General features: G+C 39.5%; 4 protein-coding genes and 1 long non-coding RNA gene across 5 annotated transcripts; 1 reads left to right on the top strand and 4 right to left on the bottom strand.

Annotated features, from left to right (window-relative positions):
• The first annotated feature begins 9 nt into the window (after positions 1-9).
• LOC108665175 (perlucin-like protein) lies at positions 10-5045 on the top strand. Its single transcript, XM_018151902.2, has 5 exons — positions 10-85; positions 1392-1539; positions 1743-1913; positions 2317-2426; positions 3779-5045. The coding sequence occupies exons 1-5, from the start codon at positions 62-64 to the stop codon at positions 3923-3925; spliced, it is 600 nt and encodes a 199-aa protein (XP_018007391.1). The 5' UTR covers positions 10-61; the 3' UTR covers positions 3926-5045.
• Positions 5046-33240: 28195 nt separating this feature from the next.
• LOC108665172 lies at positions 33241-36972 on the bottom strand. Its single transcript, XM_018151900.2, has 6 exons — positions 36867-36972; positions 36491-36638; positions 35656-35764; positions 35074-35258; positions 33838-33931; positions 33241-33357 (listed from the first exon to the last, which is right to left on the bottom strand). The coding sequence occupies exons 1-6, from the start codon at positions 36925-36927 to the stop codon at positions 33241-33243; spliced, it is 714 nt and encodes a 237-aa protein (XP_018007389.1). The 5' UTR covers positions 36928-36972.
• Positions 33328-35124, bottom strand: LOC125178349. The gene is made up of 3 exons (XR_007156869.1): positions 35074-35124; positions 33838-33931; positions 33328-33357 (listed from the first exon to the last, which is right to left on the bottom strand). It is a non-coding gene; the product is annotated as an uncharacterized LOC125178349 (long non-coding RNA).
• Positions 36973-51851: 14879 nt separating the features above from the next.
• Positions 51852-55681, bottom strand: LOC108665171. Its single transcript, XM_018151899.1, has 3 exons — positions 55322-55681; positions 52634-52852; positions 51852-52168 (listed from the first exon to the last, which is right to left on the bottom strand). Exons 1-3 carry the CDS (start codon positions 55653-55655, stop codon positions 51852-51854), a joined length of 870 nt encoding a protein of 289 aa, XP_018007388.1. The 5' UTR covers positions 55656-55681.
• A 5211-nt stretch (positions 55682-60892) lies between these two features.
• LOC108665173 lies at positions 60893-66666 on the bottom strand. Its single transcript, XM_018151901.2, has 6 exons — positions 66522-66666; positions 65791-65938; positions 64691-64796; positions 63615-63799; positions 63324-63417; positions 60893-62676 (listed from the first exon to the last, which is right to left on the bottom strand). The coding sequence occupies exons 1-6, from the start codon at positions 66583-66585 to the stop codon at positions 62560-62562; spliced, it is 714 nt and encodes a 237-aa protein (XP_018007390.1). The 5' UTR covers positions 66586-66666; the 3' UTR covers positions 60893-62559.
• Between the last annotated feature and the right edge of the window lie 4568 nt (positions 66667-71234).

Genomic DNA, 71234 nt, shown 5'->3' with positions numbered 1-71234 from the left:
GGGCGCGACTTACTCCACCAGAGACGGCGTCTGGCGCTGGAGCGACGGTGCGGCCGTTCCCATGGGCGCTCCATATTGGGCGTTTGTAAGCGATTCTACGATACAAAATAATCCACTATGAAGAGACTTATAACGTATAGAAGTTGATGATTTATTTTGCATGTAATGCAGATTAATGCGAAGACAATGCATCAGCTTATGTAGCTCGGACAAATGAAGTGAAAGAAAGTCAGATTAAAATGCAAATTGTAAAGCAGGTTTCGAAGACAAAAAATGACATGTATTGAAAACGTATGATAAAATCAGTTTAAGAAATTTATTCTAATTTAAATTAACTTGAAATAGAAACAATACAAAGTTAATTTACGTGAGGTAATTTATTTCCGATATGTTAATTGATGGAAATTTACATCATACGCGTAGAGAACCTTGATGGCACGAGTACTCAAGATGTTGCGATTGTCGCAGGCCACCTCATTTAGTCATTTGACTTAGTCAGTTGACTGCTCAACTTTTCTCGATTTCTCATTTCGTTGTTTGTGTTTATCTCACCTTGCGTGACTTGTTATTAGGCATGCGTACAACAATGGAGGGCTTATGGCACATTTGAGGTAACCCCGTAAAATCGTCGCCGGAGCCAAGGTGCACGAACAACTGGGATAAGGAGTTAGGGGTGACTGCCGGTATTTGGGCAATTTTGTGCCTGCTCTGTGCCTCAAAATTACCCACAAACCGGCGCCCATAACTCCTGACCTTACCCCAGTTGTTCGTGCACCTTGGCTCAGGGAACGATTTTACGGGGTTACCTCAAATGTGAAATTAGCCATCCAATTATATCGTCTATTGCGTATTGGTCTGCAAATTCAAGATGGATTACTTATCTTGTGGTTTTTCTTCTGACCATGAAGCTCGTGGACTGCATAGTTTCTATGCGCAAGATTTGGTTGCCGACTATCGTACTCTTACTGTAGTAACTATTCTTAAGGACAGACGCTGATACATTAGCAAAATACTAACATTTTGTTTATAAACCAACAAAGTGAACTGACGCTTCAGCATACTTGAATGACATAATCAAAATCACTTCCTGAGATGCATCCGAAGTTAAGACTGAATGAGCAAAATCATTGAAACTAGTTTGTGACTGTAAATAAACACACAAAGCGGGCCCAATTTAACAGCCGAACTACACTTGATTTATTTACATTTTAAAATATTGGTAGACGAATACAGTTTTCTTCTTGACGTGAGGTGATTAGCTACTTGGCGACTTTTACTCACGTTTGCATCTGTTGAAGTGAAACATCCCATAACCATTTTCGTGGAGTCTGACGTATTTAGTATTAAAATATTAACGATAAGCCGCATCATGAATAATAAATTATTTTTAGAATACTGCGGTAAATGCGGGGAGAGAACCTGAAGGCGGTACTCTGGAAAACTGCGCCGTCATCTACCCCGCTGGAAACTGGGCAGTCTTTGCTTATACCTGTGGGGCAATAAACGTTTATCCTATTTGCTCAAGAACACCGCTGCATGGTGAGAAAATGAGGAGCTCCGTATGCCAAACACATATCTGCCTTAATTTATACCGCAGTCCTGAAAACAATTTTTGATACAATGTTTTTCATATTTTAAGGAAATTAGTCCAAAATTCAACTGTAGTGTAAACACGTTCCTCACTTAGCCACGTTTAATTTTCATATTACCTTACACAGCATACATTTATATTTTCAATACAGGACATTGCGGGCAACCATTTGTGTTGGTGGGCACGCACTGTGTCCACGTTATCCAGGCTGGAAGTACTTGGGCTGCCGCACGCACCCAGTGTGGACTGCTTGGTGGAGACTTGATCATTCTTGAGGACTGTCATCAGTACCGCAAGGTTTACCTCTACCTAACCGAGAAAGGTGACACCCTAAATATTCAGAATAAATGTTAGACCAAAAATTAGGATTTCCCTTACACTTAACTGTTTCCTACCAATAAAGAAAAGTAATTTACCAAGCACGATAGTAAATAACTCAGAGAGTTGAACTCATCTGTAGAAGTCATTCAAACCAGAAACTGTGAGGCAGCAGACTAAAAAGTCAGGCACCCACCAGTATTGTTGGGTACCTTATAAAGCACGGAATCCTGAATTATATTCTAGTCTAGTATTTCTCGTTTACGTGCATCTGATGCATTTTTCTGTTATACCATATTTGCAAATGCTCGTTTTGAGCATTCATGAAATTGTGGTCGTGTATTTAACGTTTGAAATTGAAGAAGATTCTATTGTATGATCTTACTCATATTTCTTCCTTTTCTAAGGTTACAAACCTTTTGCATTTTGGATCGGTGGCTCAGATCTCGCCATCGAAGGGCAATGGCGCTGGATAGACGGTTCGCCGATTGCTATGGGTGTTCCATACTGGGGCAATGTAAGCTGGATCTTTAGTTACAATGTAATCATTCTACATGGAAGTACAAACAGCAAATATGAGATATTCGAATTTGTTTATATTTTCTACAAATTTGCTTCATTATAAAGTGCATTTAATTTAGAATTTAGTGCTGCGCTTCAGGCCTTACGCCATGTAATCGTAATTCAGGAAATTCAGAGCCGCGAAAAGTTTATTCATTTGTTACTTAAATCTGCGAGGTCTCTGCTCTATGCGTTCATTATTCAATCAAGTCATTGATTAAATATTATTTATTTGGGTCAATTCCCAGTAATAATTTTATACAACATGGTTCAAACGAAAATCAAATAAACAGGGTTCGTACCGGTATTTAGTAAAAAAAATTCCACGACTTTTCCATGACTCTCCATGACCATCAAAATAATTTTATAGGACTCACATACGACAGGTTCAGCATGATTGAACGACTAATCGTGCATATTCTATCATCTCCTACAGTTGATAAATAGCAAACGTGTAAATGCATAGCTCTTCATGGCTCTTCAACGTTGCTTCCCCCATATTTGACACGTCGAAGTCCTTCGAGCACAATGTACCTATCCCCATACCTTCATGCTTGGATGGCGAGCAAGCCTTGAATAATAAGCTTCTATTCTTAACCACAAGTCATGAAATTTACACTTTCCAGGCATGGTGATGTAGAAATTGCACGCTGAAGATGGAATGCAGCAACTGCAGATCAAAAAGTTGTCGAATGCAACTGAGCTTGGTGACGAAGCTCACGTGATTGGTTCTCCAATCAGAACGCAGGCAACAAGACACTGCACAAACAGTACAGTAAACACACGCAGCACAGAAAAACACTTCTTTTTTTTCTTTTATTTGCAAATTCCAAGACTTTCCATGACCTGAAATGAAATCCAATGACTTTCCAGGCCTGGAAATGAAAAATAAAATTCTATGACTTTCCATGTTTTCCATGACCGGTACGAACCCTGAATAACTAAAAAAACAGATTTAAAATAATCTTGTTCATGTGCATAAACACTAGTGGTCAACGAAAAAAATTCTAATGAAAAAGTTGTATTGGATAATATTACAGTTGCATTTGTATACTAATCCTAATATGTTGGTACATGCATTAATAATCTTCCTTGTAGATTTTATTTGAAATAATTTCGCTCTGTCCATTGATCGTTAATATCTACACTTAACTCGCCACGTTATGCCGATCGAGATTGTTCGAGTAGTTCTCGACATAAACATGCATCAGATAATTAATTGGATATCAATCATGATATATTTTTAACGTAGTGTAAGTCCTACAAAACAGTATATATAATAAATAAATTATGTATCTGAAACCACAGGTTCAAGTAGGAGGTCCTGGAGCTCCAGAACCCAACAACCCTGGAGTGGAGAACTGCATGGAGCTCAGTTCAGCGTGGATGTACCGCTTTTCCAACACGCTGTGCAACAACACGCGGCGGGTGGTGTGCGAGACCCATCCCCTCTAGGGGAAGTATTGAGAATAGGGTCCCTTCTAGAAGAACAATGTGATTTTATTTCAATAAAATTATAGGGATGATGGTCCTTTCTAGAAAAGTATCGTGGTTATATTCCCTGGAGGGATATTGGGACCTTCATTAAAGTAAATTCTAAGATGGAAAAATCAAGAGATATGCATTCAATTATGTAATTGAATCGAATTAGACTGGAATAATGAATATTCATAACCAAAAGGTATAGATTGGTAATCCCAGAATAGATAATACTTGTAACTTAAGAACCCGTTACCTCAAGCACCGTCATCTCCAACCACCTCGTTCCAAATCCAGTTAATAATTTTGAAACTAGCTATTTGATTAAACTTGTTCAAAACCACTTTTAGCTCGGAACTCCAACTAAAGTCGCAATTTGATGAGTATATAAGAAGCTGAACCTATATTTGTGAACGCAATATACACTTGTATGTTAATCGCATTGCGATTTTAAATTTATTTTTCGCATTCATTGTTCAATGTCTCATGATTACATGTTAAAATAAAATTGTATGCTCTAGCAATATCCTGGCAAGAATTATCCTTGATGTATAATGGATTAATTCTGTTATGATTACTTCATATCATAATAAATAGTTCGTGTCATCATTATAGCGTCTATTTAGTCACACATTCGCACTTACATCGTTAATACCGGTGTAGGGTTCCTGCATAAATTAATACATTTTATTTCATTCTTGTAACGTAATTAAGCCCAGTGATTATTGTAAATTCTTGGGATATTCTGTAGCCTTGCCATTTAATTTAAGTTGTGATGTTTGGCGAGCAACTTTCTCGAGATATTCCACAGTTTATACCAAATATAGTGTGATTATTGGATGTGATTACAGGATGTGATATGATTATGTGATTATAGGATGTGATATGATCATGTATGCTTATGTGATTATAGGCTGTGATTATAGGATGTGATTTTAGGAAGTGATATGATTATGTATGATTATGTGATTAAAGGCTGTGATTATAGGATGTGATTTTAGGAAGTGATATGATTATGTATGATTATGTGATTATAGGCTGTGATTATAGGCAGAGGTGGGCAGTAGCGCGCTACATTTTCGGTACGAGGTTTTGCCGCTACAGCGCTACCACTACATTTATAAATAAAGCCTTTAGATTTTACTTAATAGTATTAAATATTTTTTGAAAACTAGCATGATACATACATTATAAAACTGTACGAAAGATTTCGGTGTAATGTTGTCACCCTCAGCCTATTACTAGTGTCAACATGTTAGTTGTTACTTGTTAAGTTGTTACCAGTTACCACTTACAAGTATTTTTTCATGTTTCAGTTTGCTTGCAGTTATTTTTATGCTTCACTTTCCCTACAAGGATATCTACTTTAATCTACCAATCTCAAAAATAATCCACCTATATATACAAATAAAAGACTGATTTTTTATGTGTATATGCGGATAATTTTTTAGATTGGTAGATTAAAGTAGACATCCATGTAGGAAAGGTTAAACATAAAAATAACTGTAACTTTTATTTACTGTATCTAACCGTACTAGTTCGGTTAGGTTAATTGCAATAAAGTTGCATTGATATGTTTTGAAAATGTTTTATTATCATTAAATGTTTATGAGTAAACCCCAATAGCAGAACAATAAATATGTAGAGATTTCCAACAATTTTGGCCATTTGTAGCGGCTAATGTAGCGGCGCTACATTTTACTGTAGCGGTAGCGGTAGCGCTCGCTACAATCTATTGGGTGTAGCGGTAGCGGTAGCGCCCGCTAGATTTAGAGCATGTAGCGGTAGCGGTAGCGCCGCTACATTTGAAAGTAGCGCTGCCCAGCTCTAATTATAGGATGTGATTATAGGAGTTGATTATGCTATAATAGAAGGCAAGTACTGGGATAGGAGCTCACGAAAGTTTTACAAGGAGTCGGGGTATAGGGCAGAAACTGTAGGGCGTTTGGGGTAAGGTGGATGTTGCGGGTTGCGGCCTGCCAGTATTTAAGGGGGGTATGGAGACCCGTCCGAACTCCGAGGCGAGGGTGATCGCGGTCGCTGCCGTGACTTTTATCTTACGTCTGGCTGTGTGGTGTCAAAGGAATGTCATGCGAGCGCAGGCCTGCGTCGCGCTGCTCTACACTCTGTGTAGTGCCCTCTCACAACAGTGCACATGTAGTGCTACCCTCATAACAGTGCACATGTCATCAATGAACTTTGACTTCTGCCAGCACATTCTTTGCTATTTACAGCGCGATCTTAAAAAAAAACAAATAAACATAAAACATTTTGATGTGCCGTTAATTTCATTTTTTCCCATGTTATTTATTTCATTTTTCCGGTTCAAGGACGTGATAATTGCAAAATTCATCATTGAATTTTCAATTCATCAAAAGGTAATTTAGGCTTTGATACCCATTCTTTCAATTAAATATCATATTTTATTTACTTTATGATAAATAAAGGGAAAAAATTATAGTAATATAACACAACTTGGTTGTGCATAGACTTGGGCAGACGCGTCACGAAGCAAAGGGTGCTTGGGCCGCTGAGCTTACCCCTCACACCCCTCCCCTCACCCCCCCTCCGATGTGCGGGTACCCCATTTGGTAATGTGAGCCGCTGCTTCAGGCCAAATAGACTGTTTTTGAACTGTTATATTTCTGTCTCTTATACACATCTAGATGTGTATAAGAGACAGCTCTGGTGAAAAGTGCTCGTGCGGTCATACCGACGTAGCTAGATGCACATTGTGCACAACAGAAAGAATATACCAGAGAAGNCTGTCTCTTATACACATCTAGATGTGTATAAGAGACAGATCATAACTGGTGTTATACAAAGCTTACATATTTTTTGTTCCTTTACACGGATTGTAAATAAATACCTAGATAATTATGGAAAATTTCAGATCGTCATCTCATTTACGAGTGAAGTAAAGTTCCGCCTAATTAGTTAAGAACTCCTTAGGAACCTGTCCGGGACCTGGCGGTTGTCCATACTAGCCTTAAGCAGGGCGTCGGACGGCGGGCCGCGGGAGTCAGTTGACTGAGTTGAGTATGGAGGCGAGGCACGAGGAGTCGTCTCGTGCGAGCTAGAAGTTGGGTAAACGCACGGCGGTTTGTGGACATGGATTGTGTTGATCGGTGTGCAACTTCACTAGTCGCGGAACAGGTGCGAATTGAAGGTAACACTAGTCAGCTGAAAACGAAGCTAATCGAGGATCTGCACCAGCCAGCGCGTTAGGATACGCCGCGGAGGAGCCAACACCAGTTCCAACTACGGTTAGTTTTACGACGGAGCAAGTCGCGTAGAAGTCTTCCAAGGCACGCCTCCGTCACATAGCCGGTGAATTTGATAGCCGGTACTAGTTGGGAATTTGATAGGGCAGAGCCGTTTTTTTGGTTAGAATTCCATCTGCTATTACCGTGTTCATTTCTGTAGGTCGTGCCATTTACCTATATTCCAGTTTAGGTCGGGTCGTAGGTCGTGTCATTTGCCATGCCTTTGATTATGCCATGGCCGTGAAAAGTCGATTGATTAAAAACGGAACAGCCCTGTAAAAGAATAGCTTTGTTTTAGTTATGTCCTAGTCCCAAAATTGTGCTAGACAGTGCTCAGATAATTAGGCTGGATCATTATTATCATGTCACCGCTCTGTATTAGGATAGTTTATTTTTTAATATATAAGTGTTAAGAAATTCATGTGTTGTCATTTCTTTTCCTTTTTTGTTAGTTCGATAACTGCCAAGCTTAGGCGCGCCTAGCAAGCCACTTCGGCAACAAAAAACCTGACAGAATTGAAGCAATTGACGATCGAGCGATAAAATCTATAATGTACGGTCAACATTGATAAAGTAAATTTCCATAAAAACCATAAGAAAAACTTCCTTTTCTCTATTCAGGAAAAACCATAAGGAAAACACAAAATTATTTTCCTATTCAAATGCACCACAAATTTCATACGTGTGGATACTTGAGACATGGATGGAATAATTTTTTTCAAATGAACCAAGTCTTGATTCGCGGAGTCTCTCTTACTCTTTAGTGCTCTGTAATTGGTTAGTAGAGCGGTTGCTGCAGTCTTCAGTTGACGTACGTCGGTAGCACTGGTTGCTAAGCCACGCACTGAGTGTGGTTAGCTCGAGAGTCACAGCGCAGCGGCTCGTAGTTCCTGCCTTGACAGTCACGACGCTGCGGCTCGTAGTTCCTGCCTTGATAGTCACTACGCAGCGGCGCGTGGATCGTGGCTTGCAAGTAACTACGCAGCGGTGCGTAATATGTGTTCAGATATTGTTAACAAGCATAGTATTCATTATAACTGTTGAACGTTTCTTAGCATTCCTTACTCCTCACTGTTAGTTAACTCGTGACCGTCGCGATGTGAGGGGTTAGAGCTTATACGCCACGTGCTGTACCTGCCTTCTCGTTGTGTTGCGGTGTTCGATTCCTGATCTCACCCGGTGTAAAAATAGTCAAAGTTTATTTATTTCTGTAAATTATTCTAGTCATGAAATTTATCTTTAACCGCACATATGCAAATAAAACGGCTAAAATTGATAAAAAAGATGTTGGAACATTTTCTATCAATGAATTTCGGTTCCGTAAACGTGCCTCGTGTTTTTTCTCCAAACCAATAGGTCTATTAATCTCGCCCAATTGACGGAACAGGGACTTGAAATTTCAACTCTGCCACAAAACTTGGGAACTCGTAACACCAAAAATAGTAAACATCTACCGTTTACACAATTATATTGTAGTTACTTCACAGATTTTTACTAATTAACCTCTTCGAACGATACTTTTTAATATCAATGTTGTGTTCAAGTGATGTGACGGAGCCTTCACTCTGGATGGTTTATAATTAGATTAATGCATAAAAGTTTGTGAGACGCATGGAGTACTTTAAAATAACCAATAAAAAATCATTTAGCTATTGCTAAAAAACCTCGCCGCCTAGCATATAGAACTTCTGATGACATTTTTTCATTTATCATAGGTTAGTTTAATACAAAATTCTAAATAATCCAGTGAGATTCGGCGTTTGACTTGCTTTTTGTGTACGAAGTCGTGATAAATAATAATTAGTTGTCATGAAATAACAATATATGGTTCATATGAAACCAAATAAGAATATGCTGTTTATTCACAACAGTAAAGGGAAGTTAAATATGCTTGGCTTACATCACAATGAACTATTTTTGTCTTAATATTACTTTTAGTTATTATTGATGAGCCCAGAACAAATTGCGTTATGACTACTGTTAATGCGCGGTGCGTTATTGAAAATCTTGCGTAAAAAATCGTAAGTGAAATTTTAATAATCTTTTAAGAAATAAACCTCAGATCTTACAACGTTGTTAGTAGAAATTTCTGTTTTTGTGTCCACTGTAAGCCATGGGTATAGAAAATATATCCATAGTTCCTGAACCTCATAAGCAGGTGTACTTCCCGGGCCAGGAAGTCATGGGATATGTGCTGGGGTGTGTTCATCAGCACGGCTCGATACTTCTTATGCAACATTGGTGGCTTTCATCGAAACTTTCTTCACAATAAAATTCAAGATCGTTGGTATTAAATTCTCATCCGCGAGTTCAAAGCCATCTGAGATTCTTTCATATTTGAAAATGATTTTTTATTAAGTTATACACAAGTAGAAGTTAGTTAAGCTGCATGTTTTAGTTCAGTAGTCATTTTGCAGTTTTCCATTTATTTTTTGTACAGTATAACTGAATGCTTCCGTAAGCCCCAGCTGCTGAAATTAGGGTAACGTCTAAAACCAAGTGAAGAATAGACAAACACTGGGAGTGATCCTTCCTCCGAATGTAAATTTGCGCTGGACCAATCAAACGAATTTTAAACAAATTTTCAACAAACGGGTGAAGTTATTCATTATTTTTTTGCGTTAGATGTTGTACACTGTACAGTTAGATGTAATAGTAGCATTCTTAGATCGTGACACGTGAATTACATAGGTACTTTGCGAACTGCGAACATATGTCTTGCGTGTATGGTTTTTGTAGCCTTCAAAATGCTAGATTGTATATTGAGTGTGATTAACATGAATGAAATCAAATTTAATACGAGCCGGGCGTTCCTAAGAAGAGTCCAGCATGATAACGCATTGTGAAGCCTAAAATCAAACTTTTTTCTGGTATGCAGGTCAGTGGAAACTGAGAATACCGGTGAAACAATACAATCACAACAGCTGAATTTGCATACCTACACAGACGATGAGATTCGGAAGCATCTTCTACTGCACAAAGCTTTGTCAGAACACGAATGGCGAGCCCACGCACTTTTAAAACGCCTCTTGCCATTCACAACATACCAAACTGTGTTTCAGCCGGACAAAAGTGGCAGAACGATTCTTCAATTGGCCATGGAGAAAGAATATGATGAATGTGCTAAATTAATAATCGATAGGTCACTTGCATGGCTTACTCAAGGAGATGGGACCGTGGAAACTCCCTTACATGACATGATCAAATATGAACGAACAAAGCTGTTGAAGAAATGCCTCCTTGGTAAGTCATTTCCGACTTCGAAACTCATAAATCGGAAGAGCAAAGAGTCCTTAACTGCCGTACATTATGCAGCGAAGAATAGAAGCCATGATGTCTTGGAGATTTTATTGCAGAACGGAGGCAATCCACTAGCGTTAACAGACGATTCATTCTCTCCACTCCACTTTGCCTCTAAGCATGGGTCAGAAAAGTGCGTGGGACTTCTCCTGGACGCCGTGAGGCGCATGAACGATACCAAAACTAGCGAACAAAAGCGGAAAACGGTACGTTAACATGCCGACGATTTCTGGCCACACGGCGTTGATGTTCGCAGCTCGTGAAGGATTTCGCAATATTTGCAATCAACTGAAAGACACTGACGTGAACCTCCAATGTAATGACGGTAAAACTGCTCTGCACTACGTTACGTTAACACGCGTACGAGTTCTGGTCGCACGGCGTTAATGTTCGCAGCTCGTGAAGGATTCCGCGATATTTGCATCCAACTGAAAGACACTGACGTGAACCTCCAATGTAATGATGGCAAAACTGCTCTGCACTACGCAGCGAGCACAGGCTTCGAATGGGTGGCCGCCGTATTGGTTGAAACGCTGAAGGCAGATTGTTCAATCAAAGACAAAAGTGGATGGCTGCCTCTACATTACATTCGGAGCAGAAAAGAATGTTTCGCATACATGCTTGAGAAAACTCCTGACGAGGCATTGACTCCTGACGTGATTTTGAAAATAGTTGAGTTAGCAGCAACGAAGTCGTTGAAGAACGTCCAAATTATGGCAAATAATGGAAAATTTTACGAAAGTTTGATCTCATACTGCAACAAGAACGGAGACAACTTACTCCATCTCACTGTCGTCAATCAGAGTTATTCATCTGCTCTAGCTTTATTGGAGAAAACAAAAATTAACAAAACTTTGAAAAACAACAACGAGGATACACCTTTGCACCTCATGATAAAACAGTCAGGAAAAAACTGCACCGACCAAGAAGCTGACAGACTAGCTGTTTTGAAAAAGTTGTTGCGTAGTGCCCATGACCTCGTCCGCTCGGCCAACAAGCAGGGCGAAACTCCGTTGTATTTAGCGTCAAAGTTTGGACGTCAAGACGCTCTCCATTGTCTTCTGCAAACAAAACCCGTTATTTTGCAGTCCGATAAACCAGAAAGAAGCCCTATACACGCTGCAGCACTTAAAGGCCACGATAAATGTTTGAAAATGTTGTTACGTTCTCTCAAGACCGATGACTTCAAAAAAATTAATGAAATGAAAATCCATCCCCTGCATTTGGCCTCCAGGAACGGTCACGAGAGATGCGTAAATATCCTCTTGGTGGGTACTCGTACGATGATAAGATGAAAGACTCATAAATTTCTTCCCATATTACCAATGGATGACAATTATGACTTAAATTCCTTTACTGAGTAAAATTTCATCCGCTGTTTCACCAATCGAATTTTAATTATTGTATCAGTTCGTTCTGTAAAAGACTAGATGGTAATTGTAAAAACATTAATTCATAATTTTACTACTAAGTATTTCTTTGGTCGCAGGAGGAAGAGAACTTTCAAGAAATTCTGACTGGCAAGGATGATAGGGGCCACTATCTTATAGACAAAGCCTTCGACGGTGGACATGACAAGGTTTTCCGTATTCTGCTCAACCGGATGGAACTCAACGATAAAAACGAAGAGTTCTCCGTCAAATTACACGAATATTTTAAAATGTGCCTGGATGAAAAAAACTGGTAAGAATAAATTATATCTTGTTATATTAATTTGTGAACTTCGGTTCCGGAAAAAAATTACTTAATTGAGCACTCGAAAATCAACGATAATTTGAATATTTTTTCTCCTTAATTTTGTAAATTGAAATTATTGGCAACAAGAAATTATATGCCGAATTCAGCAATCAAAATTATTTTCTTTATTTGTGAAATTAAATAGAATCAATAGCCTTGTATGCAAGGGCCATGCTATCCTCAGGCTAGGCCTAGACTAATCCGATACACAATTAGGCTCGGAAAATAATGTCAGATATGAAGCGGAAGCGTTTTCTCTTAAATTAAGTTAAAAAAATATATCATATCATGTCTTCAGATTCTCTCGACTGTAGTGGAATAAATGTTTTCCGCGAATTCTTACAAATATTTCGTTAGATTTTTCAAATTTTAATATCTTCCTAAGGCAGGAAGCCAAGCAAAGGATAAAACAAGAGGCCAAGAAGATGACCGAACCGACAGATAAGCGAAAGGCCAAGCAAAAGCCCGAAAAGGAAGCCAAGCAAGAGACCGAAAAGAAGGACAAGCATAAGTCTGAAAAAAAGGACAAGCAAATTGCCGATGAGAAGAACAAGCAAGAGGCCGAAAAGGACAAGCACCAGGCCGAAAAGGTCAATCAAAAGCCCGAAAAGAAGGAAAAGCATAAGACCGAAAATAATGACAAGCAAAAGGCCGAAAAGAAGGGCAAGCAAAAGGCCGGAAAGGAGGCCAAGGAAAAGGGAACGCAAGAGACAAGGAAGATGGATAAGAAGAAGGCCAAGGAGATGGCCAAGAATAAGGAGATTGCCAAGAATTTGGCTTTCAGATACGAAGTTCTCAAGGCAGTGATCGAAAGTTCCTGGTGCAAAGTGGCATTCGACGCCCGAATCTGCAGCAAATATCAGCATGTCTCGACCGGAAGCGAAGTTTATTGCAATTCTTTTACATTGCTCGTCGAAAAATACCCTGAACTGGCCTGCCAAGCAATGGACAAACACATCTCCCTACACATCAGTCCTCTGGACAAACAACCACATGAACAAATGCATCAGTATTCTGTTGAGAGCAACTCGAGTCAGCTCAGAAAGGACAACAGCAACAACATCGCCCCTTTAACAGCAGGCAAACAAGAACTACACAACTACTCCCCCTTCGAGTTTATTCATTACAGGGCACAGGAAGGTCTATATTTACATGAAATTTTGAGTTTCGGAAGATTATCATGCAAGTTTGAGTTACAGTATCTATATAATATCTTCTTGTTGAGCAAAATGGTTTTTACTTACTCTAATTGTATATAAATAATTTGCCAGGTTGTTTGAAGTAAAAAATACCAAGTTCAACGTAAGAACTCCGTTACAACGGCCTCTGAATAAGTTCTGAATAAGTCCTAAGGTTAAGAGTAACCAAGTTAAAAAATAATATGGATATTTGTAGCAGTGTGAAATAACTTTCCAAATTTTATACTAAGATTTTACACCATACAGAAGCGATTAAACATCACATTTATTCTATGCTGATCCTTGTTTTGACAGGTGGTAAAAATTTCGTTTCCGTTCTGTAAGATTTGGTCCAAAAACAATTCCGTAATGGACTAACTCTATTTGCGGTCCTTCTCAGCCAATCATGGCCGGAAAACAAAATATAACTTATAAGTGTGAATGTATCCAGGATAGATTTCTCGATGAATTAGAAGGTCGGGTGTCTTCAAATTGAATCGTGAATATTGGTGAACAAAATTAGCTCAGTATAAGAGCGGAGGTTCAAAGTAGAAGAAAGATGAGCAAAGAGCAATATTGCACAGACGTCCTCAGTTACAGCACTACAATATCAATTACGTATTGGCAATTAAACACCTAGAACAGCCAGAAACTCTTCTGCATAATGTAATGAGTATTATGAGTATAAGAAGATGAGATGAGCCTTAATCATTAAGGAACCAATTGAGACACGTTCCGTCTGCTGTTCAAACGGTTTGGTCAACGTTTCCACAGTAACCGATGCTAAAAATGCTTAAAAATAATAAACCTTGCAGATACGAACGGAGAGGGAGTGGCTATTGCGGCTCCAAATAACAAAAATGCGAAAACCTGGTACTCAGATCATCCTCTTCAGAAAGCAGTCGGATCGCGCGACGAGGATCACAGCCGAGTTTTGCGTCACAAACTAACCCTGTGAGTTTTTTAACGGCCATGATACCATCTCAAACTTCAATAAAAAACAGTACAATCAAGAAGTACTAATTATGTCCCAAGTGATCATTCACTGATTGCTTCCTTGCTTGAAATTTGAAGTGTTTGTAGTCAATCTTGCCCTTCAAAGCAACCTTGTTTGATCTCCTTCAACAAATTAGGTGTTGAATCGTTCGACGTAAATTTTATTACGTTCGAGTAGCTAGACTGATACCACTTACAGATTTGCAAACCACAAAATCTTGTACGCAGGAGATTATGACAGTAACAGCTTTAACTGCACTGGAATAAATGCCGAAATATAACCATATGTGAGTTTGACCTTCCAGCGTATAATTTGGCAAGTTGAAACCTCATATCGGCGGGCATGTCGCTCACGTGGGTAACAACAGAGTTAGCTAGAGTACTCAGAACGTGGCTTATCCGTAAAGTTGTATGAGCAACAAGACTGCATTGAAGGGCGGTATAATTTCACTTTTTGATCTTGTGTGATGACTCAAATTCTGGAATTTTCAGAGGCTCTATATTGAGCAATCGGGGTTCTCTGAGCAATGTTTATGTTGCTTGATATAATATTTAAATATTAAGTTCTCAGTTCATGTTGTACATGGTTACATGGTAAATTATACTTCTCTGGCTGTATTGTTTTCCAGGTCATGGCTATTGAATAAATATCAATACAGTCGATGGTTCCTGTACGGCTACCTGTTTATCGACATCATAACTGCTGTCGTGGTGGCGCTCCTCCTATCCATGACCTGGTGAGTGAATTATTGGGCCAGCGCGGTGGCTAAACCACAGTTAGTTTCTTTGGTGGACTCACTTATCATCCCTCATGGCAGTGGAAGGAATGGAAGAAAGCATATATTGCGATTGCCAACTAAGAGAACGCATTTATTAGCTCTTTGGTTTTAGTAGCTTGAAATGAAATCTAATGTGTTTTCTTTATTGACTTCGATTATTGCTATATCGCTAATGCAGATGAACCTTCTTTCATTAAGGGTTCCTTCTGACAATTATTCATTCTTATTGTATATAATAGTTATTATAGCGATGCTAACTTGCCTGGACGTTGCAGGAATTCCCAGCGTCTGCAGGCAGCCTTCAGCGGAGCTACGCGCTCTCAGGTGTCACAAGCGTTCGCTGACACGCGTTCATCTGACAGAGACATGCGGGCCGCCGTCAGCGCCGTGATGCTCATTGCTGACACTGACGCCAGCTGCAGTTCCTGGGGGAATGGTGAGTCAGCAACAAGACTGGGGGGAAGCTTGAGTTCCAAATCAATTGTCGAGGAACTATGAAGTGTTTCTCAGTAAATTTTTGAGTTCTAAGGGCATTTTAGCGTGAGAGACAATTTGTTTGCAGCATTACACATAAGACGGTAATTTCAATGGATGAAAACATACCAGCAGTGATATTTCTGCGGTAGTAATTAGGTTGTTATAGGCAATAGCTATGACAGTAACAATGCCGGCAGCCATACCGGTAACAATACCACTGCAGGAGTAATGGCTATGCAATTAAGCACAGTTGTTGGATTACTGCTTTTAACCGTAAAAAATCTTAATGAATGGTGATAGCTTATCGTTAAGTGTCAGATCATTAACCGCTTATCCACTCATATTTCACAGTTTTATTTTGCCCGGTCCATTAAAAGTGAAAATACCGGCAGGCTGGAACGCCTCAGACGACATGGAGGTGTTGTCTGCTGCATGGAACCGCTCCGTGTGCGCCGTACATCAGCTGCAGCGACATTCACCGGGCGTCATCGTTCTTGAAAGCCTCACTCTGCTGCTGCTCATAGTCCACGCGTTCCTTGAGTGGAAATTTCTGATAAAAGTGAGCACTCTTCATTCGAATCTTCTCAAAAATCTTAATACGTTTTATTACAGTAATCTTGGATAATGATAATAGATGCTCCATCACACATAACATTTAAAAGCACTGGAGAGACTTAACAACAAAACTAACTCCTATATATGTTCAGAATAAAGGACAGAATACGTTGAAATAACTTGTTAGAAAATAATGAAAGCAAAGACAATATTTGTACGTGTGCAGGCATACCTTTCATTGTGGCCGCGTGGAGATAATAGTAGTTTACAATATGTCATCACCTGCAGTTAACAGCGTCTTCTAGGCGTTCAATAGATGACAATCGCCCAACCTGAGTACATAGTTTTCGAAAATTGAAATAATCTTAAAAGTTTAATTAATTTGTTTGAATAAATGATTATTTGCATCTTCTCTAAATTCGATTATGTAAAAACAATGTGGATTGATTCTTTAAACTAAGTCGGCTTGTCCCTACTCCTTAATATAATCGCTGAATATAAATTTTTAAGATGAATATTAAGGGGATCGTCTACCGTGAAAATTATCTCCTAAACTAAATGACCGATCGTTCTGAAACTTTGTGTATACAAATGAAACCACTAAAAAAACATTTTGCTCATTTGAATTTTTTGAGAAAATGTGAAAAAAAACGTGACATGAATAAAACGGCAAAAATTTGGGTCCTTTACAAATCTATTTCCTCGTTTAATTTACCTGCCACCCCATCGGGAAACATTTCATTCGATTTGAATACTGCATATGCATCGACTCTTGAAGCACGTTCTTCCATTTTTATTTTATTATTTTTTATAAGACTTTTTCCATTTTCTCCCCTCCCCCGCTCTTATTTTTTCAATATATAATCCAAACCATGCAAAAATCAGAAAAAGCTTCTAGGGTTGCTAGGTATGGTCTTTACGAATTGAATGATGTGTCCCTCAATGCTGTGGCTTGAGAATCATGGGAAAAGATAAGTTTTTAAGACGGCGTATTTTGGAAATTTTAATTGTTCAGGAGAGCCAAATGAGTAAAATTTATTATAAAAAGAAGATAATGCTAAAAAAATTACTTGATACTGTAGCTAATGCTTTCCAATTGCCTATTGCTCGTATTGAAGACACCAACACGAGTCTTTAGACTTATTCTTGTCCACTTTAACGCAAATAATAGGATATAAATGTGATTTTTCCGATATATTTATATACATATACAATTATCCTTTTATAAAAGTTCAAAACGGCCTTACGCAAAAAGTATTGCTTGTACGAGATTGCACGAGATCGTACATCCAAGAGATTTGTTGTTTGAAGGCGCATTGTTTGCAGCTCTAAAATGTGACCAAACAGTGATCATAATTAACACGAATAATAATCTACAAATTCCGTTTTAAATATAAAATTTTAAATATTGTCATAAAATGGTCATTTCACAAGAGTTCAAAATAGCTGCATGCAAAAACTAATGCCTGCACATTGAAAAAATTGGCTGCAATCGACGCGTCTTCTCTTGTAGCTAGAAAATAAGCTTTAAAATAGTTCAATTAATGAGAATAGTGATCTATAAATGCAGATGTAATTGAAGAAACTTATATGAACAATGTTTATAAAATGCGGATTTCCTAAAGTTCGGAATGGCATCACTAAAAAGTCTGACAGCTACTTTTTATGCGGTATTTAGCTCTCGATTTGTGAAAGTTCTCCCTACAAAATGAGATGAGAAACACAAGAAACGTAATTTCATATATTTTATGGGAAAACTGTCCCATTATAGTTTCTCCCATCTTCTGAGTATACTAATTACCGCAGATATCGCACTCGACGTGGGATCTTCATCGTTTAAGCCGAATGCTGCGTTTTGTGTCGCTGGGGCTCCTGCTGCTGGGGTTCAGTTTGTGCGACTTCATTCTTGGTTGCCGGCAGGTTCGAGAACATTTTCTTCTCTTAATTTTACCTACATTGCGCCTGTAAGATTTTGTAAACTCAATTCATATCAGTTATGAAGGTTTTGCATAACTTAAGTAATGTCTTTATGCAAGTTTTAACTTTCCAGGCCCTGGTTTGGCACCTAGAAGTGCTGGCTGTGTTGCTGACGTGTATTCATGTTGTGCTGACGCTGAGCAAGTTTCCTCGCTTCACCGGATTCCTCCCAGACGATCGAAAATTAATCCTCCACTTCATGGAAGGCCTCATTCCAATAATCCTGTTCTTAATTGCCTTCGCTTGGTCTTTCCATTGTCTGTTGATGGACAATGCGTCTTTCAGCTCCATGCCCTACTCTTTCGTCAATACCACCACGCTTATGCTCGGCGATTTTGCCTACGACGATACCTTCGCCAACGAGACGCACCCTGTCGTAAACCAAATCCTCGTGAACCTCCTGTTCCTGGTCTTCATTGTCTGCATTGGAGGCATTCTGCTAAATTATATTTTCAATAGTCCTATGGAGAAGCTAACAGAGCTCAGGAAAGAAGATCAATTAAAGAGAGCGATTGCCTATCTCCGCATTCACCTTCTCATTGATGAGTGCCGGCCATCTTTGCGTAAAAAATACAGGTGCGCGAGTAAAATTTACGAAGGAGAGGACCTTACACGGCTTAATGTCAGCTATGACATGTTCAAAGAGGGACATAAGAAAACTTCGGATGATGGCCCCCAGCTAAAGGAGCTGGCAGCAGAGATGGCTAAGCTAAGATAAGACGTGCAACGTCTTATAAATCAGCTCTGTAACTAAAACCTTGATCGAAAGCTTCTTCATTTGTGGTAAAAGCTATTTCATACAATTAAGTGATTCAATTCCTATATATGTGATTCAAATCTGGTAACACCATATTTAAAGCTTAATTGCCAAAATATTTAGACTTATTACTAAAACTGCGTGACACAGATACTAAAAGTTGTAATGTGGGGAGAACGTTTGGATTTTCATGTCCAAATGTTGTCTGTGCCACATGCCTGACATTGTCCTATGTTTTGGAACGCATAGAGGATGCTTTTGCACGTTAAGTGTCGTTATGTCCGCACTCAATGTGTTAAAACTTAAAGATGACTAGTTTAGTCCCTACGAAATCAATTATTGCTTGAAATTGTCAACATTGACATTATTTTTAATCAATCGATTGTAATTTGATGTACGAAACTGTTTTCAGGTTTACTCGGCCTACTCGAGACATAAAAGTTTCATAATCGTTGATGAAAATCGAGGCACGTGATATGCAACGTCTTCTAAATCAACGCTGTAACTAAAACCGTGATCGAAAGCTTCTTTATTTGTGGTGAAAGTTATTTCATACATTGATCTGATTCAATTCCTATATATGTGATTCAAATCCGGTAACACGCCCAGCGGTTACAGTTCAGCAGAGTACCTTGATTGGCGCAGAGATGCGCGGGTTCGCTCCTAGCTCTGTGCGCCAGTTTCTGGTCAGAATCGGCAAGGAGGCCGGGCGGTTAAGCACAGCAGACTTGTAGCAGTGACTTGCGAGTTCGAGACTGCAAAATGCTGTGAATGTTTTGCGATGTTGAGAATCGGCGACAGGCCTACAGCCTATTAAACGATAAAACCGCTATTATTATAACACCATATATAGAGCTTAATTGCCAAAATATTTAGACTCATTACTGAAATTGCGTGACAAAGATAATAAAAGTTATTATGTGGTGACCACTCATATAAACCTTTAGATCGTGAATGTAAAATGTTGCCTGTGACACATGCCTGACATTGTCCTAGGTTTTCGATTACTTCGTCCATACGAAACCTATTATTTAATTGAAATTGTCAACATTGACAGTAATTTCAATCAATCGATTTGAATTTAATGTACGAAACTTTGTTCAGCTTTACTCGACCTACTCGAGATTTAAAAGTTTCATAATCGTTTATATAAATCAATGAACGTGCAAAATTGATCTTAATTTTATTGTGAGAAACGGTTCTACGTATTTGCTCCTTATAGTTTTGCAGTTTTAATGCAAAATTCAATCTATATATCAATTTTTAATAGGTAAGAAACAACTCAACGCGTGAAGATAAAGCCTTTTAATTCTTGCAGGTACGTACTGGTTCATATTCGTCAAAATAAAATTAAACATTGGGCACGTGTATAGTTCTAGGCACGCGATTTGGCTATTGTTTTCAACTACTTATATTCCTGTATTGTGTAACCTGCGATTTCCATCCCTTGTTTCATTGATTGAAGCTGCGTAATTTTAATACTTGACTCTTTATGCCCTGAAATTTTCTTTCGTCAATTCGTTTTTAACTGATATTCCAAAAATTCATTGTTTTATATCCCTTACATTATTTGATGTCTGTAAAAAGATCGCAGCAGGATTTTCCGTGTAGACATCAATTTAATTTTCTCCCATTATTAAAATTCATCAAAATGTTGCAATTCCAGTTTATAAAAATGTTTATTCCGATTTAGAACAGACTTGTTACTTTCAGTTAGAATCGAATAACAGGCATAATGATGACCATAATTGATGAATACCACTTTTTGTTGGTATATACATTCTTGATAGGAAAAAATGTGAGATTACTCTGACCTGTATTCAAAATTTGTTAAATTTCGTGAAAAAATTTTCATCTCGAACGATGGAGTGAAATTCACGACAATGTTTGAGCACACAACGTGCTTAGCTAAGTACTTCATATAATAAAATATATTGGCATAATTGTTTAAATATTATTGTTTATATCGTTTATGTTGCGTAATCCAGCCCATTAGGGTAACATGGGGCATACGGACCACTGTGGGTCACGGGCCCATAGCGGGTTTCTCGCTAAGTGTGACAGATATTGGTCCGGTTCTCTACAGCTGGTCGACAGTTTCACTGGGCTGAAGTGTACGGATTTACGTTTTGCTAAGATTTTGCGTTGCTAAGTTATTGGTGAATAACTGTTTTAGCCCAGATAAAAGTTTTTTTGCTGCTAAATAAAACTGTTTTCGATTACTGTAGTTGAAGCTTTTGAAATTGCCGTGAATTATGTTTTGAAAGTAATATTTATAGGGATTTTTAAAAAAAGGCCTCCCACACTCACCATTCCAACAAAAAAAAAGGAATTGATTTTATTAATTAAAAACAGGGAATGGTTTCATGTCAATGATCAGGGCCCCGACCTTAACGCCTCTGATGGTGGCCTACACCGACTCCGAGGGTCACTGAGCTGTGACGCGAGCGAGGAGCGTGCAAACTGTCGTCCTCGGCCAGTCGTACATTATGTAAAACAGCATCAACTAGGCCACGGACGGAGTGGAGTGACGATATGAACGCAGGGAGCGCGATGTCGTTTGACATACGGATACCCAGGCCTTCCAGCCGGACCGGCAACACAGCTTGTTCAAGAGATTCGCGCTCGAAGCTGACATTGGTGATGGTCGAGAGGGCAGAAACCAACACATCGTCGAACCGCTCCAAATAACCTACCCGCGTATATGCAGGAGACGCACGTAGGACGTACTGGAGTTTAGGTAGAGCGAAACAATTCTTAAAAAGCGTAAATGCTTGATGACTATCAATTAATTTTAAACGCTCCACCATCCTCTCCAAGCCCTCTTGCTTCTCCCGGATAACGGCGGAGACGCCCTCCTCGTGGAGTGGGGCACCCAGTAAAAGTGACTAATGGGCGGGAACAACTTTTAGTGTTGGCAACACCCCCCGAAACATCTCCTCAGTCTCGAGCTCTTCCTCTCTCGAATGGTTCATGCGTTCGCCATGTCAACCTTGAAAAACACTCTCCGGCCCGAGGCACGCCCGAGGTACGCACGGGCTGCATGAGCAGCAGCCTCGCACCCACCCCTGGTGGAGAACCCCAATTGGACCGGCCGAAGTGCTTCCCCTATTAACGGAGACAATGGCCATGCTCCAACCTTGGTAGCCAAGCGACGCAAGGTGTTCCCAACCGCTACGGGGCGAATACCTCCGTCTTTTTTCCGTAGGGCGCACAGAGTGGCTCCATAGAACACCGGTCTTACAAACTCAGGAACCCGCCCTCCAATCACCAGGTTGACGAACCCGGTAAGGGAGGCCAGAAGCCTCGCGCCCGCCTCACCCGCCTTCCCCGAAATTAGGGCCACCAGATGACCCGGGTGGAGCCCGTCCGGGCCACCCGCCGAACCCGGCCTGAAGGAAGCGTTGGCTTTCCTCACATCCCCTTCCCCTACGATAGAAGGAGGTGGGTAGTCCTCTCCTGCAGGTTCAGGGAGAGATAGGTCCTCAGGTGCAGGAGGCTGCTTCTGCCGGAGCTTGAGTGGCAATAAGAAGCTGCAATAAATGAGTGGCTTGAGATGACCCACTTTGTTGTGGATGTGGATACAAACCTAAGGATTTGTATAAAATTGACGTTTTTAGCAAAATATACCAATTTATTGGTCATACGGTTTAGAAAAGCATTTAATCTTTCTCTCTCCAACCCACTTACTTCTCCGAGTGCTCATCATGGGCGGGTTGCTCTAGAATGTTGCTATTAATAGAAGATTTATAATTGTATATCAACTTAATTATGAATTTTTCAACATTGACCTATAGGAGCCACGTGGCAGCCATGCGCCACATTGGGCGCCTATATAGCCACTTCTGCGCCACTTGCGACATAACCCTAACAAAATTTAGAGCTTAGAACGGCTCTGAATTAGGGAACGCCTAGGACTCAGGGAGAATAGTAAATCAGCTTCTCTATGTATGTCCGCTTTTTGGTCTACATTCCAACCCTAAGTCAGACATCTACCAGAACCTGGTACTTACTCTGGCGGCCGTTGAGCGGTTCGTATTAGGGTCGTCCCCGTATCTGGGGCAGCTCTGGGCCTATACTTTCAAAATTAGCTAAGTGAACGTAAATACTTACGCTCTATTCTCTTGTCAATGATTGGTGGAATTTGCTAGAATGGCCGTCAATGATTGGCTGATGAACTTACGATCTCTTAACTTTTTTTGAAAGTATAGGCCCTGGCCGAGTCTGACAACGTGATTAAGAAAAATCGCCCCCCCCTTCCTCTGCAGTTAGAGGAATGGGGTGCCGATTGAGTTTATACGTGATTTACTATCAATGCCTGTTTCTGCAGCTCGCTGAATACAAAGAGTATAATAAGAAAATTCTGAATCGTGGGTAATAATGTTCGCGGAAAAAACATTTTTCCTTCACATCCGAAGAAATAGTGGAAAAAGTTGTCCATATTGTGAACTTGTGAACAAGGTTCACAAGTTAATATACAATTTAATATTCAAAACTTCAATGTTCGGACCATTAATTATTAAAATGGCTAAAGCAACAAATGTGGTGCTCACTACGTTTGAGATTCAGCTCTCACATAATTCAATTTATTAATTCAGTTCCTCTGAGAAATAGCATCACAAAATAGTTTCACTGAAGCTTAACCGAAAATTGAAAATAGAACTTCGAAACAGCGAGTAAAAAGTGGGTCAGAGCTCTTCAATGAAAGGAGTCCTGATAAAAGGAAAGTCCGGCGAAATATCGGGTGAGAATAATTAAAGCACAATGAACTAAGGTTCAGCTTCTCAGTGACATAAATTAAGACGTCAAGTCAGCAATAATAACTGTGTCTAGACGCAAAATTTTTCAATAAATACTCTGAAGTTCGACTTGAAAATCGAGTCATGAGTATAAGAAGGTGTAGTGGGAACGAAGGCACAAGACAAATCGTGTTGCAGAGAGAGTTGAAGTTTTTACATTAAGAAAAGCGCGTGTCTTAACGAGGTTACGTCAAAGGTGAATCAAAACCCTAAACGATAAATTACAGGACGAGCGCGTAATTAAAAGGTCGGGGGCGCAGTGCATGGTGCGCATCTGTTAAAAGTAAGATCGAGGGAAATAAAGCTCTCAAACTCCAAACTCATCTGCTTTGCGAGCGCTATATATAAGATTGAAATAAGCCTGGGAGGACAAAAGCTCATAGTCACTGATTTTGGTAAATAAAATGTCAATATAAACTGGGGAGAGAGTAACTGTATGTAGGTATGACAAAATGTATGTTAGCAAAGTCGCTTGGAAATAAACTTATTAGAAGTAAAGCAAACATGGGAGCATTGCAAGGTTATCTCGACACCGCGCATATATGCATGAGAGCTTTGAGACCTCGTTCATTGGATATTGCTGTGTCAGGGTAAGCTCAACGTTGTATATCCTATAATCATTTTTCTGGTCAACAGTTGTGCGTTTGATGACAGCGATCGTTGGAAAAATCCTCTGCCGTGTGAAATTATCGCTGTGTAATTACCCAGTTAAAATTTAGGGCAGGGAATAGAGCAGGCCGTCGCCGGCTGCAGAGCCGACGTAGGGACGCGACAGAGCCGCGATAGAGCAGAAATGTCCGCATTCATTAGAGACGATATCGCCAGCCGCGTAGCAGCGCTAATTCACCTCTGAGTACCTGCCTAGGTGTGCTCTGTCCTGCCGTCACGCAGCCCTTACTGAGCACCGCCTGCTCAAACCAGCCCAACACCTGCTCTGGGGCGGCTCTGGCAGTGTATGCGCAGTTACGCGTTACCGTTTGTCAACGATTTAAAAATTTTTTCCTTCTCTCTCTGAGATCACTGTATTGGCATTGGTTTTTGACATTCATATCGTATTGACATTAACAACGGTATTTAGAAACTAACACATTCAATTATCGAGGAAATATACACATCAAACTACTCACCGCTATGAACTATCTGAAAACGTCGACGGCAGCTCCGAGAATCGAACGCAGATCCTCCGCGTCGTGGCCCACGCCTGTACCACCTTGGCCACGCGAACACCTTACCAGCCTAGGCTCTATGAACTACTTAACTATAATACGGATGCCACATTACGTTTACGGCATTACGTTCAATTATCCTTCGTTGAACTTGATAGATATTATTCATAATGCACTAATTTCAAGAAATGAACAAAGTAGCCATTCGTATGATCCCGTCAGTTAGATAAAAGTGAATATTAGAGCTAAATTTGTTAAGTAAATTATCCTATTGCATTAGCTTCATGTCATTCGATAGTTTGATAGGAAAATTAACAACGCACTCAAATCATTAGTCTGCTGAAATAGCAAGTTCTCTAAGAGTTTTAATGCAAAGAAAGCGCCAAATAAATTCACCATATCTTCGATGAAAACGTTTCGGAGACCAGCACCGAAAAGCAGGGAAATTCGATCAATTTATAAACTGATGATGGTGCTGGCTTACACATTTTCATTGAAAAAATGGTGAATTTCCTTGGTATTTTCTTTGCTCTAACATTTACTGTTATTAACGCGTTTTCTGTAAATCCAAGTTAGAAAACTTTCTCATGATAAACTGATTGATATCTCGCTTTGGCAACGCGTGAATGACCGTAAATGTTTCTGTTTGCGTGTTAAAACTGGAAGAGCATATAAAATTCTTACGTAATTCAAAGTATTATAATACTGACGTGAAATAAATATCATAACTGGCACCAGAAATTGACCCAAAATAACGTACTATGCGAATGAACTAGATGAAGGATGAAGTTCATTCTCCCGCCACTAGCTGTTTCCAACCCCTACCCCTCCTCCCTCTCTCAATGCCCCCCCATGCACGGCCTTCTTAGCTGCTCTGTTCAGCTCCCTGCCGGGCAATCCAAGTACCAGCGCTGCAACGGCGCCGAGTTCCGGCCCTGCGGAGCTGCTAGAATTTTGTCTCTATATCAGCCATGGCGCAGCGCAGTTTTAGGGATAGATGGCCGGTTATAGTTTCACGGCTCCATCCTGCCAAAGCGCGACCAGCCCGGCTAAACCCGGCGCCGGTCTCGGCTCAAAATTTTAACTGGGTAAGATGGAATACGTTTTATTCATATTTTTATTCGTTTGCGGTGAAAAGATTCATGCGTCTCTAATGGAACGTTCAAATTAAATCTAATACAAAAAGATTCGTCCTTAGACCAGTATGAGCTCAACGAAATATGGCAAATCGTGAGAACTTTGTGCATTGATTCCCCGAAATTATATGTATGTTCTTTGTTTTACTTCTCCTACTCGTACAAAGTACTTAGAAATTAGTTTTAAACCAAATGTTGTTTTCTTTTTGGAGCGTAAAATTTTCAAAAAAGTACTTAATCGGCATCACCATTAAAAATGTTGATGGTAATAATATTAACAAATCTTCAAATTCACTTGACTTCTTTCTTATCAAATATGATTCAGAGAATAGTTTGATATGTTCGTTTATAATGTGTTTTCTACCTCCTACGACCAATAGTAGAAAAGATTGATATAAGAGCCTTTTTTCGGCCAACAAAATGTCCATAAGTATTAAGTTATCCATTATATCGAGTCATAATTATTGGAAGATTCAGGGAAATTCGTTACGTGATTAATTTCATGCGAATACAAACAGGCATCAACAATTTTGCAAAAAAGAAATAATCCAAGAATGTGCACCTCACGTGAAATCGTGTTAATTTCATCTCACCAGCTGTAAATTCGTTATTGTTCTCCTTGCTGCGCTGGAATCGAAACCTGTCATGTAAAAAGATAATTCTATTTGTGCTCGTGAACCACAAACTAATCACAGATTTATAAGCAAAGAAAATTTATGAATGCATCTGGGGACATGTAGCGATGAAAACAAGCTTAACTGAATTTCAGAGTCTCATCAAGATCTTATTCCAATAAAACAACATCTTTGCGGACAACATTCCAGTGACTAAGTATTACAACGAATAGGTATATATGTACTAAAATACAGAGTGGAGCAGAGGAACTTGCTTTTTTGAATTTTATTTAACCTTCCTGGAGTGTGATTTACTACGAGAACTTTAAGGAGGGGCTTAATAAGAAGCGCTTTCTGTGAAGAATTGTTTATATGATGAGCTGCATTAATTTTTAAATTTTATTTTTTGCAGTAGTCATGAAATGGACAAACGTGGAACTTGATTTAGCGCTTGATGCATATCGAGTTGCCTAATGACACGCTTGTGTTCTTCGGCGATGATGCCAACTTCCATCTTTCTAGGGCTGTAAACAAGCATAACCTGCGGTATTGCAGCGCTGAAAACCCACGAAAACGTCACCTACCTCTACACGCGCAACGTACGTGTGACTGTTTGGTGTGCAATATCCCGAGTTGGAATAATATCGGTCCCTTGTTCTTCGAAAAAAATGAGTGGACAGTTTAGATGACATCTGAGCGTTACTTGACGATGTGAAGTTATCTTTAAAACAGGCAAATTGTAAAATTTACTGTTTCTTAATTATTATGTTATTACAAATTCATTTGTATATATTCTATTCTTTTGTTATAATATATGGTTCAAATAAGCAAGTTCGATTGCTCCACCCTGTTTTTCGTCAAACTCAGCTGAGTCATGCGCGCAGAAGGCAGTAAGGCTAATTGTCGTAATTTACACAATGAGCGGTGTAATCAAGGAAGCCTGATAAGTCATTTAATTAGTGGTCTATAAGTTAACCCACTACGGTGTCGGAAATGGCTATACGACCACCCAGTTTTTTTCTAATTTTTTTTTCTTGCACATAAATATCGGCATCTAGTTATACAAGGCTAAAATACGTTTAAAAACGGTTCCAACGCTGTACGAAAAAATAATTTTCTCAAAGTATATGAGAAGAAATGACGAAATTCAGAAAAAAAACTAGGTGGAAATGGTTATAAGGCCAAGGCGGGCTTTACTTCATTCTAGTATATATTTTTTAATATTTCCCGGTTAAAAAGTACAACAACATACAGAATATCCTAATTTTCTCCATTTAGGGTACTTCTGGTGTACTTCTTTCGTAGTTCAGTGTCCTCATTTATATTTTTTCGAAGTAGAAAGATGCCAAAGGGAACAGAACTCACAGAGGCCGGGAAGGCGTAGATTTCGGCCTTTTCAAAATGCAGTAGAAGCAATCATTTTTGCTCCGTTGTGCTATCATTTAATTTTTGCTAATTCGGACGGCTGCGGATCATGAATGCACCCTAGTCCAACTCCAAAATTAACCAACTGGGATCTTAGGCGACTGTTGTCAGAGGCTTCTAAAGCTGGCGCTACATCTACTTCTATAAAATTGGCCACGAGAGTTGATGTGACAGCACGACGCATCCGTCTTATATTCAATGACTCGAAGAAATTCAAGTACATTAAGCGGAAAAATGCCCCTATGCTCACACAAAAGCATATTATCAACCTTCTAAAACTTGCTGAGAAAATATGCTTATCGGTGAGGGATTATCTTCAGTGATGGAAAAAAGTTCAATCTTGATGGTCCAGATGGATGGCAATGCAATTGGCACCGTCTGGACCGTGAGCCTGAATTCTTTTTCAAGCGGCAATCTGGTCTTGGTTCGGTCATGGTTTGGGCCTTGGGGGGCGTTCAACCGAAAGGTAAAATCATCTCCAGCTATTTTACAAGTGAGACTAGATTCCGAGGCATACAAACACACGCTATTTCACCATCTTCTCACTTTTGGCGATGAGAAACATGAGGGATCATATGTTTTCCAGCAAGACAATGCTGCAATTCACACTTCAAAGTCACCAAACAAGTGGTTCCAAGAGCAGAATATTACCCTGTTGCCGTGGCCAGCGCTTAGTCTTGAACTACACCCCACTGAAAACCTATGGAGCATCATGGCGAGGGATGTGTACCAAAATGAGCGCCAGTTCCAATCTGTGAGTGAGCCAAGCACGGCTATCGTTTGTTCCTGGGATAAAATTCCTCAAAAGACTATGAATGATTTGGTAAATATAGCATAGAAGATGATGCATTGAGCTAATTAAGGCGAAAGGAGGTAAGATTGCGTATTAAAACGAGTGTACGGGATCTGCAAACGGAAAAAAAACATATCATGGTCTTATAACCATTTCCAACTAGGTTCTTCGAAATTTCATCATTTCTTCTCATATATTTTACAAAAATTATTTTTTTGTAAAGCGCTGAAACCGTTTTCAAATGTAGTTTAGCCTTGCATAATTAGAATCCAGTATTTTTCTATGCAAGAAAAAATATTCAGAAAAAACTAGGTGTTCGTATAGCCATTTCAGCCACTGTAATGCCATTATACAAGCTTTCCAAAGTTCACCTCCCAGATGGTAATAGCCCATTGTTGAAACTGCCTGCGTGGTGAGGAATGGACAGTTTAGATGACATCTGAGCGTTTCCTGACGATGTGAAGTTATCTTTAAAATAGGCAAATTGTAAAATATGCTGTTTCTTAATTATTATGTTATTGCACACTCATTTGTATAGTCTGTACTTTTGTTATAATATATGTTTCAAATAAGCAAGTTTGATTGCTCCACCCTGTATATCGTCGAACTCAGCTGAGTCGTGCGTGCAGAAGGCAGTTAGGCTAATTGTCATAATTTACACAATTAGCGTTGTAATCAAGAAAGCCAGATAAGTCATTTACTGGTCTATAAGTTAATCCACTACAGTGGCGGAAATATTAATGGCTATACGACCACCCACTTTTTTCAAATATTTTTTCTTGCACAAAAAATACCGGATTCTAATAATACAAGGCTAAACTACGTTTAAAAACGGTTCCAACGCTGTACGGAAAAAATGTTTTCTCAAAATTTATAAGTAGAAATGATGAAATTCAGAAAAAATTGTGGAACTGGTTATAAGACCAAGGCGTCTTATAAGGCGTCTTTACTTCATTTTAGTATATATTTGTAATATTTTCACGTTAAAAAGTACAATAACATAAAGAATATCCTAATTTTCGCCGTTAATTAGGGTACTTCTGGTGTAGTATAGTGTCCTCATTTATATTTTTTCGAAGTAGAAAAGATGCCAAAGGGAACAGAACTCACAGAGGCCAAGAAGGCGCAGATTTTGGCCTTTGCAAAATGCAGGAGAAGCCAACTGGACATTGCAAACGAAAAAAACGCACAAAACCGTTGTGCAATCACTTAATTTTTGCTAATTCGGACGGCTACGGATCATAAATGCACCCACGTCCAACCCCAAAATTAACCGACGGGGATCTTAGGCGACTGTAGTCAGAGGCTTCTAAAGCTGGCGCTACATCTACTTCTATAAAATTGGCCACGAGAGTTGATGTGACAGCATGACGTATCCCTCAGATATTCCATGACTCGAAGAAATTCAAGTACATAAAGGGATAAATGTCCAATGCTCACACAAAAGCATATTATCAATCCAAAACTTGCTGAAAAAATATGCTTATCGGTGAGGGATTATCTTCAGTGATTTTCATCATTTCTTCTCATATATTTTGAAAAAATTATTTTTTTCGTTTAGCGTTGAAACCGTTTTCAAACGTATTTTAGCCTTGCATAATTCGAATCCAGTATTTTTCTATGCAAGAAAAAATATTCAGAAAAAACTAGGTGGTCGTATAGGCATTTCAGCCACTGTAATGCCATTATACAAGCTTTCCAAAGTTCACCTCCCAGATGGTAATAGTCCATTGTTGAAACTGCCTGCGTGGTGAGGAAATGAAGGCCGGAAATAACGCCCACTGCCTCAACCGTGCAGTTCTGAAGTCCAAGAAATAATTCATCAGCAAGGACAGCTCGACTTCGTGAGTTGCATCACTGCTTTTTCACTACAATCTTTAGACTTTGATTTTACTATTCCCTCAATTTCGTGATGACTATCGAGCATTAGACAAGTGAATTCATTGAAATTTTATACAATTTTCAATCATTCAAACTTTACAGACACCGTTAAGACATGTGAATCAAATTCTCATCCTCTGATGGAATAAGTCTACGTGTAAACTGTGTTCAAATGAGCTTTCATGATTCAAGCTGAGATCAAATGTTTATTTTTAAAGTTGCATCTTGAATTGCAGCCAGCTTATGATGCACCTGGTACAGAAAAAAATAGCTATCATGATCCTCCCGACAAACTGACTCTTTCTGATTGTCAACGTGGACGACGCTAGTTTATTCATTTGCTTGCGCTATACTGGTAAAGCGTACACCAGTCGCTAGTGCGCATTAGCCCTATATTTTGCAACTGAACATTCATGATGAGATGTGTGCCTATCACGGTGGACATTCTGGGTTTATTTAGTCAATTTAAATGAGTGAGCTTTGATGAATTGTAACGTATGTTTTATTTATATAACACTTCGCTCAAATTTGCATTATTACTGATTTTAGAGTCTCTCACAATAAATCGAGAAGTTTCTCTTCTGTCTAATTCATATGCGTCCATTAAGTTCTATTATTTAGGTTCTTTCCCCATGTAAAGTCATTTTGCTTCGAGACGAATCTGTTTATCTATAACGTGATACGTGGGTGATTACAGACGTATGTCTTTGAACCATTCAAATAATAAAAATATTCTACCTTGATATTATGAAATTAATCCGCAAAAAAACGCTCGACTGCCTGGTTACAAATTACACGTTGAGAAACTGAGCGGAATTGTAGGGCTATATAGACTAAATTTGTCTATACACTGAGAGAAAAAGGCCCCTGTTTTGAAACACTTGGGTGTTTCAAATCCTCTCTGAGAGATCGTGCCCAAACCATAACACCCAGGTGTTTCAATAAACGTTCAGGTGTTTCAGAATTTGCGAATTTGAAACACCTTGGTGTTTCAAAAATCTACGGAGAATGAAACCTTCTTTTCAGAATCTCTGCAATATCTTTGTCCAGTTTCCAGCGCCAGATGAAATTATTCTAACATATTCTACTCCTCCGGTCGATCCCAGTCTAATCCATGACCACTTCCCTACCAAAATTATGAAAACTATATTTCTCCGTCTCTATCTGATTTCAGTGCTTTTCTCCTTCACAGCGAAATTAGTCACATATTCATTCTTTTATACACATATTTATTACACAATTTGTATCGGTATGTACAATCATCATGAAACTACACTCTTTACTCTCACCTCTATCGAACTCTGGTTGAAGAAACCATGAGTCGACCGCCGAGATTCGAACCTCTGCCATGACTGCAACCAAAGCTCGCGAGCAGGCACTTTAGTCCACTCAGCTACGGAGACAGCAACTATACATAGAGTTGCAGTGTTTGTTTTGGCTTGCGCGCGGTACTACCAGAATGAATCTTTGATTTTATGATCAACTTCTTGTGTGATTGAATGGTATAGACGTCGCTCTTTAAATTACTATTGACAAAAGAACAGCAGTGAGTTGAAACAATTAACCGAATTGAGTTGGGCCAATCAACCGTAAGCAGTGTAGATTCATGGCATTCATGAGCGGCAGCTCCACACAGTCACCTCTAATATACAGCATTCGGCGCACTGACCACGCGACGCTAGCCGCACAAATATAAGAGCGTCAAGCTCGGGAGGTTTTGAAACACCCAAGTGTTTCAAAACGGGGGGCCTTTTTCTCTCAGTGTAGCCAGGTTTCTTCAGCTTGTTGTCAGGCTCAATCGCTAAAAACACTCGTGGGCAATAATAAAAGTAGAACAGAACAAACTAAGAACATTAGGCTGTAACAATCGCAATAATTTGTCCACGAAACATATAGGAAGAGATTATTAACAGAGCCTGTCGTCAAGGGCAAGGCGAATAAAAGCATAATCCAATTATTAGGTTTACCACAACAAAGCCGCTTCGTGCTAAATGTTGACAGTCGGAGGACTATGCCTGCTGCCCAACATATATCAAGTACGCTAGCAAAGTAATACGCAACTTCGTTGGTAAGAGAGTGCAAAATACACGAAGAATCATAACGTTCCTGATCATCATAATTTGCACATCGCGCTATTAGCATTGAAAACAGTGAAATGAAATGTTAACTAAAGAGTTATCAAAAAGAACTGTCAGAAATAATCGAGAGCGAACAAATGTAGGAGAACGCAATTCACCGAACTGGGAAAGATGGCTGGACTGAGCGCATATCACACCAGCCAGCATCTGCATTACTTGTGAGCCACAAAGTATAAACTCTCTGATTTACATTAGAGTGTGTGTGAAAACAAAAGAAAATTTATGTATAAAACACGTAGCTTATTATTTGTTTGTATTATTTTTTCATCATATAAATAAAACCTCTCAGCGCGCAATGGAACATCAGCCGCATCTGTTCAGTTAGTGGCGTCTTGACCGCGGCGTTCACCGTCGGAATGGCCCAGCACGCGGTCGCTGAGGCAGCCCCGCGCCACAGACCTGATGGAGTTGTCCGCCATACCGAGCTCGTCCATCTGCACGGTGTATTATATGATCGCTGTGTGCTAAGTTCAGTGAAATTCAAGCAAGTTCGTCATAAAACCATATCTGGCCAAATGAGTTTTCTGGAGATGGTCAATCGTTTGGAGATTTTGGGGACGGTAGGATATTTTACGGGCTGTGCCACTTTACTCTCCCTTAAACAATACAATTTGTGAGTAGACGCCTGCACAAGTTTATATCAACATAATTAAAACAAATGGGTATAGTGAACGTCATTGCTAAAGTTACGAATATATTACCATATGAATACAAGACGATGAATGCTAAGTTTTCAAAATAAGCGAACATGGAATTTCTTGGATAAAACAAAATGAAAATGGCAAGGTATTCACAATGAATCAAAAAACACTGCGCATGGCGCTTTGCTCCGCAAAACTTTAAGCATGGTATTTTACACCGGTATAGCTTGAACATGACATTTTGCACTGTAAACATTGATGACATTGTCTTACAGTATAGAAACGTGCGAAGTCAAGATGGATGCTCCCATTAGCGTAGTGCTCATCCGCGTACACGCACACATTGGATCCCGTGAAGTTGACGTCGCTGTTGGTTCATAATTTTGTTAGCGGGGAGGCCGGTAAAAAGGACCGGGCAGGAAGATAGAACGAAGTTTTCTACAGGCATCAATATTATGAGGTTTTATCAGGTTAAATATGATCCAACGGTATTGTACCATTATTTATATGCTTGCCTTTAGTACATATAGTTAAAAAAATAGCCGAACTTCATTGTGAATCTTCACGTCACAAGATTCATTCTTAATATCCGATCTGTTAAAATGTATTCACATTATTCGCACCCTTTGAATAGAATCGTCACTGGACAGTTTAATTTTATAACTTGGACACGAGAACATGACATGCAACAATACAGGGTCATCAATATTTAGCGTTACAACTTTGAGTGGTTAGAACTATGAAATGAAACACAATTGTGAATGTTTGAAATGTATTTATGTAGGCAGAGGTTCAGAGATACAATTCCCACAATTTCATTCAATATGTCCACCATCTGCATCAATAACGAGTTGTAGACGCTTAATTAGAGAAAGCCTTACAAGCCTTACACGAGTCACGAATGACACTCTGTGGAATTTTGGCCCACTCCTTCAGCAGTTTGACCTTTATATAGGGCGTCCAAACTGCTATGGTGAACGGTCGAGACTTTGCTCTCAAGGTATGACCAGATCCCAAAATCCAGAGGATTCAGATCGGATGACGATGGGGGCCATTCATCTTTGGTAATGAAGTGGGGAACATGGAGTTGAAGTGGTGTTCAACATTGAATATCTTCTCATCACTGAAAACGAGGTTGCCAGCGTGCCATCATGAATGCGGGAAAGAAGAATCTTGGATCTTTGGAGGCGTTTGTCAACAACTTGAGCAGACAGTTTGTGTTTTTTGATATGCTTGAATGGGGACAACTTTAGGTCCTTCCGGAGAACAGTTGACGTGGTTTCATACGACACATTTGACTGTTTTGCGAGTGTATTGATTTTGAAAAAAACAATGTAACGCTAAATATTGATGACCCTGTATGTTCATGCAGAACACAATGTTTGTAATATTTTTTATTATTCGACGGTATAAGTTTTCGAAAGGCAAAATTTTAACTGCTGGGAGTTTAGTAGTAAATTATTGACATTATCTCCGAAACAGTTCAACTTCGTACGGTTTTATGCTCACGTGTAGAACGTCCACGCCGACTGTCCAGTCACGACAAGCGATGAGACAGCCATGTCCAGGTCCCCCAGGTCAGCGGCGTTTGTGTTGCCTCTGAACTCCCTGCCCCGGAAGCTCGTCCCCTCGTACAGGTTGTAGTAGTCATCGTTGAGGCCGTACGGGCTTCCTGTGTATCTCAGCGACGATACCTGAGGGTAAAAGTTTGATGGAACGGACTTAGCCTCTATGCCTGAATTATTCAAAAAATTGCGACAAATATTTTCTGACTAGTTCAAATTCTATATAAAATATTTTATGACATATCCTGCTGCAACAGAATAAATCGTTAAACCTGTGTTAAGAAGGAAAATAGATTAATTATCAAAATATTATTTAGTTGCGTAGCTAACAATGTTGTTGTCGTAAGCCAAGCAGGTTCCAATTATAATTTCAATTCCGTTCCGTGTTAATTGAACGTAAACATTTTTCATTAAGCACTAAACTTCGTAGATCACTGAACCTTCTTACGTGATCAAAAACGGATCGGAATATGAACTAAGTTCGAAGTTGGCACTTTCTATCTAGTATCACGCACTTCATTCTCACCATGTTTTGGCATTGCGTGATCCAATTCCCACACCAGTTTATTCCAATGAATATGCATCGACTTTCATTGCTATTCAGGTCGTAGTTCACGGCGTTGTAGAGGTTCCAGCTGGGAATTAGTAGAAAAAAATTCAAAAAAATCGGACAAATTTATGCATCGCTTGACCAAATATGGACGCTTGAAGTTTGATGTATGCTCCAGAGAAGTTTTCCATTATATTTTTCCGGCTTCTTATCAGATTGTAAGCCCATTGTTAATTGAGAAACTTGTAAATATCCCTCGATTGTGTTATTGGGTTTAAGCTAGAAAACAAATTATTTTATTTTATATATATTTATTTTATTTTATATTTATTTTATTTTATATTTTATTGAACAAAGAAGCGCCAGGAAAATAATTATACTGCGATGATGATAAGGTCCATCCAGCATTGGACACTATCATCGGTTCAGCATTAATGAATGTGCAAACGCAAAATTTCATTCAACTTATTAGGCTTCAAGGCTTCATTAGGATATGAATCGAAAGATAAATGTTTGTTGGCAAACCAGAAATAAAATTTGATCCCACTTGGAAACTTGGAAATTGCCTGACCTGCACGTTCTGAGCGTCACTGCCGAAGTGCTAGTAAAAATAAATTATACCTCCTTTTCTCCCATTAATCACATTGTAATTTAGGGAATATCAAATGATAAACTTAGTGATATCTGTTTACGCTACCAAGTAATTTTACCAACGAGCTTTTACAGGTATAGGCAAGCAAACAATGTGTCACTCTTGTTTTTACAACAATCAGACAGAAGTCGATGTTGGAACCGAGTGCATTTTACTCACACTCCAGTAGCACAGCTGCTTTCGATGGTGTTGTCCATCTGTACTTCACTCAGGTCGGGCATGTAGTCGATGAACTGGTAGTGGGCGCCAGTATAGTTGAGGCCGGCGTAACCTATGAAGTAGCGGGAATCATCTGCTCCGGTGAATTCTGGAAAAAAGAAAAATGGAAATCGGCATCTCCAGAAGTCGATCCGTATTAAATCGATGGCTCAAAACTTGACCATCAATAGTTTGAAATTTTGAGATAGTATACGAGAGAAGACTAGCACTCTTGCATGTACATTTTTTAACGTCACTTATGAAAGATATAATAATATTATCGATGAGGCGATGAACATATACTGTATATTAGAAAGAAACAATCAGATGGTTTTACTTTCAATCGGAGTAGCCACGGTGAAAAAAACTAAGCAGCACCACAATAGCACAGCCCTCATTTCAAACAAGGCGAAAAAGAGACACGAGGAAAATTATTTTTTTGAGGCACTCGTACAACTGTTATGAGAAATTCACTCAACTTTAATATATAGACGACTTCTTATATCGCCTTCAGAGCAGGTGATAATGTGTACAGATGCCAGTATTCTCATTGAGTATCAGATAATGGGTCATAGCGCTTCAGTATGAAGAGATGTCATACAGATAACTGCACAATTGGGATATTCAAAAATTTATTTTATACTCTTAGAAAATCTATGAATAGATCATTTCCAGAACCGTTTAGTCATTTAGCGCACTGCTATTAGGCCTTATATCTAGTTAATCAACGTTGAAGCAACCTACGTTCAAAGAATTTGAATTCTGTTGAATGCTAGGCCTAGAGGGAAAGAGAAACAAGGTCATTTTTGCAACGCCGTATTGACGTTACTGTGTAGCATTCAAGCAATGCTACGACCTTGATTCACTATAGAAATCGTGGAGTCCAAAGCAAATTGGTAAAATGTAAGAGTTGAAAACTAAATAGATTTCCGACCTGCAACGATGTTTTCAGTGGGCATACGATTGGATTGTATTTTATTTTATTCATATTATCTTGTCTACTTTCGTATATGAGCATCATATTACAAGCAGCTACATTAGTAAAAAGAAGTCAATGCTCTGGCAATGCCATATATATATGGCCATACGTATTCACTGAGTTTTAATTTTTGACCAGAATTTTAATTCAGCCTTAACAGGGATCCAACCCTCGGCTTCCAGCTCTCGGTGCGGTACGGAAGGAACACGTACGGAAGTGATGAAATAATGAACATAATAATGTCAATACATAGAATTTAATTACCACATGGCACTTCTGCAGTTTGGAAGGTACAAAAAAAATTATTTTGGCTGCCTGTCTTTTGACGTGAATGAAATTTTTGAATAAATTTGAATATATATTATATTTCCCCTAGGAATAGCTTCTCAGAAATCTAGGATTACGTCAGGATTTTTTTCGGTGTATATTTCACGACAGGAGACAAGCAGCCGAAATAAATTATTTTTTCAGTACCTGTTAAACTGGAGAAGTGCCACGACTTCTTGGTCGTATGTACAACCAATTACCTGCAACGTACTATACCGACAAATACACCTAATATTGATCACTATTAAGTAGTTCTATGTGAAATTAATTTAGCCGACGCTTTTGTTCCGCCGGTCTTTAGTCTCACCTCTCCATTATAAACCCTTGTCTGGATTTTGCAATTGATACGTCTGCATATCTTCCTGGAATTATTTCCAGGAAGATATGCTTCATTTTTTTACATATGTAGGTACCACCAATATTCATTATACATTTCCTTGTTCATTTTTTCTCAAATAGTTATCAGTCAGCCAACCATCCAAACTTCTTGTAGATTGACTTTTTCTTCCTTCGTTAGTTCAGTTACCAGTCATTACATTTCAACCTTGCCCGCCAACGTTTGGTGAAGACCTTAAGTAGCTTAAAATAATAAAACGAACCGGATGAAGTACAAGATTTCATTACACTCAGCTATCGTCAGTCTCTATGGGTCAGGGCACCGCATAACTACCCAAATAAAAATTAAGAGTTGAGCACCTATGTTTTTAGGATGGCTATCAGCGGACGCCATAGGTGGAGCGACTATGGTTTATATAGTGAATTTAGAGTGGCGTGCACCACCTATCCCACACCTATAACCTGCCGATGGCCTTCCTACCCGTAAAACTCTTCTTCCACCAATAACTGCCCGTTGGCACCAGTGGCGCATCTATGAGACACCGATGGCCACCTTTAAAATTAGGTCGACAAAATTTTTTAATTGAGTTTCAAATCCGATGCTTTCGTATATACTGATATTGTTCATACAATCACCATTCTAAGGGCTACGTATGGAAATCCACCAAGGCATTACAGGTACCAATGTAGTAGGAACAAATAATCAGAGTACCATACACATACCTTGTGAGAAATCGACTTGAAGGGAGTCCTGCCTGCAGGATTCGAACTCCGGTCTCCCACACGCGAAGCTCTACCGTTGTGCCATCGGAGAGGACATGGAAGTCGAGTAATTTCAAAACATTTAACTGAAGCATTGCAAATATTAATTTCGTCAAATGAGAGCAGTTAATGCTGCCACCTTGATGATTAGATGGTTCCATCAACAATTTTATTTAAACATGCTGCTGCAATCGAGTAAACACCAGCTGAAAGAAACTTCATTTATCCATAAAGATCGAACGATGTTTCAGCTCGGAGTAAAGGCTACGGGAAAATGCTTAATAGGCATCAAGTTTTATAATATAAACATTACACCAATTCTGACAGCGGTTTGATTCGACATATTTTCATCAAGAATATTCTGACGTGAAATAAGGAATTGATATTACACGATTATTTTGAAATGTCAGGCGTGAAATACCTGCACCACTTCTAGTCACTATTTTTCTCTAGCCTAATCTTTAGTCTATTGCGTATGAAAGATACTGGGGCCACTTTCTTAGAAATTTAGGCTTAAAATCTAAATAATTATTTGACTGTATATATTAAATTTCACAATCGAAGTCCGGATGGATAACCGAATTTTTACTCGCATCCACTGCGTAAAAAGGATACTTGTATGACAAGTAAATTACCCGAAAAACATATATTTCAAGCAGGACATGGTAAAGATTAGTAGGAAGCTCAACTCCGACGCGCGTCAAGTCAAACCAACCGGTATGAACGTGTGCTTACTGGACTCGCTCGCTGCTTGATGTCTAGCCGCTATGCTTTACTATATAAGATATATGCTATGCCGAGCCGCTGTGCTTTACAAAGATGCCGAGCCGCTGTCGACTACGTCAACTAGCTTTTGAGTTTAGATAAATGGGGCAACTTGAGAATATTGTAAATATAATGGAAAACAATAAAAAAAATTCACAATAAAATTTACGCAATATTTCAGGTGAACATGAAGAATTGGATTCGCCGTCATCTATGGAAAAACTGTATATATTGCTACAAAATTTTTTCATTGTATATCGGACAATTTATATCAGGAACAGTCTGATACATGGCCAGTGGCTTAACTTTGGCGTGACAGGCAATTTTTTGAACACCTTGCTTCTCTCCGTCAGTTTTATTGGAACCTACTTAATTCACGCTAAATTTTCTTACCAGAACTCAATCTTAAAAGCCAAGAACACAAAACGAGGTCATGGTTTCGTCTTGATCTCGAATGAGCCACAACCCAATAACCCCTTTCTACGTTGGATAAATTACAGTGGCAATTATACCTTCGTGCACTGTGCAGTTAGGGCAAACGGTTATCGGTGGCTCACAAGAGATTTGTCTGCAATGTGCCATAGATGTTTCAGACCCTATAACTCATCGATGATTCATCGATGACTCCCACCTATACTCGCCACCCTTTCGATTTATTGGTGTTTTATTGTCGATTTTCGGCTGATTAGGCCACCCACCGTTGCGCCACCTATAATCGACTATCGCCACCAATAATCATCGGTGCGCCACCCTTAATTTTTATTTGAGTATGCTGGTGCAGGCCTCCATTGACGCTCGGGTGATAGTCTCATTGTGAGTCTCCCGCATCTGGTTCTTAGGTCCTCCAGGTTGTAGGTCGCATATGAGTCGTCGGCTTAAGGGCGTGCGACCAATGTAGTTTATGTTTTGAAGAAGTCTACAACCTTCTTGATTACATGAGAATTAATAAACAACATTAGGTTTTTGAAGCAGACCAGATTTTTTACTGGAATTATTATTCACTACAAGGTTTTTCATTCTCTTATTTTTGTAGTAGATCAGAAGTTTTATATTTTCGTTATCCGTTGTGCTCTTGATATTGTTATGGATGATTGACTGTAGGACTCGTTCATCCAGGCCTCTGTTCATCTGCTTTTGGTAGAAGACCGTTGTGTGGGTTCCAATAGATATTGCTGCATTGTTGGTTCAGTTTTCTCTCGATCGGTAATTTGATATTTCAGTGTCAACTGTTCTATTTGAAAACCCATTATTTACTAGAATTTGTTTACACGATCTGAGTTTAGTTTTCAAATCATGTGCAGGTCGTGAATGCTCTTGGTATAAGGGCGCGCACTGTGCTGGTTTTATAGCGCTGAGGGCATTCACTTTTTTCGTTGAGCACTTTCCCGACATCGGTAGGTTTTCGGTAAACATTAGTGACAAAGGAATTATCTTCAATTCGCACCAATATATCTGGGAACGGCAATGTGATTTTGTCCAATTTCATGGCTATATTTCGAGACTTATTCATGTTCCAAAGCTCTTCGCAGTTCGATAACGCATATAGAATATATAAAGCAGCTCACGCAAATAGGATTCTGCAAAAGTTGGTCCCATAGGGCATCCCATGGCAACGCCGTTAATTTGTCGGTAAATTTTGTTATCAGGAGTCCGAAAGGGAGATTCTGATGTACAGAGGCGAAGAAGGCCAATTAAGATTTTTTTTGTATAGATGGGGCTGGCAGGATTTCGTGCGAATACACATGCTTCATGCAAATTTCTAATGTTTCTTCGGTTGGTACATTAGTGAACAAACTAGTAACATCCAGCGAAGCAAACAGGCCAGAAGAGTGTGAGGCATGAATAATTTCCAATAATTCATTTCTAGATCTCAGAGGGTATTTCTTAGGGATACATAGTTTAATTATAGCATCGAGTTCCTTGGAGGTCTTGTATACAGGAGAAGTAACTTGCGAAATAATAGACCTTAGTGGGTTGTCTTCTTTGTGGGTTTTGACGTTTCCATAGAGGTAGCCCGGAGAATAGCTCCCAACAATCGGGGTAAGTTTTCTAGATCCAATTGCAGAGTTCGCTGTGTTGATTAATTTATTTGCTCTCCTCTGAATCTGTTCTGTTGGATCTCATGCGACACGACAGAATTTGGACTCGTCCGATATAATTGCATTGATTTTTTTTATATAATCCGTTTTATCCATAATTACGAAAATGTCACTTTTATCTGCTTCCTGCATAACAATTTGGTCGTTGTCTCTGAGTTGTTTAGCTGCTTGCCGTAGAGCCGGAGTTAAGACAGCTGATGTCGATGAGCCACGTTGTTTGGGAGCTTCCGCACGCAATAGATCTTTCAAGTTTGGGCTGATATAAATTTTTTTATCTTCCTTAAGTTTCAGTAAGAATTCGTACAATAGCTCGAGTTCAATTTGAGTTTTCGTCATACTGAATTTGGATGTCACATGAAAATTCAGTCCAAGGTTTAGGAGTTATACTTGCTCCTTACTCAAAGTTTGAGAGGATAGGTTGATGAAGCCATTGGTAGAGTGCGATAGGCAGATTCCTCCTCTATACAGGGTGTTCAAAAAAAAAACGATACTCAACTTTGAATGGCTGTAACTCAAAAAGTAATAGAGTTAAAAAAATTGGGAAGGTCAGGATTTGTTCCCTATGTTTTTCTGCATCTCTTGATCAAAAGTGGACGCATTGTGTTACCTCGGTCACTTAGGTTGATTGCAGCGACAAAAACCAAGCAACACCAGAGCATCTGAGCCGTCATTTTGAACTTGTTCCAACACTGACAAGATACAGCTAGGAATTTGAAAGCGTTGCCACAAAGAGCCTGTCACGATGCATCAGTGGAGAACGGCGGATTGAACTGACAGTCAATAGAGCAGTTGTAAATCTATGCAAATGTCACAATTCCCACGATAAGCGAGGTAATCAGGCAGGCATCGAACGAGTGGAAAATAAAACGAAAGAATCATAAGATGATTACTGATGTATCTGCTGCCAAATATATGAGCTGAATATATGCGTAATTTTTAAAGTTATTTCTTGATTTACCGCCATGCTGGTCTATAGTTCCTACAACCGAGTTCTTTACATAAAGCGGCTAATGATATCGGAGGCTTGAGGAAATAAAGGCTTGAAATTCGGTCCCCGACACATAGGACAGGAACCACAAAAACAGGCATAGCTAACAGGGGAGGAAATACATAATGGCTTCCAACTATAACGTCGAGACTCGGGTCGCCCTATTGCCAATCTTCCTGGTGAATATCAAGTTGTAGGTTTCTTAATGAATTGTATTATTTTTAATATACACGGCAGGATAGCAACGGGCTTAGTTCAGAGTTGTGAGAACAGACGGCAATATCTGCAAATGTCACAATTCTCACGGTTCGCGTGGTGATCAAACGGACCGCAGGGAATTGGGAAATGTCTCTGGGAAATTGTTTTTGCTTTATGCGTCATCTTCTGAAGCTTATAGCAGAATGATATGTGAACTGTTCCCTTTAAATACTTCCCCCATGATTATTCCTCATTTACGCTAGCAATACCTACTATTCGGTTCCTTAGTTGGCTAAAAATCTAAAAAAATCGGTTTTAAATCTGAACGGTTGAAACATAACCTTCTGCAATAAAGGGATTTTATGAGATTTAACCGAGAACATTTTCCACTGCGTTTACATCAATCTCATGCATAAAAGGAAGGGAAACGTTTACGCAAGAAAAGTTTTTTTGCTTGATTTTTCTATAGTTCAATGGAATTTTGATGCTCAGTAAAAAGTAACCATAAATTTTCCGTAAGTTTAAACCCTATGCTGGAAGTTTGCTACGAAAAATAATAGTAATTTGAATTTTTGCTTGTTTCAACTTGACAGCATGTTAAAATGTACATATAGACAATTAACGTTCATCTCTTCCAGTTTATTTTAAGGTTGGTTATTATAAACTAGCTTGAGTTAGGTTCAAGTCGGAAGTCTTCAGTTTGGATATAAGGTTCGCCTCATACAAACTTAACGCTTTAGAAGCATATAAGGCAAGAGTTTGGTCCTGGTTTAAGGCTATTTGCAAGTTGAAACCTTTTTCAGATAAACCCCACACAGATATGCCAACAGCAAGAATAGTCGGGCCAATTTAAATAAAGCATGACAACCGGCAAGTGGCTTGTCTAGTAATATCGATGTCATTTAATCCCTTAAGCTTAAGGGGAAGATACGTGAAACTTCTGGTTGAAACTTTATTACCGAAGAACTTCGATTAGATAATTGAAAAGACAACGATCTCACGTTTCTTCGGTAGCGCATTAGGAAAAATATTATTGGGAAAGAACATTTGCAATGATAGCCGCTACTTCTCAAGACACTCAACAAGTACGATTTAACGCATCGCCCTAACATTATAAGAATTCACCCCTCGAAACGTCCAACGTTTGGTAGTTTGTTCTCATAGAAGATCCAAATGAATTTCCTATAGTTCTGGTGCATTTTAGTTCTCGTCACTTCAATCATTCGATAAGATAAAGGTAACACAAACTCGTTTTTTTTTAAAGTTTCCTTTAGTTTCCTTGATCGATTTTTCCGTCCAGGATACACTCTAAAATAGTACAATTGCTTGTCGTTTCTCGATTGCAAAATCACAAAATCCGGCGGTCGTTTTCAGACTTCCGTATATCGAAAACCGACATTTACCGGCTTGGGTCATTTACCGACATTTACCTCTTGGTCCCTACAATTCCTCTGTTTTATCACTGTATTAACTGAACCCAATATTCCTGACTCGCTGCGGTGCAGAAATTGTGATCAACTACGGAAGTTTGGTGCACAGAAATGCTCGTAAAGGAAGATGACTGAAAAAATGCCCTCGGCGTAGCACAACATCTAACCTAATTAAATGTAGTAAGTACTACATGCAATTTTGCAATGCAATTCAAAGGAATTTTGATAAAATGCAATTTATTTTGATAAAAGTTGACGTGTATTAAATGTGTTCTTTATTGAAATGCGGACAAAGGAATACAGTTTTAGTACTGCATAAGATTTTATTCCACCTACTTCGGGATGCAGAAGCAAATATTGAAACACACTTATTCTGATACATTTCCGCGCACGTGCTTCCATTCTTTACGGAACAAGTGGTTCAGAGGGGAAGTCATGTTTTTATTCGGAAAACATACGTATATATATATTACTTGTAGATTGCTCAAAGGCTTAAGTAAATCTCCTATTAGCGTTCATTTTTGTGTGTGCCTTAATTGAAGGTGTTTGAAATTATTTCTAGATACATTTGTTAATAAATATTTTTCCATTCAATTTTGCTTTATAGAAGATTTTAAGTACCTTTTTCATCATTGAAGAGAAAACATATTCCATATAGGATAAACTGTTAAAAATACCGAATTTGAATCTGAATCTGTCAAAAGATGTTCTATATTAATTGCAAATCTTTGATTTATAGATTAAATTTTGTAATTTCCAGACACTGTTGATTTGGTACCTGCCAAATTGTCTTATTTTAACACATGTATAAATAATTTTAGGATATATTCATCCCCAGCCGTCGTACTAATTCCTTCAAGTGTCTTTGTTAAGCCTATGGTATTTGGCAGATGTACGTGTGAGGTGTGACGCAGTAGTCATCGCCGAGTCCATTCCATGTTTGGTCAGTCATCACGATCAAACAGTCAACAGGCTTGCCAAGGCTCCGCGGAGAACCGACGCCGTCGGGCTGATGACCTATTCCCAATATAGCGATAGGACCCCAGACTCCGAACTCGGACGCTGCCACGGGGGTGCCGTCACTCCATTGGAATTGGTTAGAAGCGCCCACACGGGTTGCGCCCACCCTAACGTCCTTTTGGCCTGAAACGATGCATGAGCTTGGGGGACGAACGCAGAAAACAAGCAAAAAAATTTACATCGTTTGATACAAAATTTTTAAGGCTCACAAAAGAATTAATAAAAAATAATAGTATGGATCATTTCGGAATAAAAATAAATTTTTTATCAACCTTAATTTGAGTGGTAATGGAAACCTTCAGAATATTATTACTTAATTAAAAATGGTATTGGTTTAACATGATTTTATCTTCACCGCTCAGCAACATTAAATGCCGGCGACGCCGTTATTCCTGTTCCTGGCAGGAAACGTGCGTTTGTTGTAGCCACGAAGACGTTACTAAGAACAGGAAGTTATGAAACGATAACGAGTCTGTTAAATTCCATGAAAATGTTTTTAATCAGAGGCAAAATGGATATTATTGGGAAAACATTTTGAATTGAAGATCAGCTAAAGAAAATTCAGTTCGAGCTTTTAGCGGGCTGACAGTAAGAGCGCACCATTAGACTGCAGGTAGGTTACAAGTGCGGGGAGGTTGGTGGGCTTGATGTAGAGGTCCCCAGTGGGCCACATGCTCTGCCACATTTTACGGGCGAGGTCATGCGACAGGACGGGGTTCCACTCGAGGCTGGGGCTGTACACGCAGCCCACGTTCGTCACGTTGAGGAAGGGTTGAGGACAACAGTTGCCGTTCATGGCGCAGTCCAGCAACGCAGCAGCTGCGGCCACGGAAAATTCTTAGTTAATTCTTGACAAGTGAAATGTTTCATTATCAGTAACCAAAATGTTCAGTCATAATTCAAAAGCTGTTCACAACCATTTACATGCTTTTGTTTTACATGCATGCATTTACATGCTTTTTGCTGTTCACATCCATTCACATGCATTCACATTCATTTTACATCCAGGCCTTTTACATTTAGCTAACATAGGCGTTTTGATCACCACCTTTATCAGAAAATAGCTTGAAAGTAGTGTAGTAGCAACGGTAGCCGTTGACGTTGCTGTCTGGATGCCGTTGCCGTCGCTGTTGTCGTATTGAGGTGTAGTAGTGTTTTTATCACCCGCCTCTACCGAAGAGCAGTTTGGTGGTGGTGTAGCAGCGTTGGAAGCCGTCGCCGGCGCTGTTGTATAGTGAGGTGTAGTATAGAGTTTTTATCACCCACCTTTATCGAAGAGTGGCTTGGAGGAAGTGTAGCAGCGGTGGAAGCCGTTGCCGTCGCTGTTGTTGTAGTGAGGTGTAGTATAGAGTTTTTATCACCCACCTTTATCGAAGAGTGGCTTGGAGGAAGTGTAGCAGCGGTGGAAGCCGTTGCCGTCGCTGTTGTTGTAGTGAGGTGTAGTAGAGTTTTGATTACCCATCTTTATCGAAGAGTGGCTTGGAGGAAGTGTAACAGCGATGGAAGCCGTTGCCGTCGCTGTTATTGTAGTGAGGTGTAGTAGAGTTTTGATCACCCACCTTTATCGAAGAGTGGCTTGGAGGAAGTGTAACAGCGGTGGAAGCCGTTGCCGTCGCTGTTGTTGTAGTGAGGTGTAGTAGAGTTTTGATCACCCACCTTTATCGAAGAGTGGCTTGGAGGAAGTGTAGCAGCGGTGGAAGCCGTTGCCGTCGCTGTTGTTGTAGTAGGGCGGGATGGAGGCGTTGGTTACGATGCAGTCTAGCGAGGCCGTCAAACAAAACGTAGAATTTTTCTGGCTTGAGGCCATGGCGGCGCACCTAACGAGCGTCATGTTGGGGTACGTGGTGTTTACCACGTTTCCTGCAAGGTCTGAGGCCTGCAGTTCCACTTTGTATACAAGTACAGAGCCCAGCATGACGCCTCGAGCGCCACCAAAGTTTACGGCGACCAGACACGTCGTGGCCAGAATCGTACCAAACGCAGCCCTCATCGTCGTTGCGACTGCCGTCTTAGCGGGTCGTTGTGGCTCTGTTTTGATACAGATTGTTTTCGGTAATAAGGTAAACGTCCTATAATTAATTTGTAACAATTAGAGGAGTCGATATGTTTCTCTATACTTAATTTTTATCCGGAAATTCTATTTCTGCAATTAAGTTCTTCAACAGCCACGGAATTGTGATTATTACCAGAAAAAGGAAAGTAGAGTAGTAGTAGAGTGCCTATGTCATTAGTTTCGCTAGCCTATGTTATTAGTTGAACTAGCCTATGTTATTAGTTGAACTAGCCTATGTCATCAGTTGCACTAGCCTATGTCATCAGTTGCACTAGCCTATGTCATCAGTTGCACTAGTCTGTCATTAGTTGCACTAGCCAATGCTCAGTTCATGCCATGACCGTCCTAGCTCACCCATTTACTTAGATACTCATCTAGATGATTGAGATACTCATCTAGGCGATTAAGATACTCATCTACTTGAGTAAGATACTCATCTATTGAGCAAGATACTCATCTACTTGATCAAGATACTCATCTACTTGAGTAAGATACACATATACTTGAGTAAGATACTCATCTATTGAGCAAGATACTCATCTACTTGAGCAAGATACTCATCTACTTGAGTAAGATACTCATCTATTGAGCAAGATACTCATCTACTTGAGTAAGATACTCATCTACTCGAGTAAAACACTCATCTACTTGAGTAAGATACTCATCTACTTGAGTAAAACACTCATCTACTTGAGTAAGATACTCATCTACTTGAGTTATATACCCACCATTTGAGCGAGTCGCTCCCTACTCCTACAACCTCGTGCAGGCTAGGGTAGAGTGAGTGACAGTGCATGGGACATGTCATGTATTGTATATATTAGCAGGTATTATTTAACAATAGTTTAGGGTAACATGACATCACAAGTCAGTATTTTGATTGACGTGGTATTGACGTAGGAGAGAAAGGTGCTGTGTCTTTTAATATATTATGTAGTTTAATTATAGTCCTTATGTCCACCTGTACCACCATTCTTCTAATTAAGCTAGACAATTAGCTGCGATATATTCTACCTTCAGTTCCCTAGTCACGCAATATATAAATACATCATAAGGTACAGAAGTCGTAATGCGCTCGGCGAAGATCAGCCTGGGCTGGAAACTTCGACAAAATTACTACAATCGTCCTCCCAGAAATCGATTGAAAATCAATCAAATTTCACGGAGATCACTGCCACGGACCTCCAATTATGAATATATGCATTTTATTAGTGCATACACAGCATGGCAGTTCAATTAACTTCTTGGGTAATGCAATATAGAGAATATAATTGTAGCATTTATTTGCCGCACTCTGTATTGAAGATAATGTGCATCTCGCAGGTCTATAATTCATGGAATCGTTTTCGCTCGTCTCTTTAATTTTACTCAGAAGTGATGGTAATCAAATTACGGCCCATTCAAGCCATCAATTGACAAATAACTTAAGCAATTTGCGAGTCATTTGGTTCATTTATTGAGTTTAAGTCAACTGAAGATAAAACAAATAAATTCCTTCACTGACATAAGTTGAGTGGTGGATAGATCAGGAAATATTAATAATTATCCCTTTACGCAATGAATTATGTTTCGAAAGTGAAAAAACAATCTGAATTACTTTTCAGATAACGCGCAGTCTTTGTGTTGTACTGGCAGTACCGGCGCGCCTACTCCATCGAACGTCGTTCGAACGAGTTCACAACATGTGACGCTTATACCGTCACACTCGCGGCTAGACTCCAAACATGTAATTATTCTCGGTAGAAGCTTTTATTTTCTGTGTGACGAATTCGTCACACCAGGGCTTAAAGGGGACGCACTTACGATGCCATGTCATTTGATCGAACGCACTTACGATGGACGTAGCCTTTGATCGGAGGCACTTATATGGTGAACGTTGCTTCGTGATCGGACGCACTTTTGATGGACGCGAAGTCTATGTTTAGGTCACCCGTAGTTCAGCTGCTCTTGGTTACGCTGTTCAGAGGTAAACTTGTACGTTAGGTTGAGACCCGAGATAAGACCAAATATCAAGATATCTGAATAAAAAATTGCTCGCGCACCTGTCTTGCTTGCTAAACGTGAGTCTCATCTAAAAAACTGCCATGCTGACGAGGTCGTAATTGTCGATCATGGCACCAACATTGTTCGTTGTCCAGACATGCTTGCTGCTGGCCGATGTCGATTTGTAGCTTAGCTAAATATTTATATATTTTTCTCAGCGCTGTTCTCGTTGTGAGTTTGTGTCAGTTTGTGAGCGAACAAACATGTCAGTGTCCTCAGTGGAAACGAGGCCCGCCTACATTTCGATGTTCTCCGTGGAAATGAGGCCCGCCTACAATGTCGATGTCATCAGTGGAAATGAGGCCCGCCTACATTTCGATGTCCTCCGTGGAAATGAGGCCCGCCTACATTTCTATGTCCTCAGTGAAAATGAGTCCCGCCTACAATGTCGATGTCCTCAACGGAAGTGAAGCCCGCATACAGTTCGATGTCCTCGGCGGAAAGGAATCAATCCCGTCTACAATGTCAATGCTTCCAGTGGAAACCAACGCATGTTTACCCGCATCAATTAAGTCCAGGCCCAGCGCATAGATTTCCTATCGAATCAGCCTTCTAAATGTTTTTCATTTAACTTCCACAAATTAATCAAACTTAATTTATGAATACATTTTTCCTAATTGATAAAATATGTTTGAAATTAATTATTTCAAGAAATACCAGCATAAATCACCAAGAATTAACTTGCCCATTAGAAATGTATTCGCAACAGTAAATAAATGCGGTTTATCATGCGGTCGCATAATAATACCAAAAGATTATATAAAATTATTATCGACTACGTTATAAATGTTTGAAATAAATATATCTATCAATCGCAGACAACGTACCTGATCTACGTCGGGAGACGCCCAAAGCTGAACTGAGGACCTAACATAAGGCTCTAGTTGAGAATAAACTTCCCCTCTGCAACGCTAAGGCTTTTTCGAACATGATCGAGAACGAAGTTCGCGGACGATAATGTTAAAAGTTTCGTGACGATCGCACAGCACCGGAGTCAAATTGTATGAGTTGGAGCCATCATTTCTGGAGCTGTAATGGCGAAAGTCAGCGATCACATGTTCATACTTTTGTCTTTTGGCAACTGTAAATCAATATAGCTTAGCTGCACACCAAAGTATCAGTCGTTATAGCCATCAGAGAGAAAACTTTCATAATTTCCCGCACGGACGAGTACAATGTGGCCAATATTATTTTAGGTTCATGATAAAACGTGCAAACTTTTGCTCGGCGTAATGCCACAATTTTCCAGGAAGCTGAAATTTCACATTGAGGCCTTAGCGGTTAATGCAATGATTGTAGGTCGTGTTGGGGGCACGAGTTGGGGGGTTGTGGGGCTGCGGTTAACCAATGTCGCTGAGGTGAGAATACCGTGCTGCTGCATGCCGAAACTTACAGAGCAGTTGATGTATTCTCAGCTGTATTCGGGGTCGCAGTCGTCTGCCATCTATTACCGTTTTGCTGTTCCCAGGACTTGAGCTTCCGCTGAACTACTCCTCAGGCCAATTTACTATAATTGTCTACTATATTTCTTGTTTATATTATAGTAGCCGATTAACAGTTCTCCCATTTTAAGTAAAGTCGTTAATTTTTTTTGACGTAGTAAAGTAGGCTTAAATTCCCATTGACAATATTAGAATTCAAAAACTACGGCAAAACAAATCCACTAAAGTTTCTAGGAATTTTTATATGTTGCCACATTCACATTTATTTTAGCCGGAAGTCATATCATGCTTAGATATTTGTTTATTAAAAACCCGTGTACATTTATGCTTCGTCAAGTTCCCAAATTTGTACTTTCCATTTCTTATTTTGATGTGCGGAATTTTGTCCAGCAGTTTTACAAAACATAAAGAAAAGAAACATGAATGAATGCTATTTTCCTTTCCATTGTCCTTTCCTGGCATTATGAGGTAGCCGTTTGAATGCTAACGCTGGATAGTCTAAATTTATTGTGGCATTGAAATAGAGCGTTCGCTGCCGTCGCTTAATTACTGTACTTCGTTATCTCTCTTATCTTGTGGGCATAGCAGTCCTCATGCAGAGAAGCGGCGGCAAATTGTTTTAGACGAGGTAATACAAGATCAGACCGTGACCTTATATTGTATAATAACCATACGCATTGTAATAATAACTATACAGCGGGCTTCGATGTACAGTTAGTCAATAGAATATAATTTAACAATAACATTAAGAAAAAAGTATAATACAGAAAAGTTTTAAAAGTCATCACAACATTAAAATATTAAAATTATTATTAATTATTCGCTTTGATACATTAACGGACAAAGGCAACGTAGAATGGTCCAAACCGTATACACGGAGCTAGAAGTCATTTTTTGCCACACGAATAAGGGCAGGCTTTTGATCAAGTTTTTGGATGCAAATGCAATAGGCAGGCAGGAATGGCTCCATTAAGCAGNTGAAGCAGTAGCCGTCGTCGAGTCCATTCACTGGTTGGTCCGTCATCACGACCGCACAGTCAGCCCTGCCAAGGCCCCCCGGCGAACCATTGCCGTCGGGTTGCCGGACGATTCCACCCCAGACTCCGAACTCGGACGCTGCCACAGGGGTGCCGTCGCTCCACTGGAATTGGTCAGAGTCTCCCACGCGGGTTGCGCCCACCCTAACGTTCTTCTGGCCTGAAACGATGCATAAGCTTGGATGATGAACGCCTTAAATAAGCAAGAAAACTTACTGGGGATGGTGCAAATTTTCATAAACTCACAAAAAATAAATTGCATGGGTGTATTCAGAGTAAAAATTATTTTTTACCAACCTTAATTTGAACATTAATGAAACTTTGAGAATATTAATACATTGAAAATGATATTAATTTAACATGCAATTATCTTCAGCGCTTAGCAACAACATTAAATGCTGGCGACGCCTCTAGTCCTGTTCAAGGCAGGTAAAGTGTGTTTAGTGCAGCCACGAAGACGTTAACAAAAATAGGCAGTTCAGAAGCGATAACCACGTTGTTATATTAGATGATAATGCTTTTAATCAGGGGCAAAATGGAGGCTAAAGGGAAAAACATTTTGAATTGAAGATCAGCTAAAGAAAATTAAGTTCAAGCTTTTAGCGGGCTGACAGTAAGAGCTCACCCTTGGACTGTAGGTAGGATACGAGGGCGGGGTAGTTGGTGGGCTTGATGTAGAGGTCCCCAGTGGGCCACATGCTCTGGCACATTTTACGGGCGAAGCTGTGGGACAGGACGGGGAACCACCAGAAGCTGGGGCTGTACACGCAGCCCACGTTCGTCACGTTGAGGAAGGGTTGGGGACAACAGTTGCCGTTCATGGCGCAGTCCAGCAGCGCGGCAGCTAAGGTGGTGTGATATATAAAAAAAATTAAATGATATTTAAAACACTACTTATATGCTTCAAGAAGAAATTAATTCATTCCTACCACGAGATAAGGAGCATTCATGAAGATAACGAACACGTATTTTTGTGACCCATATACAAAGTAACAAAGTAATGAATTCTTCTGCATCACCTCATTACTTGTCGGACGTTCACCTCGTCTGTTGAGGCTTAAGTCTTCTCTCGAATAATTGTAACAATCGAATAATTGTAATAATCAAATAATTGTAACAATCGAATAATAATTAAAACTATTGAATCGTTTTAACATACCAATAATTGTAACTATAAAATAATTGTACCAATCGCTTATTTGCCTTTGAATTAGCTTCATGACAGTCATTCATCCTCACTGTAATTAGCTAGAAGAGTTATTGAAGGGCATCTCGGTGAAGTGTTGGTCCACATGAGTAATTATCCCTCGCCGTGTTTGTCAACCAAATATTCAATCACCATCTTTTCTTGTGAGTAACGATGCTTCAAAGAGTTCAACCTTACGCCCGTTAAATCAGACTAGATACTTGTACGGGAAGTCCGTTCTTCCATTTAATGATGCAGAATTGCAACATTCAAAATTTGAAAACGGTGCTGTTGCGACAGGACTATATAGGAGCACCGATATGTATGAAATAAAAAAAAATGTGTCGTGTATTTTATTATACGGTGCTCCGGCTGACGATAAGATGTTCGTTACATTTGTCAGGATGCTTTTTGGGGCTGTAATGGAAGCCAATGGTCCAATAGGTTTGATAAAGGGCGTTTTTAGTTGTAATAAAGATGTTCTGATCACCCACCTTTATCGAAGAGCGGCTTGGAGGTAGTGTAGCAGCGGTGGAAGCCGTTGCCGTCGCTGTTGTTGTAGTGGGGTGTAGTAGAGTTTGTTCACCCACCTTTATCGAAGAGCGGCTTGGAGGTAGTGTAGCAGCAGTCAGTAGAAGCCGTTGCCGTCGCTGTTGTTGTAGTGGGGTGTGGTAGAGTTTTGATCACCTACCTTTATCGAAGAGCGGCTTGGAGGTAGTGTAGCAGCGGTGGAAGCCGTTGCCGTCGCTGTTGTAGTGAGGTATAGTAGAGTTTTGATCACCCACCTTAATTTATCTGAGAGCGGCTTAATTGGAGGTAGAGTAGCAGTGGTGGTAGCCGTTGCCGTCGCTGTTGTTGTCATGCAAAAAAATTTACTCGGGACAGCGGTAATTTTCATTGGCTCACTTATAAATATCATGATATTGATAAGAATATATTATAAAAACGATAGCATGGGTCTATTCAGGATAAAAATTAATTTAACCAACTTTAATTTTTATAATATTTAAGAAATAAAATATTATTGCTATTAAAATGATATTGTTTGACCAGCCTCGTGATTTTGCCTTTGGCGCTCAGTAACATTAAGTGCTGGCAACACCGTCAATCTTGTTCATGGCAGGTAACGTGAGTTTGTTGTAGCCCATAGAGACGTCACGTAATTAAGCAGGAATGGAAAGACAACGAATCTGATATATTCTATGATAATTATTAATATAGAGGTGAAATAATATTATCAGGAGAGACATCATGAATTGAAAATTTTATTTGGAAAATTGGAAATTGTAAAAAAATTGTGCCCTCAATTGGAAAAATTGAGGGCGGGGTAGTTGGTGGGCTGACGAGGGTATGAACTCACCCTTGGACTGGAGGTACGATACGAGGGCGGGGTAGTTGGTGGGCTGACGAGGGTATGAACTCACCCTTGGACTGGAGGTAGGATACGAGGGCAGGGTAGTTGGTGGGCTNTAGTCAATAGTGGAATAGCGAAGTGAATCATAGAATTCTAATAATAGAGCATGGAAATATAAATGAGCATAGGTTCAAAAATGTACAAGACAGGATAGATACTTGGTTAAAATTGCATCTGATTAAAATTGCATCTGACTGAGAACAAGTTCGGCGAATATAGAAGCTCGGTACAGCAATGAAGTAGCAAGCTTATCATCAAAAAAATTTTTTACTGCTGCTGCAGCTGCAGCATTTAGCAACGATTGCAAGTTGTCTATGAAAAAAAATCAACCACTTTGAGCTTTATCCTTGAATGGGCGCTATTCTGGCCACTAGAGACCAGTTCCTTGAGAGCTCAACAAGTTCCCAAACAAGTAAAGCTTATTACAGACCAGCAGCTCCACATGCAGAACCGGTCCCGAAGGTTCAGAAGTGTCGTGCAATACCTGTCTCTTATACACATCTAGATGTGTATAAGAGACCGAAGAGCGGCTTGGAGAAAGTGTAGCAGCTGTAGAAGCCGTTGCCGTCGCTGATGGAGTGAGGTGTAGTAGAGTTTTGATCACCCACCTTAATTTATCTGAGAGCGGCTTAATTGGAGGTAGAGTAGCAGTGGTGGTAGCCGTTGCCGTCGCTGTTGTTGCAGTGAGGTGTAGTAGAGTTTTGATCACCCACCTTTATCGAAGAGCGGCTTGGAGGTAGTGTAGCAGCTGTGGTAGCCGTTGCCGTCACTGTTGTTGTAGTAGGGCGGGATGGAGGCGTTTGTTACGATGCAGTCTCGCGAGGCCGTCAGACAAAACGTAGAATTATCCTGACGGGAGGCCACGGCAGCGCACCTGACGAGCGTCATGTTGGGGTACGTGGTGTTGACCACGTACCCTGCAAGGTCCGAGGCTTGCAGTTCCACTTTGTAGGCAAGTACCGAGCCCAGCATGGCGCCTCGAGCGCCACCAAAGTTTATGGCGACCAGACACGTCGTGGCCAAGAGTGTTCCAAACGCAGCCCTCATCGCTGTGGCGGATGGCGTTTTACCGGTGGTTGTACTTCTGGTTTGATACACAAACGCATTAATCGATTTCTGGACCGTCAAAAAATATCATTATTTATATTTTTTTAATTATAAATGGACGCCAATGCTAATAAGATATTACTACACACTGTCACTAGCGCTGCAGGCTAGTGAGAAACTGCTCGATTTCGAGCAGTTTCTCCAGTATATCCAGTATTGCAGACATATAAATGAACTGTTTATATTGTCTAAATAGTTGTCGTGCCGAAATCGCGGAATTGCTGATTCTATGTAATCGGCAGCCAGTTTGCCGATTCTGTAGAATCAGTATTTCGTTGCTGATTCAGAAAATCGATGTTAGAGTTAGAGTTAGTATATAAATCGACAGTTATAGTTAGAAAAGGTCAGGTCGAGTTCGGTTAAGTTCCTTTATATTTAAATATTTAAAATAAAAATAACTTGGCTGACTGACCAAACACGAGATTCCTATAGTATACTCGTACAAATGCTGATTCTACAGAATCGGCAAACTGGCTGCCGATTCCATAGAATCGACAATTCCACGATTTCAGCAGGTCATAGTGATTCACAAGCAAACTGGGAACCACTATGACACAAGGGCAAAAGTGCATCGCTATTTGGACAACGTCTCACATATTTCTATGAGCGTCTTATTTGTACAGTATAGAAGAATTCGCTTAACATTCCTTCCCTTATTTCTCGCAGAGTTTTCATTTCATAATGATTAAGTAAAGAAGTCTAAGAAAGCGCGGTTTTGTGTCTCGACCACAGATTAAAATAATTATCGTTTCTGTTTTGTTGATCGCCTTCAACATTTTATGCACCACTCATTGGCGAGTGAATTTGCCGAATTCACATACATTTCAGAACTTAGAAGATATTAATTTCGATGTATATAAATATATATATGAACATCGAAAATAAATACACAATACTCATTACTATATATGTTATTTTACTTATAATCTGTAATGCAATTCTTACATGGTTATACGGCGATGAAAGTTGACAGCGCTTTCGAACAAGAAACACGACCACCCCACACGAGCTCTGGTCACACAGTATAAGGGCCCTAGTTACATGCCTTACTTTCTTAACCGCAATTAATACCTTCTGTATTCTTGAGAACGTATAAACTATTCGTGCGATCGCGAAAGGTGGCCGAAATGCTCTTTAAATAGCTACCGAAAATTTAACGGTTAACTGGCCTTCTCGCAAAGACCTCGCGTGTCTGCATATTATGTTATGCATGAAATGAGTCGTTAACAAAATAAACTTGAAAACCTTGTTCGGTGCCCTGCAATAAAGCGGGAGTTAGATCGTTAGGTATTGATTTATAAGTAATTCCAATGTACGAATATATGATATTCTCCCATGTCAAGTCTAACGGAGAACCAGGTCAGGCGCTGGGCTCTGGACTGCGAGGCTTCTAGGCGCCCGAGTTTGCTTACATTTAATACGTCTACGTCGCTTTCAAATTGGTATGTTGTACATAGTCTTCCAATTAATCGTTTATTAGCGAAAATTTTATTCTAAAAAAGTTTAATTGGCTATACAAGAGCGTTAAGTTCCTTGAGAATCAGCCGAACGCAAGTAAAAACTATTATAGTTGAAAAAACCATTCTTTATATTCTACCTGCCCCATTTTATTCTGAAGGCCTTTAACAAATTGATATTATGCGCAGTTGACAGTATTTTGATGGAGTATTACAGAGGGGTATTCTATAGAGGGTCCTACAGTTGTTTTCTTCAATGGTGTTCTGGGGCTACAGTTGTATTCTTCAATGGTGTTTAGGGGTGTATCAATTTTCTTGTAAATCCCTCAATCTGAGGGTGTCCTGGAGGGACTTCCTGGAGGTGTCTATCATAAGCGTATTCTAGAGGTGTAATCTGTTTCGGTATCCTAGAAGGGTATCTCTATGGGTAGTCAAACGCAGCATTTTAAACGGGAGGTCTGTTCTCTGTTCCGCCAAAATCTCCCCATTAGCCGATACCGCCTCGTACTGATCGTCGCGTTGAATCAATAGACTTCAATACACTTTAATAGTTCCCTCTTGAGAGAAGTTAGTCAGTTATGGCAGCTCATAGTTATCTGAATATGTCGAGTGCGACTACAAGGAAGTGATATGAGTTATAAATATGAATGAAGTGGCAAAGAGTTTCAGTGCTGCACCTTTTAGACTACGATGATTTAACGCTCCAAGTCATGAATCGCTTCGCTCAATATCGCCATAGCAATTCAATTTTAACTTAAATTTTAAGCAAATTTCAGCTAATTTGAATTCGTTTCTTCTACTACCATTCTAGTCTGGAAAAAAAATTAAATGTTCACTGTAGTTTTAAACTAAAATATCTTTTGCCTTAAGACCTCTGGAATCGGTCCTTATATTCATGCATATATATACTTTTTCTTTCTTTACAATTTACGCGCAGGTGACACGTGCGTTCTCAACGACCTTTGCACGAAGATACTCGCCTTGAGGGGAGGAGGGAGGAGCGCGCAGGGGGAGATGACCTCCATGCAGCGACGGAGCGTGGCTGTGAGAGGGGGGCGTTGGTTCGGTGAGTTGTGACTCACACGCGATGTCCACTGAGAGTGAATATCCTTAGCACGCTTTAGATATGGTGAATTTTGATTCAACGCTCGCGATGTCCAGAGAGTAAATATCTTTACCTCGCTTGAGAAATGCTGAGTTCTGACTCGCCCCGCGGTGCCCACCGAGAGTAAATATCTTTACCACGCTTCAGATATGGTGAATTTTGACTCACCCTCCGCGATGTCTACTAAGAATAACTATCTTTACCACGTTGTAGACATCAATAAAATCAATCACCTCTCATAAATTTTAGTGTAAAGGTTTAAAAAAACAACAGCTAGACACCCAATGGCCTTTCACATGGGAAACTACCACAAAAGTGACAGTTAATATGAATGAGGCCCTGCGGGTTCATCGCACTTTGTCTCGTAATACGATGGAAAAAAATAATTGTAATTTTCATAGTTTAGCACGTGTAGTGCGTATGTGCTTTTGTTATACTTAATCGTACTTTAATTTCATAACCTTCTCCGTAGTAAAAATTTCTCAGCAGTGTGTATTGAAATCAAAATATTAAAATCAAAATAAAATATACATAGTCAATTTACTTAAAAAGTGCATTATTTTCTCTATATTTTGAGCTAAAATTATGTGCGTTTTAACCAAATTTTCGTGTTGAAAATAATAATAATATCAAAATGTAAAGTACACAGTCAATTTGCCTGAAAATTTAATTATTTTCTTTAAATTATGAGCCAAAATAATATGTGTTTTAGCTAAGTTTACGTGTTAAAATAGTAAAAGTGAGTCACCGGTGAGTAAACTCACCGATATTGCTTCTTGCATAGATACAAAGAGTAAGTTTATGTTCGTCCATTTTAACTTATTAGTATAGCGCTCTCCAGGGAAGTCGACTTGCTGCGGTGTAATATTTTTGCTGAGATAACAGATTTGAAGGTTCTAAAATTTAAAACTGTAGAGCAAAGCATTGAATTACTTCAAAGCCGTCTGCATTGTCGCGTTTATAGAAAATATTAACGCGAAATGTTACGAAAAAAAAGAAAATTTCTCGTTAACTTTTCCCGGAGGGAAAAGGATTTCCCGGAAAGTTGGAAACAACACCAACGCTCCGATTTAAAAATTGTACGCGTTCTCTCGCTGGAAACACTCGAGCTATTTTTGCTCCCATATATCATTATAAAAATGCACTTATTTTCATATAACTTTAAAATTATACTTGAAACCTTTATGGTTAATGTATAGCATGAGTGCAGAACATTTTATTGGGATTAGCTAGCCTTGTTTTCTTGTGAAATTAGAAAGCTTGTGGGTGACCGTGAACACCATTCACATATGTATATGAATCTAAATCTCGTTATGAGCCTGCTAGAAGTTAAGTGTGGAAAATTGAGTTAGTCTGAGTGCCTGATTCCGACCGATATTGCTCCTTTATCTCATTCATGTAATTTTCGACATGCCTGACTGACATTGTAAAGGACTTTCTTGTTGGCTAGTCCTTTGGGAACGTTTACCGAACTATTCATAGACGCGCCATCATAGCAGGATAAAAAACGAGTATTCCATGATGTACGGTTTCTAGAAAGGAAATGACAAATATACATAAGAAATATATACAAGACAAAATGTACGCTAATTACATGAAATATGAACATGAATTAAACCAAGTGTAAAGAATATGGCTCTTCGTTCAGGGGATTGTTCAGAATGAAAACTCGTTGTGGATTGTAACGGTTTCTGAAAACAAAGAATGAACAATTTGAACACAAAGTTGAGGTTATACGAAATTATAAACAATATAGAGAAAATAATCGAGGTTAACAAACAATAAAATGATCATAACACAAGTATATGCTCACGTACCAAATTGCTGAACAATCTAGGTCAAGTGTGGTTAAAACTGAATTTTGCCCGAGCTCATCAACTCTGGTTCTACCTAAAAGGTCCCAACCTTATGGACACGGGAGAAGTATGTTCCGTAAAATTCTTACACCAAGATAAAGCAATAATTAAACAGGATAATCAATAATTCACGAAAACAAACGATAAATCGAACGAACCGAATAGCTTGGTTCCCCTGGTAGTGCAGGCATCCGTTTATCAAGGGCATTATCAACATAATGAAAGCTAATGACGCTAGTGAAATCAACTGCGTCGAGTAGGCTAATTCTATAGCTACAAAGTTTCAGAAAAAGGGAAAATGGCGGCTACAGACATGTTTCTCTTTGTTTGCTGCCTATGTATTTCATCTATATCATGTTTGATATGATTGACTGACATGTTCCCTTTAAAAAAAGTTTGACTTTCCTTGATTAAATCATTCAAGTGGTCTCGGGGCAATAACGTGAATAATGTGTAGTAAATTACAAATCAATAGTATTAGGTGAATAAATCTAGTCTGAATAGCTAGAATGATTGAATTTTAGTGAAATAATTATTCAGTGGACGTGATGATGTCAGGATTTAAGAGTGACGACAATTTTTTTGATTGATTGTTTCGCCTTTTTTTCATAACGTCTGGCAAACTTTGTTCTCACGCAAGTATCGATTAATTAACAAAATGTAATTCAGTTTTTAATGCATTTCAGAGCCGTCAAATAACTTGAGTGATCAATGTTTGACCAGGGTGTAGTTTCATGTCTAAATGTGATAATATTAAACAAGAGCTAGGCCAGTTTCTTGCTCAAGCCATTCTGAGGCCAGTATAGCACTCAAGATTACTAGCATTTAGTAACATATCTTGAGAAACTGATTGTTGCCTTTAGTACATATGATTTTGAATTAGCCTAAGCTTATAGTTATCACGATGTTTACCACCTTTTGTGCCTTAGATTTTCGCCTTATTCTGCTGATATTAGTAATGAGAATATTCATATCACGTCGATTAGTGTCAAGACTTGTCTTACAAGTCTTCATGTCTAGGCTTTCAAACGACGAGAATTATTGAATTAACTAAGTCTTGAACTAAGCTGTGGAATGCTCACTCTACTGAGATTCGGGTTGAGGTAAAATTTTCAAATTTTCTCGCAATAAAGTTTATTTGGAGCAGAAATAGTGAACCATGACGCTTTGAACTTTATAGAATAATAAATTTAATATGTAATTTCATTTGTGTTTGGAGTACTTTCAATTAAATTCTGAATGTGCAAACTTACGGTGGCTTTATAAAGTACATGTTAACTCAAGTATAAACTTTCTTTGGACCGTTTACGGAATTGGGTCTATCGTTAGGCGGCTAGATTACTACAGATCTGAGTAACTAATCAAGTCGCCGACATGCATAATAAACTTCGTTTCATTTAATTTTGATGTGATAATTCTTCAAATTACGCGAAGGTGACGAAGCAATGAATGAGAATTAAAAAAAAAAACACAAATGGTTTTCTCAATGTGTTAAGAAAGCATAAAATAAGCTCAAAGTCGAACTTCATGATTCAAAGATTCGAAAGCTGATGACTATAAGTTCCACATATTCTGCACGTAACCGAGGTGGATTAAACATATATACAGAAATTACTTTAGTGACCGCTCGCAGTCGATATTTTTCTCCTCGGAGCATGTGCGTTCGGTTCTCAGATGGTGGTTTAACTTTTTCCTAAATGAAGTCCAACGAGGTTACGTTTTTCCATGCAATTTCCAGTTTAATGCCCGTCATGTTAGCATCGACACTTTGCTTTAGGCGGACATTACCAGGTCTTGCTGAGCGATGGACTGACCAGCTGGTATGGCGTGATCATGCGTAATGTTGTGAAGGTGACGCCTTAAAGCAGTTTACAGTATCGTTTATTAAACCCAAATTTAGAGAGAAATGCAACTTGTAAATATTCAACTCACCCAACAAAACAGAATGTTGCAGGGGCACGGCATTTAGACACACGTACTTGCGCTAATGCTTCCATCTCGCAGTGTGTTTCATGCAACGATCATGACCTCGTATGTGTGTAATAATTCTCGCGTTACATGATAAGTTTAGTAAAGAAAAGTGTTTCAACGTATCCCTCACTCACTCAGTCAACGAATTGCCGTCCTCGGATTAATGTTGAATTCACACCAATATTTCTGCGTCATTTAGTACTGCCTCCTGAAATCAACGTCTCCTCTTGCCGAGTGTTTACAAGCAAACACATTCTCTTGTCTTCTTACCAATACAATACATGCAGCCTAAATAGGGTGCTGGACATCCCACACATCTGTTCTTCACCCACATAGAGCCTACTTATTTGAAGGGAACATCGCGCACATCTGTATTTCACACATGCACCGCTGTTCTTCACACGCGCACAACCAACATGTATATGCACTGAAGATCGCGCGCGAATGTTAATTATTCAGTTTATATCGTCGAGACCGCGGCGTTCATGGCCGGGATGGCCCAGTACGCGGTCGCTGAGGCAGCCCCGCGCTACAGACCTGATGGAGTTGTCGGGCATACCGAGGTAGTCCATCTGTAGGAAATACGCTGCAGGTGTAAACGTTCCATATTGGATGCATGCACTATTATTATTCTCATATTCTCGTCATTTTGAATAAATAAATAGAAACTGATCTATGAGTATAGTGTTTGTCGCAACCACTTATACAAAGTGACGTTCTTCATTCAAAACTCGTTCACTCTTCATTGCTGCATTAGATTGGCGAGGTGACATAGATGAAGATCACAAAAATTGAAGCAGCGATTTAGCAGTTCGAGACCCGAAACCAGTAGCAAAAATTGCGGTCAAAATCGGCAAGGTGGCCGGTCGATTGAGAACCGGCATCAGACCACCATGGCCTGATCAACGCTAACTCCACTATATTATCATTTATTGTCGGTCTACGTACGGTAATTTAAATTTCAAATGTTAGCCTTCTCAATTATTTGACAGAACCCAAACAACGAACGTCAACGAATGTACGCCGTCAACATCGAGCATGGTATTTTACGCCTAAAAATATCAAGCACTGAATCCTTAAAGATTTACATTGATTTATTTATTGTACGTCCTAAATATCAAATCTGGTATCTCACATAATGTGCTTGCTTTTAACCCAGCGGATTCTTAACCACATAAAGTGGTTTTAGTCGCTGTGTGGATAAAGCATGGTATCTTACTTTGTCGTAATATGCGAAGTCAAGATGGATGTCATTGTTGGTGCTGTGACGGTATGGGTACACGCACACGTTCGCCCCAGTGTAGTGGAGGCCGCTGTTGTTGGCAAGAGTCGAGCAATGAACTCGATACCAGAATCACGAAGCTCAATTAGTAATTTTGGGTCAAATTATGAACAAACTGAAGGCAGATGTTGTTTAATGAATTCGAACTAACGGTTGGATGTACATGAACGTGTTTCTTTCGACACGTCACTTAGAGTAATAAGCTATTTGTGAAATTGCATGGCTCACGTGTAGAACGTCCAAGGCGATTGTCCAGTTACGACGAGAGACGAGACGTCCATGTCCAGGTCACCCACGTCGGACGCGTTTGTGTTGCCTCTGAACTCCTTCCCTCTGTAGATAGTGTCTTCGTACAGGTTGTAGTAGTTGTCGTTGAGGCCGTATGGACTTCCTGCGTACCTAAGGGACGACGTCTTCGAAAAAATACGGCTTTTATATTTTTCTTCGAAAAAACGGCTGAAATTTTGGTGGAAATAAAGTTCATGATACACTTGAAAACGATACAACACGAAAATTTGGAACCGTGAAAATAACTCCGAAACAATCTCAAGCTCAGAAAGTTCAGTAGTTGTGAGATGGACAGCTGGAGTCCAATCCGTAGAGATGAGGGCTGATGTCGGGCCAATCCATGAAGACGATGCTGGTAGGTTCCTCAAGCCCAGTGCGAGTGACGGTCTCGTTGAGTTACGTCAAGTGTTGCAAATCGACCAACTACATCTCAAGATCCGCGATGAATTCAACAGGCTCTGTGACACCCTAGACATCGTCACTCTCACTGTGATGGAGGAACCCAACAGCATCGTGACCAAGCAGTGGCCCGACATCAACCTACCGACGGTAGCTGAGGCTCTCATTTCTACTTAATTATTGGACTCCAGCTATTCATCTCAAAATTACCACATTTTCTAAGCTTTGAGATTGTCTCGGAGTTATTTTCACGGTTTCAAATTTTCGTGCTGTATCATGTTTACGTGTGTCATGTACTAATTTCCACCAAAATTTCAGTATTCAATGTTTTCTTTAACTTGAAATGAATGTTCTAAAATTCGAAACGTCGTTTAAAAATACAAATTACTTCTTAAAATCTGGACTTTCTTAAACAAAATTCATGTGAAAAAATGTTGAACTCTGAAAATTTAAATCAATTAATTCTCAGCTCATTAAGCACCAATGTTTAAACAAGCTAATTCGGCCTCTAATACTAATTACTGAGAAAGGTGTGTATAACAAATGTATAACAAAGAAGACTAGTTGCAGAAATTGCACTTATCTGAGCGAGCTTCGCTCCGCTCTGTGTTTCTCACATTGCAAGCCGTGCCCATACTTGCACACCAGCTCGCTGCCATGTATCGGCAAACAACCGACCAAGCGTGGTCCAGGTCGTAGTCCGCAGTGTCGTAGAGCATCCAGCTGAGGATCAGTTATTGTATTTGTAAATTATACGTATTCTCTATGAGTGAAAACAAAAATGAAAACAAAAATCATAATGACGTTTACTGAATGTGATACAATAGGAGCAGATGTAGTTCGCGTCGTAAATATGGTTCCGTCCAAGATCGCGTCGATTCAGAAAGAACACACTGTACATATTTGGGCCAAAGATAAAAAGAACAATTGAACGGAATACACTGTGTGTGATCGATGTAGCAGAGCACACGGTGAGCATTCGAGATAGAAAGCACACTGAGAGCACTCGAGATAGCGTACACTGTGAGCACTCGAGATAGAGAGCACACTGTGAGCACTCAAGATAGAGAGCACACTGTGAGCACTCGAGGTAAATTGTTTTTAAATCTATGCAATTTGGTCGTTAGAACATAACCGTGGGTCGAGGTGCTTAATGCGAAGTAGCACATGTTTCACAGAGATATCAGACACCGGGGGACATTCGGTCTTCCCGCGAGTCATTTAACTAAACAATAACCTTTCCTTCTTACTCACTGTCATCCAGATTGCTCGTGCGAGTTAATGTAGGAAGATTAAAGATAACATACAACAACCAAGGTACTTTGATTTTACATAAATAGACATTTTTGCAGTGTACGGATAATTCAAATGAAGCCTCACAATGTAAAACTTAAGAAATTGTGCATTCAAATTAAGGAGAAGATCAAATGAACTTGTTATTCATGGAAGCCATCACTATATGTCCAAGACTAGAGTGGGAGCAATAATTGTTCGCAGGGCGCTACGGATTCTATCCATTGCATGCTCGGAGCGGGGGCAACCTCTTAGAGACTTATTTAACAGGCATTCTGCTTCAGACAATTCTGATTGTAAGTGCACGAAATTAAAAAAAAAATGAACCTAATTGTCGTCGAAAACAATTTGGAATATTTTTATGAACAACCTCTGCAGGTGTATCGCTTAGGTGAATGTAGATAAATGTTCTGATTTCGCTCACATTCCAACACCACAGGCGCTCTGGATTGTGTTGTCCATCTGCACGACACTGAGGTCGGGCGTGTAGTCGGTGAACTGGTAGTGGACGCCGGTGTAGTTGGGGCCGGCGTAACCTGTCACGTACCGGAAATCATCCGCCCCTACAGCCCCTGTAAAGTAGTAGGCCACATTGACATGATAGACAATTATTATCATCATTTATGTAACACCGTTCACTGTTCGGTGGACATTCCCAGGCGAAACCACTGACTACCATACCTCGTCTTAAAAATTCCTGTGAGACGGAGGGGTATAACATCTGACGAGCAGTATGAAGTAGCAATTAATAGTCAAAAGTCTCCATTGCGTCTATATTTGATTCTGACACAAAAGCGACACAGAAAGTTATCCATCGTCAAGTTACTTATGAACTTCAATTCTTCCTAAACGAAATAATTCCAAAATCCAGATTATTTCTCTCCCGAAGACACTTGCTTAGAATGTTTATTCAAATCCGCGTCGCTAAATGATCTCCAAATTCGATTTGAAGGGGGGAACCGTAAACCTATTATACTAATTATTAGCGTAATTATAATTATTAGCGTAATTATTAGCGTAATAATAATAATAATAAAAGTTCTAACGAAGAAAACCGTCAATGACGACCTAAAAAAAATTTAATCGACTTTTATAGTGTTAAAATAAAGATAACTAAAAAATTCATAATTATGCATGGGGTGAGCCTTGTGTTACCTCTTTCACTTAGCGTAGCTGCAGCGAAGAGAAGTAAACAACCCCAAAATATCAGAGTCGTCATGATGAACTTATAACAAAATAGGCAAGCGAACACTTAATTAAGAGCTTTAAGAGTTTGTGCAATTTTTGGCTGGCAAATCACCCTAATGAAACGAACTGTTTAAATAGGGAATCTGATGTGCAGGTAGCAATCTTTACAAATGTCGCAGTTCTCACGAGCAGCGAGATAAGCAAGCGGTCTCCAGGAAATTAGGATATATCATTAGGAGCCTAAACGCATGATAGTTGATAACTTGCAGTGACATCAATTGTCAGCAAGAGGCTTAAAAGTTATAATTTTCGCATCGGTTGTTATGTAAATATTTATGCTATGTAAGATATTTTGAACAGAGGTTTCTAGAATATCGTGATATTGAATCGCTGATGCATCGCTTAATATTTTTAAAATATAAATTAAAATTTTTATTATTATACAGTCATGAGATTTTATTTATACTCTTATATTGGATATGTATTGGTGAGAAGCATTCACATTCTGTATGCAAATTAAAATTTTTATTTAGTAGCCGTCGACAGCAGCAACAGCCCACTCGATGTTCTGCCTGAGACACGTGTACGCACTGCGTGTCCACGAGCACGTAGGGATGTGTACACAAGCCTCTGCATGAGTACATGAATTGATGCAGAGAACAACAGTCTGGATACCAGTGCATAAAAAAATATATGGAAACAATCATGCTCATGGTGTATTTTTGAATTAGCCCATATAATAAATAAAAACCAATTTTGCAAACTTTTTCAGCATAAATGATACTTCTAAAAATGATTTATCACGGAAGCGTCAATTTATAATTTGTCCAAGAAACAAAAAAAATGTGAGCTATAATTTGTGTAAAAAATTCGGCAGATCTGTGTCGGTTTGGGTCACCTAAATACCTCTTAATGTCTGTACGGTTTACAACAACTATACACTCAATAAATAATTGGGTTGAGATGACCCACTTTGTTGTGTAATTGATTTCTACAAAATTTTTACGTTTTTTTAACAATATATACCAATTTCTTGGTCATCCTGGTTTAGAAATGCCTTTAATCCTTCTCTATCTAACCCACTTATTTCTCTGAATGTTCATCATGGGCAGGTGGCTCTAGAATGTAGCTATTAATAGAATATTTTTAATTGTTTATCAACTAAATAATGAGTCTTTCAACATTGACCTATAGGAGCCACGGCGGCAGCCATGAGCCACATTTGGCGGCTATATATAGGCACTATTGGGCGTCTATATAGCCACTGCGCCACATGCGACATAACCCTAACAAAATTTAGAGCTGAGGGCGGCTCTGAATTAGGGAACGCCTAGGACTCGGGAGCATAGTAAATCAGCTTCTCTATGTCAGCTTTTTGGTCTACATTCAAATCCCAAGTCAGACAGCTACGAGAGCCTGTTGTATCAACTCTGAGGCGTGTACATGTATCAACTCTGAGGCGTGTACATGTATCAACTCTGAGGCGTGTACGTGTATCAACTCTGAGGCGTGTACATGTATCAACTCTGTCACTAATTTCAAAGAGGGTGGATTTCTTAGCTCGCTTGTACCCTCTTGTGTAGACAACCCCGAGAGCAAAATAACTTAGGAGCACAACCTGAACTGCTTTTTACCTTTTGTGTTCAAAACTTATATTTTGCGTAGTTTACCGGTTACGGAATTAACAACCTTCACATCACGTTAGTATGTATTTCCGGCTATCGCACTTAAATGTCCATTAATCGCCTTGTAACAATTAGAGAGGTCGACATGTTTCCGTCCATTCTATTTCTATCCATAAAATCGATTTCTGAAATAAAATACATACTTCAATAGCCATGTAATCCTGATTACTGCCATAAAAATGAAAGTAGAGAGTAAAATATCGTATGTTTGGGCCAGTCGCATAATATGGGCCAATCCCATGTCAATCGCAACGATTTATTCATCATAAATGACCCTGCCCATGAATAATTTAGGGCAAATAAATGATTTTTGTCAAATGAGGTTTTTTGGACTGCGGGAAGAATCAAATTAAATTAAAATCTTCTGGATAAAATTTACAGCTAACTATACAGAATATAATTCCTTGTAGATTTACGCGATTTCTCAACAGAAGCGAAATTTTTTATTCAAAAATTCCAGTTCAACTTCTGTTTCGTTGATCGCCTTCAACATTTTATGCACCATTCATTGGCGAGTGAATTTGCTGAATTGAAAAAAACATTTCAGAACTTAGAAGATATTCATTTCGATGCATATAAATGTATATATGAACGTTGAAAATAAATAGATATTACTCTCTATGTTATTTTACTTATAATCTGTAATGCAATTCTTACACGGTTATACGGCGATGAAAGTTGACAGCGCTTTCGAACAAGAAACACGACCACCCCACACGAGCTCTGGTCACACAGTAGGGCCCTAGTTACATGCCTTACTTTCTTAACCGCAATTAATAACTTCTGTATTCATGAGAACGTATAAACTATTCGTGCGATCGCAGAAGGTGGCCGAAATGTTCCTTAAATGGCTACCGAAAATTTAACGGTTAACTGGCCTTCTCGCAAAGACCTCGCGTGTCTGCATATTATGTTATGCATGAAATGAGTCATTAACAAAACAAACTTGAAAACCTTGTTCGGTGCCCTGCAATAAAGCGGGAGTTAGATCGTTAGATATTGATTTATAAGTAATTTCCAATGTACGAATATATGATATTCTCCCATGTCAAGTCTAACGGAGAACCAGGTCATGCGCTGGGCTCTGGACTGCGAGGCTTCTGCATAAGCGCCCGAGTTTGCTTACATTTAATACGTCTACGTCGCTTTCAAATCGGTATGTTGTACATAGTCTTCCAATTAATAGTTTATTAGCGAAAATTTTATTCTAAAAAAAGGTTAATTGACTATAAAACAGCGTTAACTTCCTGTAGAATCAGCCGAACGCAAGTAAAAAATATTAGTTGAAAAATCATTCTTTACATTCTACCTGCCTCATTTTATTCTGAAGACCTTTAACAAATTGATATTATGCGCAGTTGGCAGTATTTTGGTGGAGTATTACAGAGGGATATTCTGGAGGGGGTCCTATACAGTTGTATTCTTCAATGGTGTTCAGGGGTGTATCAATTTTCTTGTAAATCCCTCCTTCTGGGGGTGTTCTAAAGGGATTTCCTGGAGGTGTCTATCATAAGCGTATTCTAGAGGTGTAATCTGTTTCGGTATCCTAGAAGGGTATCTCTATGGGTAGTCAAACGCAGCATTTTAAACGGGAGGTCTGTTCCACTAAAATCTCCCCATTAGCCTATACCGCCTCATGCTGATCATCGCGTTGAATCAATAGACTTCAATACACTTTAATAGTTCCCTCTTGAGAGAATTTAGTCAGTTACGGCAGCTTATAGTCTTCTGAATATGTCGAGCGCGCCTACAAAGAAGTGATATGAGTTATAAATATGAATGAAGTGGCAGAGCGTTTCAGTGCTGCACCTTTGAGACTGCGATGATTTAACGCTCCAAGTCATGAATCGCTTCGCTCAATATCGCCATAGAAATTCAATTTTAATTCAAATTTTAAGCAAATTTCAGATAATTTGAATTCGTTTCTTCTACTACCATTCTAGTCTGGAAAAAATTAAATGTTCACTGCAGTTATAAACTAAAATATCTTTTGCCTTAAGACCTCTGAAATCGGTCCTTATATACATGCATATATACTTTTTCTTCCATTACAATTTACGCGCAGGTGACACGTGCGTTCTCAACGACCTTTGCACGAAGATACTCGCCTTGAGGGGAGGAGGGAGGAGCGCGCAGGGGGAGATGACCTCCATGCAGCGACGGAGCGTGGCTGTGAGAGGGGAGCGTTGGTTCGGTGAGTTGTCACTCACACGCGATGTCCAAGGAGAGTAAATATCTTTACCTCGCTTGAGATATGGTGAGTATTGACTTACCTTACGATGACCACAATGAGTAAAACTTAATATACGCTTCAGATACGGTTAATTTTGACTAGCCCCCGCGATGTCCACCGAGAGTAAATATCTGTACCTCGCTTGAGAAATGCTGAGTTCTGACGCGCCCCGCGGTGTCCACCGAGAGTAACTATCTTTACTACGCTTCAGATATGGTGAGTTTTGACTCACCCCCGCGCTGTCCACCGAGAGTAACTATCTTTACCACGCTTCATATATGGTGAGTTTTGACTCACCCCCGCGATGTCTACTATGGATAACTATCTTTACCACGTTGTAGACATCAATAAAATCAATCACCTCTCATAAATTTTAGTGTAAAGGTTTAAAAAAAACATCAGCTAGACACCCAATGGCCTTTCACATGGGAAATTACCACAAAAGTGACAGTTAATATGAATGTGGCCCTGCGGGTTCATCGCACTTTGTTCCGTAATACAATGGAAAAAATTAATTGTAATTTTCATAGTTTAGCACGTGTAGTACGTATGTGCTTTTGTTATACTTAATCGTACTCTAATTTTATAACCTTCTCCGTAGTAAAAATTTCTCAGCAGTGTGTATTGAAATCAAAATATTAAATCAAAATAAAAAATACATAGTCGATTTACTTCCTCAACGTTTGTCTAACAGATGGACATGCTCGGTCTGCCCGACAACTCCATCAGGTCTGTAGCGCGGGGCTGCCTGCAGCGAGCGCG

This window comes from Hyalella azteca, unplaced genomic scaffold (genome assembly GCF_000764305.2).
Source record: "Hyalella azteca isolate HAZT.00-mixed unplaced genomic scaffold, Hazt_2.0.2 contig9044, whole genome shotgun sequence".
NCBI lineage: Eukaryota > Metazoa > Arthropoda > Malacostraca > Amphipoda > Hyalellidae > Hyalella > Hyalella azteca.
Note: the sequence above shows the minus strand (reverse complement) of the source record. Positions and strands in the feature narration are given on the sequence as shown.

Coding starts and splice junctions, on each gene's coding strand:
- LOC108665175 (XM_018151902.2), top strand. CDS start 62: ATGGGCGCTCCATATTGGGCGTTT. Junction 1,914..2,316: donor CCTCTACCTAACCGAGAAAG/GTGACACCCTAA, acceptor TCCTTTTCTAAG/GTTACAAACCTTTTGCATTT. Junction 2,427..3,778: donor GTGTTCCATACTGGGGCAAT/GTAAGCTGGATC, acceptor CTGAAACCACAG/GTTCAAGTAGGAGGTCCTGG.
- LOC108665172 (XM_018151900.2), bottom strand. CDS start 36,927: ATGAGGGCTGTGCTATTGTGGTGCTGCTTAGTTTTTTTCACCGTGGCT. Junction 35,765..36,490: donor AGCAGCTGTGCTACTGGAGT/GTGAGTAAAATG, acceptor ACTAATTCCCAG/CTGGAACCTCTACAACGCCG. Junction 33,932..35,073: donor TCGGCGTGGACGTTCTACAC/GTGAGCATAAAA, acceptor ATGAACCAACAG/CGACGTCAACTTCACGGGAT.
- LOC108665173 (XM_018151901.2), bottom strand. CDS start 66,585: ATGACGACTCTGATATTTTGGGGTTGTTTACTTCTCTTCGCTGCAGCT. Junction 63,800..64,690: donor GTATGGGCACGGCTTGCAAT/GTGAGAAACACA, acceptor ATTTTTTCGAAG/ACGTCGTCCCTTAGGTACGC. Junction 62,677..63,323: donor ACTTCGCATATTACGACAAA/GTAAGATACCAT, acceptor TATTTCCTACAG/ATGGACTACCTCGGTATGCC.